The sequence below is a fragment of the Seriola dumerili genome, unplaced genomic scaffold (genome assembly GCF_002260705.1).
Source record: "Seriola dumerili isolate Sdu_G_001 unplaced genomic scaffold, Sdu_1.0 BDQW01001090.1, whole genome shotgun sequence".
Classification (NCBI taxonomy): Eukaryota; Metazoa; Chordata; class Actinopteri; order Carangiformes; family Carangidae; genus Seriola; species Seriola dumerili.
The window spans coordinates 284411-339514 of NW_019175345.1; the positions used below are offsets into that span (position 1 = coordinate 284411).

The 55104-nt window shown below is 40.4% G+C and overlaps 5 protein-coding genes and 1 long non-coding RNA gene across 9 annotated transcripts in view; 1 reads left to right on the forward strand and 5 right to left on the reverse strand.

Moving 5' to 3' along the window:
- Positions 1-4674, reverse strand: part of LOC111237717 (zinc finger protein 462-like) — an 8400-nt gene extending 3726 nt beyond the window's left edge. The window contains exons 1-5 of the mRNA XM_022766918.1: positions 2671-4674; positions 2289-2572; positions 1769-1887; positions 1221-1355; positions 887-1130 (exon numbers count right to left, since the gene is read on the reverse strand). Of these exons, the coding sequence (XP_022622639.1) occupies positions 887-1130; positions 1221-1355; positions 1769-1887; positions 2289-2572; positions 2671-4674 (2786 nt within the window). The remainder of the gene's footprint in view (positions 1-886; positions 1131-1220; positions 1356-1768; positions 1888-2288; positions 2573-2670) is intronic.
- A 4945-nt stretch (positions 4675-9619) lies between these two features.
- ufd1 (ubiquitin recognition factor in ER associated degradation 1) lies at positions 9620-13914 on the reverse strand. Its single transcript, XM_022766946.1, has 12 exons — positions 13789-13914; positions 13439-13571; positions 12560-12592; positions 12345-12466; positions 11891-12021; positions 11730-11802; positions 11552-11620; positions 11390-11458; positions 11266-11316; positions 11080-11168; positions 10128-10212; positions 9620-9911 (listed from the first exon to the last, which is right to left on the reverse strand). The coding sequence occupies exons 1-12, from the start codon at positions 13789-13791 to the stop codon at positions 9837-9839; spliced, it is 933 nt and encodes a 310-aa protein (XP_022622667.1). The 5' UTR covers positions 13792-13914; the 3' UTR covers positions 9620-9836.
- A 986-nt stretch (positions 13915-14900) lies between these two features.
- dhx37 (DEAH-box helicase 37) lies at positions 14901-27880 on the reverse strand. The gene is made up of 27 exons (XM_022766955.1): positions 27773-27880; positions 27495-27610; positions 26753-26922; positions 26296-26408; positions 25813-26200; positions 25574-25722; positions 25347-25439; positions 25119-25215; positions 24550-24663; positions 24198-24414; positions 23869-23967; positions 23707-23777; positions 23434-23569; positions 23268-23344; positions 22899-23131; positions 22692-22803; positions 22500-22606; positions 21879-22067; positions 17696-17820; positions 17331-17447; positions 17072-17244; positions 16862-16976; positions 16586-16723; positions 16410-16504; positions 15662-15735; positions 15409-15506; positions 14901-15308 (listed from the first exon to the last, which is right to left on the reverse strand). Exons 2-27 carry the CDS (start codon positions 27595-27597, stop codon positions 15232-15234), a joined length of 3480 nt encoding a protein of 1159 aa, XP_022622676.1. The 5' UTR covers positions 27598-27610; positions 27773-27880; the 3' UTR covers positions 14901-15231.
- Positions 19472-20949, forward strand: LOC111237748. Its single transcript, XR_002665787.1, has 4 exons — positions 19472-19558; positions 19678-19724; positions 19824-19919; positions 20486-20949. It is a non-coding gene; the product is annotated as an uncharacterized LOC111237748 (long non-coding RNA).
- A 388-nt stretch (positions 27881-28268) lies between the features above and the next one.
- On the reverse strand, positions 28269-31182 carry gp1bb (glycoprotein Ib platelet beta subunit). Of its 2 annotated transcripts, XM_022766959.1 has the most exons (3): positions 31106-31144; positions 30299-30409; positions 28269-30185 (listed from the first exon to the last, which is right to left on the reverse strand). In XM_022766959.1, exons 2-3 carry the CDS (start codon positions 30323-30325, stop codon positions 29556-29558), a joined length of 657 nt encoding a protein of 218 aa, XP_022622680.1. In that variant the 5' UTR covers positions 30326-30409; positions 31106-31144; the 3' UTR covers positions 28269-29555. The 2 variants fall into 2 exon arrangements, with proteins under 2 accessions (XP_022622680.1, XP_022622682.1); XM_022766961.1 differs by lacking the exon at positions 30299-30409 and having other exon boundaries at positions 31106-31182.
- A 1293-nt stretch (positions 31183-32475) lies between these two features.
- On the reverse strand, positions 32476-54461 carry sept5 (septin 5). 3 transcript variants are annotated; one of them, XM_022766957.1, is made up of 12 exons: positions 54338-54461; positions 54180-54193; positions 40012-40102; positions 39555-39641; positions 37921-38044; positions 37595-37729; positions 37234-37351; positions 36983-37084; positions 35227-35323; positions 34986-35121; positions 34737-34839; positions 32476-33568 (listed from the first exon to the last, which is right to left on the reverse strand). In XM_022766957.1, exons 1-12 carry the CDS (start codon positions 54381-54383, stop codon positions 33506-33508), a joined length of 1116 nt encoding a protein of 371 aa, XP_022622678.1. In that variant the 5' UTR covers positions 54384-54461; the 3' UTR covers positions 32476-33505. The 3 variants fall into 3 exon arrangements, with proteins under 3 accessions (XP_022622678.1, XP_022622679.1, XP_022622677.1); XM_022766958.1 differs by having other exon boundaries at positions 54367-54430; XM_022766956.1 differs by lacking the exons at positions 54180-54193; positions 54338-54461 and adding an exon at positions 41554-41747.
- Positions 54462-55104: the final 643 nt, after the last annotated feature.

A 55104-nucleotide genomic window follows, 5' to 3' on the forward strand; every position in this document is an offset into this window, starting at 1 on the left:
ATGATATTTCCATGGCAACATTCTTTGTTCAATTTGACATGACTACTGAACATAATTATTGAATAAAGATGTCGGGGAAACTTGACCTAATTTGACTTGTTTCATTGAGTTCAGCCTTGAGTCTAGTAAACGTCTCCTGTTTTCAACAGGAGTTTTTAAACAACAACTGTCACACCTTAAGAGGAAGTACTGCCCCATACAGGACGCTCTTTTGGACCCGAACCCATACATCCCCGCTCATTGCATTTGTGAGTATTGCTGTTCATATCCATAAAATAATGTGTTAATCTTCACTCAGGACCGTCACTTCCTGGAGACCTGTGTGTTAATCTCTGTGTTAATGTGAGCCCATTTGCAAATGTGTGAATAAAAGCCAAAACGACAGTTCTGAGTCTGTAACTGCTTTGTTTATGATTTCCACGACAAACAACATAACAGGCCAAATCCCTACCTATTTTATATACAATGCACTATATTTATTTTATTATATTCGAGTCTGAACTGTTATGTAGTGCCCTCATATACACACTACTTTCTGCTAACAATCCAAAAATGCAACGCATCCCATGTGATTTGCAGAAATGACAGCCGTACGGCATTACGCCCAACAGTGACGACACAAAATAATGATGTTGAATGTCCACAATCTGAGTTTATTGTTTTTAGTCCTATCGAGGAGCATTTTAGATTCAAACACATGAATGAAAGAGTTTTAGCAGCATTTTATGATGCTGAAAACAACAATACTCTATCAATACTCAGATGGAAAAGAACTTTTGTGTTCTACGTTATGTAAACTATGTGTGTGTGTGTGTGTGTGTGTGTGTGTGTGTGTGTGTGTGTGTGATTACAGTGAGGAGAAGTAGTCATGGGGGCTGTAATTTACCTTAAACCAGTGAAGAAGTTGCAGTCCTTACACCTGAGGATCTTCTTCCCGTGGCGGTTTAAGTAATGGCGTCTTATACTAGACAAGTGTCCGGTGCTGAAATTGCAAAACTCGCAGTGAAGCTGACTGTTCTCAGGTATCTCGGTTTCCTGCAGGTTGGCGTTAGACGAGATGCCAGTCTGTGCCATCAAGCTGTAGTGGTTCAACTGTCGCTGCACGTCTGGGGGCTCCAAGTACAGCGATTCTGTCAAAGTATAACAAACCACAGAGTTTCAGTACGGGCAATACATTTTGACAGTATTATGATTTATAAAATATCAGAGGGACAACTTGCCGTCAGCCATTTCAGGTTCTTCATCAGGTTCAGCCAAATTATTCTTGTCCCCTGATGAATTAAGAGGCTCCATGTAGGCCCTCTGAGCATGCTCCTCATCTTGAACCTCAGACTCTGCAGGATCCATAATGACATCTGGGCATCCAGCAGCAACACATACATGGAATGAAAGAAAGAAGAAAAAAACATCTCATGAAATATCTGGCAGTGAAGTAGACTTTTAGTGAACTAGCTGTACTGGTAACTTAACACTGTTTTTAAACCAGAGAATGTGCTCAAAACTAATCTGGATTACTCACATCTTTTTCTCTTTTTCCTTTCAGTTGTTATTTTTAAAACTAAGGCAACATATTCAAGTTTAACTAGTTACAGACAAGCCCATATTAAAAAAAATACTTGGATGTTGGTGGTAGTAAACCATTCTTAACAAAACCAGCTGGAAGAAACAGTGCCAGATATACTACTAACCTGTAACAACTCATTTTAAAAACATCCAGTATGTCAGCATTTAGAAGACATCTGATCGATAAAGTGCTCCTGTTGCTCACCGTGATGTTTTTTCATAAAATGACACCTCCACAGGCCCAAGACGGTGGTCCGATAGGAACAGATACTACATACAAAAGGCCTTAGCGTTCCAGATTTGTAGATGACGTATTTGTTAATGCTGCAGAGACAATGCCAAAAACATATATGAAGTGAGATGCAATCAAAACTAGCTCATCATTAACTAAATACTTATTGGGGGTTCAAGACATCAAATTTGTGAAATGTATTTTTAATTTAATATGTTAACACTATAGTGTTGAACAAAGAGCTAATAATTCTGTATAAACAATATTGTGATAGTATTAATTAGCTAAAGCTATCTGGAACCATGGAGGATCCCTCATACATGTAAGTGTAAGCACCATTGTAGCAGTCATAAGTTGTATCTTTTTTAGGTGAACAAATGTGTGGCTTTCATTTTGAAGAGCTTGTATTATAAAAAGGACAGTATTAAGCATTGAGGAACATCATTTTTTACCATGCTAAAATGCTGACTGACCCACCAAAGCTCATTCTTACTTGTGCCTTAGTGCTGAAGTAGGCAGATTGTCCTTGATGGCTGCCAGGGCTGCATGGCTGCGCTCATGCGAGCGCAGACCTTTCAGAGACATGAATGTCCGCCCACACTGTTTGCAACTGTGTTTGTCCACTCTTGATTCCAGCTCTGGCTGCTCTACATCAGTGGATTTTAAAAGTGAAGACACAGGACTCGCGGGCAAAGTGAAGGTCTCTACTTGCGTCACATTCCACTGGGTCAGCTCCTCCACTGTTTCTAACATGGGCAGTTCATCTTGCCTACAGAGCTGAAAATTAAACACAGTAATGGTCATCAACTTAATGTAGCTCAAGCATGTAACAGATGTCAAGAATGTAAATGGTCATATGGGCAGAGTCAACTTACTTCAATGAATGTGGTCTCTGGTGTTGACTTAATGACAGACGGTGACTTTGCCTTTGCAGCCTTCTTTTTCTCCCTTGCTGCATGGCGATCCAGGTGGCGACACAGTTTTCTAATTCCATTTAATTCTTTATCACAGTGGGCACATCTGTAAATTTCTGTGCTCTTCTTTGATTGTTGTGACAACACAGTAAAGTCCAATTTGTAATCTGAGCTATGAAAGGTACTATAGTGGGCAATAAGCTGCTGCGATGAGTCAAACATCAAGTTTGGACACTTCCTACATTTGACATGTGCACTTTCCTCACACGCAGCTTTCAGCAGGTAGGGGGCTATGCTGCGTTTACGTTTGTTATACTCCTCCAGCATCTTGTATGTGTTCAGTGCATCCAATTTGTGAGTATTTTTGTAATGGTGATGCAGATACCTTCGACACACTGCTGTATAGGTGCACATGCGACATTTATACAGCAATTCCTTGTTTTGCTCTGACACCTGGCATGTCTCAGGAGAGGCCAGCTGTTGACTGAGATCAATGTCTGTGGTGTTCACTGCTGATGTTTTGTTTTTTAAAGGAACAGCCTCCAACACCAAGTCCTCTGAGCCGTGATGAGGCTGTTTCTTAGTGTCAGTGTCAGCTGAAAGTTCAGAAGCTGCTGGCTCAGCCTGATTGTGGTCCCTCTCACCGTGGATTTTTAGTTTTTCCAATGATGAATAAATTTGTGGACACTTTTTACACATGTACCCTCTTTCATTAGATCCTTTTCCCATCGTACAGCCAACCATGTTGGTTACAAGAATTTTTTCCTTTTTCAGTTCATCTGCCCTGGCTGTGAGGACTGGATGCTTCATTTGGCAGTGAGTGAGCGTTCCATGGTGGCTAGCATTCACATAGGGACAGCTAGGACACATGTAAACTAATACTTTGTCCTCTTCTGTCGTTGTGATAGACTCAGTTACTTCAGAAACGGTTTCGGATCGCTGAGTTAAAGGACAGTTGGGAGATGTGAGCACAGACTTCTCTGGGATCTGTTTGGAAATTGCTCCATAGTATTTAAAGAAGGCATCCTTCCCATGCTTCAAAATATAATGGTTTCCTAAACGCTTTTTCCTGAAATAAGACCTAGGGCACAGGACACACTTGTATTCATACTCTTTAGCCTTTGGAACAGCGCTGCTGCTGTGGTGAGCATGAAAGTGCTGACTGAGTGCAATTTTTGTGCTGCAAGTATAACGGCAATACTGGCAATTAATCCGTGTGTATTTTTTCTTGGATAAAAAGGAAGCTTTCGATAGTGATCCTCTGCTGCTGTGGGTATTAGATTGTAGTATTTTACGTGCAGCTGATGGTGTAGGAGCTAGTTTGTGTGTGCTCGGCCCCGCGTTTGGCACAGTGTCTTTATGGTCGTTCTCACAGTGCTTGTTGATCTTCGCCAACGTTGCATAGATTTGAGGGCAGGTTTTACACATGTACCCGCTAAATTTCAAACTCTCACCAGGACCTTTTCTTTTCAAGCTGTCTTCCCAACTGCGTAGATCTTTTTCATTCACGTGAAGACTGTCTGCCCTGGATACGCAGGAAAGATGCTTCATCTGGCAGTGAGTGAGAATTCCATGATAGTTGGTATTGACGTAGGTGCAATGTGGACACTTAAAGATATGCACACGTTTTTGGATTTGTACTCGCTGTACTTCCTGTTCATATAAATTTTCAGTTACAGCTTCTGGGTGTTTCATTCCACAGTGAGTCTTAAGACCACGCTGGCTATGAAATGTCGCAGGGCAATGATGGCACTTGAGAATTGTGAGAGATTCTGTTGCTTCATGAGATGAACCAGGTGACTTGCCAAATTCAGGAGGAACTTCTTGGGTGTCAAATGACCCTGGCATTTCATTGTGGTCTTCCACATGGCTGTTTGCATTTGGCTTCTTGCTGGTGATGACATTCAGGACTGAGCCATCTTCTTTCACAGTCCAAGGATGAACAGCACGGTAGTGGTCTGCCATACTTGACATCGAGCGACCTCTAAATGAACATGCTCTGCACGAATACCTCTTGTTTTCACTTTGTCCAGATCTTTGGGATTGTAATCTGCCATCAGTACCAGCACCATCGCTAGTACCATCAGTTTGCTTTATCTTAGGTTTCTTCTCTTCCGGGGGGGGTGTGTCAGGACCAACATATAACCTAGTGGATATGTACTCAAAGGTCAGTTTACGTTTTGGGTGTTGCTCCTGGTGGTGCTTGTAGACTGCTGCTGCAGTTTTGTGAGAGAAAACACACAAGTCACAGTGATAACCTGACTCTAACATGCCACGTTTAAAACACAATCTTAAAACCTCATTGACTGAGCGATTTGTCCTGTGGCTTTTCCACATATGCCTCCTCAAAACATTCAGGTACTGACTGCTGTATGCACATTTATGGCACTTTAGGGTCCTCTGTGCTTGTGTGGCTCTCACTGAGGGTGATGCTGAAACTGACAAGCCTTTGGAAAGCATCTTTTTATTTCCTTTTATCCCAACGGATGCATGATTAACTTCTTGGCTTACAGTTCTTTTTAAGTCTAATTTCTGTACCTGTTTGAGAACCACCAAAGTATACATATGTATTTTTTCAGCCTTAACCTCAAATCCACGATGTCTTTTGAAGCAATGCTTCAATACATGGTTAATACTATTCTGCCTGTAGTTGCAAAGGGGGCAGAAAACCATATTTGTATCGCCTTCATTCAGAAGTGGGAGAGGTAGATGAGTAGAGGGGGGTAACTCCTCTGTGTTAGACTTTGATTTCTCAATTTCATCACGAATCGAAGCTGTGTATTCAAGAATGCACTCTCGATTGGACTTAATGCCTTGATGCACTGTGGCTTGATGGTTCAATACTCCTTTTACAGTTGGATTACCAAAATTGCACTTTTGGCAGTAAAACAAGTTTTCGGGACATGCATAAGGATTAGATCTCATCATGGAAGCATCTTCTACGTTATCCTGTTCACGTGGAAGTTCTTTTTCACTACATACCTCAACCTGTTTACTAGTTTCAGAATCAGGAGATGTAGTACTTGCTGAGGCCTCAGTTTCACTTTGCCGTTTTCTTTGCACCTCAGCACTATACCTCACGATCTCTTCAGTATCCTTTAGTCCATGCACAGCATGTTTCGCCTTATGATGAGCAACAACGCTTCTGATGTTGGTACTTGAATAACAGCAAAACTGGCAGTAAAACATTTTATTTGGTGAACTGGAGGATAAACTGTCCATTGTAGCAGAGCTCTCTCTGGCAAATTTGGTAGGTGATGTCTTTGTTTCGCCTCTGTCCTCTGCAGTTTTCACTTTCTCAGGTTTGGGAGACTCTGAATGAGTCTTAGAAGAGTCTGGTGTGTGCTTCAGATTCATCAAAGACAATGAAATCTTTCTCTTTGACTGCCCGGCTTTGTCTTTGACTTTTTTAGAAGAATCTGAGATGTTCTTCTGAGGTGCAGAGTTTTCTGCGACTGTCACAGACTTCTCAGGGATCGTCTCTGAAGTTATATGTGATATGGCACGAGCTGACTGTTTGATTTTGTCAATTGTGACAGCTTCCTCTGGATGACTTTTTTGATAGTGGACATGCATAACAACAATTGACTTATGACTAAACTTACATTTGTTGCAATGATACAAAACCATATCTGCTCCATTGTGGGTGGGAGGTAGGGCAGAGGGTGTTTTTTTGACATTCTCCTTTTGTGCATGCGCATTCTTGGAAGAAAACCCCTCTGATCTTTCCAGGCTGTGTGCTCTCTCACATGTATTCAACTGAGATGATCCTTCTTGGTACCTAGTCGCTGAATATCTGCAGTACAACAAGGGATTATCCACTTTATGTTTTGGGTGTTTTTCCTTGTAATGTTCTTTCAAGGGCTTCAATACATTGGTGGTAAATGGACACACAAAACATTTGAAAACCAAATTGAATTCACACGACTGCATTGTGAGAACTTTTGGGGCGTCTGGATGAGTTTCTGTGTAATGTCTCTTGAGGTCAGCAATACTTAAAAACTCATGTGGACACTCCAGGCAACGAAAGGTAGCACTCTGATCACTAGGATCCTGAATGTAGGCCACGTTATATCTTATATAAGGGTGGTCATTTTGGTAATGGGTAGACACGCTTCTGAGGCCCATATCACTGTAGTCACAGTGCTTACAAAAATATACTTTTGGGCTTTCTGTGTCTCCATTTAAAAGATGAGCCATCTTTTCTTCTTCATCTTCACTAATTTCAAATGAAAAGTCTGTGCTGCTTGGTGATTGCTGTTTACTTGCCTCCTCTGGGACATTCGTCGTCTTTTTGCTTGACTTTGCTTTTTTGGCAGGGCAACTCTCTGAGCTTTCACTATTGGTCCTCTTCCCAATGTTGTTAGAGGCGGGTTCTTTGACTTGTTCCTTAGGCTTTGATGGTGTCAGGTCTGTAATTAAAAGGTGGTCATTTAGTAGAAATCGGTCAGACCCTTTTTTTGATATATCAATAATGGACTTTGCAGTGACTTTAAACACACCACTGCTGTTTGGGCTGGAGCTTGAGGGAGATTCTTGCAAAATTAGGGTTCCTTTGGTGCTTTCTAGAGGCTCTATGCTCTCAGCTGAGTTCACTGAGGGTTTCCCTTGGGATCCAGATGCTGCTGCAAAGTACTTGGTGATGGTTTGCAGTGGTCTCTTGTACGTTTTCAGATCCTTTGATGAGTTAAGTGTGCATTTCGTTTTTGAGGTAGATTTAACTGAAGGACTCTCTTTTGCCTCTGCACCTTCCTTGGGCTGTTCTGTCGAAATAACAATTATTTTGGTCTCCTGGTTTTCACAAATGACAGAATTTACGATCCCGTTCTGATTCTCTGATTTTTTACAACACCACCTCTCATGTTCATTCAGGACGTCCTGACTACAAGCTTTGAAATCACAGTGCTGGCATGAAAAATGATTTCCTGAACTGTTGCATTGGTTGCCAGTGTTTGCTTTGTTAGACTCATGGTGTTTTAAACCAGCATCTCTAAGAGCAGTATCAACATCAAGGTCATGCACCTTGTTGAGATGTTCAAACAGGTAGACTTTGGATTTGAAGATGAGCATGCAGTGACTACAATGGAAAGCCTTGGTCGAGGATTCTTCAGCGACAGCCTGATTGTGAGTCATGTGGCCAGAGGTGGAAAAGTGCATTGAATCTGAGGAGGTGAGTAAAGGATTACATTGTATACTCAAAATAATTTGATGCGCTTCACTGAATCAACACTTGACGCTACCAGAAAAACTGACCATAGTAAATACCTTTTTGCATCTTGCATTCCTCTGAAACCCGGAGTCTTGTATAAAAAGACAGCAGTAACACACCTAGAGGATTGAAAGCAAACGTTATTACATTTCTCAGGGTTCACAAACAGCGCCTTATATCTGGTTTCTACCATACTTTCCAGCTGTTACAGCTGAGGGTTTCCACCGGGGTTTGAAAAATCAAACACTGACACCAAGAGATGAGCTGCTTCTTTCAAGCATGAAAGAAAAATCAACTGAACAGCTGCACAACAACGGTAGGAAAGACCAACCGAGGGGCTCAGTATTTAACTTTCAGTTAGTTAAGTTCATCAGGAAAGAGTCATAAAATGACACAACACAATCGAAAGAAAAAGTGGGCAAATAAAACTAAAGCTATAATACTCACCACCGCGCGCAGATTATCTACTACCATAGGGAGGAAAACAAAGGATGAGGTTTATAATACGATGTTTTGAATCGCTGTTGCTGGCAACATGAAGACACCACACGTTTCCGCCATTTTTCCCGCGAGTACAACTCACTGCTTCCTCTGCAGCAACAAGCCATCAATGGACTTCGACTACAACTTCACTTCCGTCGAGTCACTTAACCTTCAAAATAAAATTCAATAGACGTGCTCACAAATGAGGAGTTGGAACAAATTTAAATCAAATGTTTAACTGCTTAAACGATTGATACATGATCAAAATGGTTGCAGATTATCCTGGTGATCGACTGCTGATTAATCAGGTTACAATTTCAACTCAAATTATGAGATTGTTATCTCTGATATAGCCTATGCATGAAGTATAATTCTTCTGCAGTTGTTCACGTTGTATAATGCAAAATGCCAGTTTAGGGGGTATTGCCTACTTTCATTGTCCTATTTGTGCTAAGTGCAAATGTATGTTGACGTTTGTGAGCTCGTTGAAAATTGAACAAGGCATCCCAGGAAGTCGAGAGCCGGAAACTGAGATAGCTCGTCTTCAAAGTAAAGGTTGCGCATTTTGAACAAACGTGCTGGCTGCAGCGGTCGATTTAAGGAGAGCTAAGCTAAATAAATAAACAAACTGTCTGAATAATGAACATAATTCATAACTGTTATAGTTTTTTTACGCTAGCCCAATGAACACTGGGATTATTATAGGGTCTTGCAATTCATGTATGTAGCTATTCATCAATTTATTAATTTGATTATGGTTATTTAATCTGTTACTTTGGGTGAACATTAAAGGTTATATAGATATATATAAAGAGAAATGCCAGACACAGACACATCCTATTATATTCAAGCCTTATTTGGCATTTCATGGACATTCTTAGATATAACAAAAATAATTAAGAGCTACAATTAATTGAATTCAAACACAATCCTTTATTTGTCTATAAATAAACCAGGAGAAAGAGGGAAAAAGTTGTAAATTATTCTTATAACAAAGAAAAATAACCTCAAATGTAAATTTTTTTATAATTAAAAATAGAAGTACAGAGCTATTTTTGCTCCTATTTTTTCATCACAACGCAACTCTGTATAGCAGTATATTTAAAGTGAACTGTAAAATACAACAATTATGAAAAAAGAGGGAAAATGGTCTCTGTCAAACATCATTTCACAAATTATTCTTTGTGTCGGCGGTGGTATAATTTATTCTGTTTGGCTCAAATTACCCCCCCCCCCCCCCCAAGATCAGCTTCTGATGAGCAAAATATTACCATGAGAGTTTTTATAATCCCAAACAAAACAGCAACACTCCCATTTCAAAAAGGACAGAGGCAAAACCTCAGTGCATCTGAAGGCCAGTTTTTTACTTTGCTGTTGAAGGTGAAAATAGATGTTGGGTCTGTGCACATAAACCAGCCTCTCCACTTTGAGTTCTTCAAGGCTTTCTGCCCTTCTTGCGTAGTGACTGTCCTTGTCCAGAGAAGGCGATGAATCTGTTCATGGCGTCATCCTGAGAGGATTAAAAGAGATTTAAAATTAGTTGTAATTGGAAACCAACAACACGAGCCCTAAATAAATGGAAGAGATAAAAAGAATTCAATATAAATATGTAAATCACATAATAAAACTATGAAGTTCAAATGCAATAGGAAGGGATTGTACAGGACTACAGATTGTGAGGAACTGCAACATTCAAACATTTGACAATATCATTCACATTTCTTACATCATCTACAATTTTCCTGGGCAGAGGCTTCGAGTTTCTGATGAAGGTGATCCTGCCAACTTTGAATTCGTAGTTGGGAATGCCCCTGTGTGATGAAGAATTAGAATTGAAGATTAGGAATTTATTCTTAAAACAAACACTGATAGTATGGTTATTGTAGTATAGTAAAATAAAGATTGAACAGGTGCCACTAAGGGTCTCCACAAACTCTGACCATCTCATGAATTAATGTGTCACATTGTGCAATTTTGGCAAAGATAATATTTCAACACATCCTAGCAGTCAGACATTGTAAGCCAAGGTGAGATTATTGTTGCATTTTGCAATTGGTTTAATGGCCACACTACATATTCCATCTGCTAAAACCAAACTGACCATGTCATGTGACAGCAAAATAAGATGACATGGTGACACAAGTGAGCAACAAGCAGCAGAGTTTAATGCCTGGAGAAACCCAAAGATAGAAAATTAGAAGAGTGTGGACACAATCTGAGTTTGCAAATTGTCTGACATCAGATGCCTCATAAACATTGTGGCCTTTTGTTATTCCCTGCAATGATCAACACTACCACAGCAGTCACTCACATGGCATCAGCAGTCTGTAGCACCAGCAAGAGGGAGAATATGATACAAACTGCTCACTCGACTGCCAGAACTTTGCTAGCATCTACGCCAGTGTGCATGGACTGACCTCTGCTGTGCCTCACTGCATCACACTGAATGTGCCAGTTCAGCTCACCTAACTACACCCAGCCTATGGGTGATTTGATCCTATCCGTCATCTGTCTACTGTCTAATAAAGGCTTAAAAAGCTAAAACAAAAATCTTAGTGTGAGGCAGGAATGCATTATGTTGTAGATTTATCATGTTGAATAGTTAAACTATTGTGTTACAATATTTATTGTTAGGCCATTTCATGTCTACATGTAGACAATGCTGCATAATTTTTCACCTTTTAATGTCACTAGGGCCAAGAGGAGCTGGGCTGGGCTCAATCCCTTTTGTTTTACCATCCAAACGATTGCCAGACCCAGTGAAAGCCTGAGGATGAGAAACAGATTGGAAGTTACATTAACTTCAATTATCAGTAGTCATGAGGACAGTCGTTTGTCTGTAACCCACAGCAACATTTACTCACTCTGAATCCTGTGTCCATATCAGCGTAACTGCTGGGATCTCCTTCTTCCTCCTGTGAAGACATGAGTTTTATTTAATTGTTCAGAGCACAAGCTGTACAGATGCCTTTAGGGTTTGGTCCTTACTGTTGGTTCTTCCTGGTGGTGAGGTCGTCGCTCAGGCTCTTTGTAACCCAAAGGTGCATCAAAATCCACCTGAGAAACAGAGTCACAGCACAGTATTAAACACGTTGATTGAAACAGAAATAGAATAATTTACAGTGTCTGTAATAAAATAGAAGGTCATACATTCATGTCGCACTCGATGATGGATACTGCTTTATCTGGCTTGGTCTCCATGACTCGCAGCTCATATATCTGAAACAAACACACATATTCCATTTGCAGTGGTATTCAGTAAAAAGGAATACAGACAAAAACCATATTCACATATTACGTCAACAATAATTTGAATAAACCAAGTCACCTTTTCATTGTAGTTGATAGCTATGACGTCACCAGTCGTCAAGCAGGCAAAGTTTCTCAATGCATTCTCCAGTCTGTAATAAAGTGACAACTTAATTACTTTAGTTAAACACAAAATGTGAAAAAAGGGGAAATTTATTTTCCCTAACCGATATTTCTTACACTGCCTTTGGGTTCGTGATGTCAAGGAAGTCGGGACTCTGTGGCTGGAACTTTGAGTAAGTGGCCACCATGAGGTTAACGCTTTCCACTTGGACCAGACCGCCTTCCTCCAGCAGGAGATTCTGCATCATCTGCAGCAACGGGTATCAAATATCAGTGCTGCCTTAACAAGTGGCTTAAAAAGCATTTAATCAGCAAAGAGCATTTCAGACACAATAACAAACATATAGATTCTATCTCTGCATCTATAAAAATCCTAAAGACCACTTCCATCATTAAAGTTACTTTTATTAACTACATTTTCATTTTCCCAAATAGATTTTTATGCTGGTTCTTTTAGTTGTATTTGCATAAAATATCAATACAGTATAATTATCCGTCTTCAACATCCACTAGTGACAACAGACATTTCAATCTCTGCGACACCGGCATTTTACTTGTTACTGCTTCTCACCCAGTGTGGCAGATAACAGATTCCCTCGTCTGCCACAAACTCCAGAACACCACAGTGTGTCATTCTGTCTGAGTTCTTGTTGGTAAGCTTGAACAACATTGGATAGGTGATGTTAAGCCTGCCTGTAGAGGGGAAAGGTGGAGAAAGATAAGAAACACGGTGCATGCATCCTTACAGGCATTTTCAAATGAAGAGATGCTTTAACCTGTACTTACTGAGCTGGTCGAGAGCTGAAGGTGGCATTATAACTGAAAGGAAAACAAATGGTTATTTGAGACATAAACAACGTAAGTTCTCAAAAATAAAACCTTGAGGAGCCAATGTAGGAAACAAATGGTAAAATTAATGAATTCTTTTTTTTTTTTAAACTATGACTTCAAACAATATATCGAAAATTATTTGAGTAAAAATAAAGCTACATTTTATGTGACTTATGATACTACATATTTAATTTATTAGTCATAATAAAGCAAATATCATCACAAAAAGAAAAAAGAAAACTATTACTACTTTGTAAAAGTCTTACAAAGTCTATTGTCTTAAACTAAAAGCATTGCAGCTTTTAGCACTGTTTTAGCACAGGCATCTACATATTGGAAAGAACCGGAATCAAAAAACATCTGTTAGAGTTTCAGGGACAACAAAAAAAGATGGGTTCAAGAGGCTTTAAATGAGTCAACAGTGGAGAGAAGACTCCTGAATGCAGGGATGATTTGTGTTTCATATTTTTTCTGCATTGAGTATTTTAAACTTTAACACTTTCATAAACATTTTCTTGATTGAACTTACATGCTTCTACTTTAAGGAATTTTTTAAATGCAGGACTTTTACTTCTAATTGAGTATTTTTACAGGGTGGTATAAGTAGTTGTATTTAAATAAAGGGTCTCAATACTTCACACACCGCTGTGTGGGGATGCTCAATTTGAGAAACACTGCATCCAAACAGGAGTTATGAGCTACTTTGGCTGCTTTCTGCTGATTAGGTATAGTTAATGATTTAGGACTTACAGTATATTTCTTAGGGTTTGGCTTTTTGTTCAGAACAGACTGGGGACATGAAAGCAAATTTGCATTTCTTTGTTTATCACTCACTTTTGCCTCCTTTCTCAACGTCGGAGCGGTCGTTTGGTCCTGCCAGCATGGACACCGAATAGCAGCGGTACTGAGTGGAGAAGCGGTTCTGAAACCCCCGGGACATCGGGTGGTCGAACACCTGGAATGAAAACTGTGGAGGAAAAACCCCAAATCCTATTAATAACAAGAACATATTTCTGCTATTTTCCCGTGAGTGGGCAGGACTTAAATTTCATCATGACAGAGCATGTTTCTGTTGCTGCTGTCGTCGTGTTGTTGTTGTCGCCGCTCGACAGCTTAACTGCTCCAACGGTTTGTTTTGAAACTAATTCGTCCGCAGCCGTGAACAAAAGCAGAGTGCTACTCACCATGTCGACGGTTCGTGTCTTTGGTTGTCAAGCGACTCAAATTAAGTGTCTGTTTCTGTTTTCCAATATGAAACTATCACATATGAGCTGACAATTTCCACTGTTGACTTCCGCTTCTTCCGGAAGTGTACAAGCCGACGGAGGGATATGACGACACGTCTGACGCTGGCCAATCACAGCATCCTTTTGAAATAAGTCATTTTCGATTAAATGTTTCTTTAAATTTTGTAAATCCTGCATTTTTGAGATGATAAAACTACTTCGCCTTTAGTTTCCCATTACAATACCAAAGATTAACTAGCAAAGACACAATGTGCTAAAGGGGAAATTTCAACATAAAGTTTGAGGACGGGATAAGAGATATATTCTACATACAATACTGTGCAAACGTTTTAGGCACTCAAGATGTTTTGATTCTTATCTATCACACATTGCCATCAGGAAGTCGTCTGATTAGTCCCAAATTAACTCCGCAGCAGGACAACCCCATACATACAGCTGGTCTGGCCCACACAGATCCCTGATTTTAATATCATGGAGTCAGTCTGGGATTACATGAAGTGGCAGAAGACACTGAGACATCCTAAATTCACAAAAGTTGGAAATTCTCCACTTCTTGGTACAACCTATTGTTTAAAAAAAAAACTCCGCACAAGGGTACCCAGGACAATTGGTGGTGTTTTAAAAGCAAAGAGGTATTCTCACCACATACTGATTTAGTTTATTTCTGTTAACTGCACTTTGCATTAAGTTAATTGATAACTATTGAAAGCATCCCTCCTTTACTTGAAGTGTCTAAATTTTTTGCACAGTATGTGTATTTGTAACCCCTCTCTACAAGCTTGTAACACAGGCTTTCCTTTAAACAATTTATGTCTCCATCCACAAGATGAGATAACCCATCTGACATCACAAGGATTGTGTTCTCAAAGTTCACAAAGCTCCTCCAAAGCAAAGCAAGACATTTTACAAATGTTTTTCACAGGCTATTCCCAGGCTGAATGGTACACCTTTTGTGTAAAATCATTGCAGCTGCCCTTTAATATTTTTCAACCACAGTTTACATGAAGTATAAATAAATCACACCACAGCTGTACTCAGAGCCACCCAGTTTTAATAAGTCTTATGAAGACCAAGTCAGACATATAACTGACAGCAGCAGCACACTGATAACAAGTTAAAAGTCATTATAGAGCTCTAGTTGAAATATTGTATTCCAGACAAAACTGTACAAATCATTGATACGGTGTATATAAAATACAAAATGGTGAAAAGGCCATGTTGTGTGGTGATAGTTGCACTTCGAGAGATCATTTAAAAACATTAGCAGAGTCTGAAGAAGCTCCTCTTGAGTGAAGAAAGGGGTTGTGTCCATCTGCAGGTCAATGCAAGTCTCTGGTCACAAAAGTCCATAACATAATTTCTGCTTTTCAAATCAAGTCTTTATATAGGAGGCCAGCTTTTGGCAACTTCTTGATGCATGGATTCAGGAATCCACTGACAGTATGCAGACAGCAGAACTGTAGGAGGAGAAAGATACATGAGAAAACATGATTACATGACAACAAGTCTTATCAAATCAGACTCGCACAAGCGATACCAAGCACATTAAATCCTCACATTTATCTTCAGTCTTCCAGACGGAAAGCAGAGTTTCTCTGCAGTCAACTCTCTTTGACACCAGCGGTCCCAGCACAGCCTCCGTCCTGGGCTGCAGTCTACAACAGCAAAGACACAAGAGCAGAGGAAAAGTTCTTCCTTGAAACAAGTCAATCTATGACAAAAATGGTGAAATGCCACAAAGAGGGCAGAGGTGTGTGTGTGTGTGTGTGTGTGTGTGTGTGTGTGTGAGAGAGAGAGAGAGCCAACTTACTTTGCCCATGTTTTTATCATGATGGAGGGGTTTGAGAGAAGGTGACCAGTGTGTTTCTTTAGTTGAGGACAAACCTGCAAAGCAGACAACATTACTAAACAAGACCTGTCTGGTTTTGTCTGGTGCAGGATTTGATTTGGGATTTTTATGCTCTTTTTCCTATTTAGTGCATTTGTTTTTTTTTGCTGGGCACAGAGAACAATGCAGGTGGAACAACACGTTTCTTTAGACAAAAACTTTTCTGAAGACATGAAATGGTTAATATACTTAAGAATTTAAACTTCAATGTAATTTTTTGAATTCCCAATCATTTTTGGATTGATTTGATGATCATTTATGTCGTGTTTGGTTTTAATATCATTTTATTGAGTTGGGTGTAGTGAGGATAGTGTAACAGCATGGTGCAAGAACCCCCCCGCCTGTTCAATGGCCATGTCTGGTCTATGAATAAGAAACACAAGAACATTTGGGTGTGGAGCATAAGTGTAAATATTTGTTGATTATATCGTATATTTTAATATTTTACCAAGTTAAGAACAAGTAGTGATCTAAATAAACAATAAAGGGAGCGGGATCAATAGTTGGTAAGGCTACCAATACTTAAGAATATCAGAGTTATTTTGAGCTCTAGCAGTGTTCACGACTGTTTAGGATTGGACAGAATGGTAAGGTTCAAGTTTTCATGCCCAGCTGAAACTTAAGTGAAGACTTAAGAGAGATGGGGGACTTTCAGGTTTCACTGCAGTACCTGTCCTTCAAGAAAAAACTTGGCAAACAGTTTGTAGCGCTCCAGGCCGTCTGGATACTCCATCTCCACGGCTGGCAGCTGCCACCCCACACGGACTGCAGGAGAAGACACGGAAATGACTCAGAGGCGCCTGTCGGCACAAACACAGCTCTGGTGCTCAGCTGTAGAGAACTTACAGAAGGTGCTTGAACGGTGACATCTGACGGTGCCGGCGGTCGAGCAGAACCACGGTAACGGTGGGTCGAGAGGGGGGCCGAAATGACAGTACTGAGGCAGAAGCTGAGGGACCCACTCTGCTTCTACTGCTGATACACCTGACACAAACAGGGAGGAAGACATGTGAGGGTAAGTAAGCCCCTGTTTTCTCACATTTGACAGCTCGCTCTATGTCAGCGCAAAGAAGACACTGTGACACCAGTGACCTTACTGTCCTTTTGTCCATGATGATTTACCTCTCATGTACATCTTGGTGGTCTCCATGATCTCCTGGTAGACGATAAACTCTGGCAGCGTTTTAAACAGTGCAGACGTGGGATGAATGAACACCGGGTCGTCCATAAGAGCCGTCTGAGAACCACAACAGATAAAGGTGAGGAGGTGAAGGAGAGCGACAGCAAAGTTCATTCTTCTAAAAAGCAATTACAGTCCTCAGTGCAACTTGCCTTGTATCCATTCTTCCATTTTGGGTCCAGTATATCTTCCGCCTGCACACGGCGAGCAAGATGGTCTCCAAGTCCAGTCAAAACAATCTGCCGCAAGCAAACCACCTGGTGCTCTGTCGGTGGAGTCATCTTGGGATCTACAAATACTCCCACCTCTGGACACACTGCATTCACTGGGAGGAGAGAACACAAATGATTTTCGGTTGCGTTTCTGCAGCAGATGTGTGTTAGGTTTTCTGTGTTTCTTGCATGTGAGTACCTGCGTTGGTAAGTTGTCCTCTGAGCCTCCTGATCTCGACCATGGCTTTATACCGGAGGCCGTTCTCCTCACAAAACTTGGGAGTACAGCCAGCAAATTCACAAGCACCAACTGCACCTGCAGTCACATGTATCCAGAAATAAATCAAATGTGATCATAGACTTTTATGTGCCTCAATCAATCATTCCTCAACCAAGTCTCAGTTAACTTGTTTAAACCATGAGCCTCCTGAACTCTCACCATGAAATCTTTATTCATGCTGAAACCTAGAGGAAGATTTTGACTCTGAAGTCGCATCGTGGGACCTTTAAAGTCAATATACAGTTCAATACAGTTCAGTCAAATCTGAACAAATGTAAGCTTACCCAGCATGACCATGATGTCCCCCAGTAGGAGTGAGGCTCCTTGCCCAGCCCACAACCTCCTCATTTGGGTCAGCCGAGCTCGACGCTGGGTGAGCTTGGCGCTCTCATCTTCATTACCTGCAGGTCTGAGGAGAGAAAAAGATGTGTGTGAAATATAAAAACATAGCTAACTTACAGCTTCACTGTTGTATGTCTGTCCACATATAATAAAAGCATTACACATGAACGACGCAGCAGTTTGGTGATGTCATTGCGTTGCAGGTTTGACGCAGTTATTGCAAGCAAAGGTTATACGACCAAATGGTATATGTTGTTTATCTTAAATTACTTTAAGACAATGCTATGTCTAGGTATTTTACATCTATGTCTATATGTAGCTTAATACCAAGAAATAAAAGTTGAAATTCTGAACTCTTGTCTCATATTTGTCTTTTGATCTTAAACCTAAATGTCCAGTAGTTTCAGAGGGTGAGTGACAACAGGGAAGGTCAAAGAGTAGCCTACCTGTCTGATTTGTTGAACTTGGACAGGTGATCCATATGCAAAATTAAGGGAACTAAACAAATTAACTTCCTTTTTTGTGTCTTGATCTAAGGTTGAACCAACAGCAGTAAAAAGTTTATAGCTCTAATGCAGAAGACCCAACACAGAACTCTCTCCACCGCCTTTCACAGTTTAATATTAGTTAATCTCTCCTTTTCCTCAGATAGTATGTCTTTACCTCAACGTGGACAACCAGGAAAATAGGACAACCAACTTTATCAAGATTCGGACTTGGGCTTTGAAAAAAAGAGGTGAGCTTTTTCAGACCTTTCCAGCAGAATAAGAGTTCTGAATTTCTGCACTTAACATGGGAACACATGTTGAATCGTGTCTCATCAGGTGCATCGTGAATGCCTAGTTGGAAACCTGCTTAAAGTTAGTAGCTTTAGTAGTTTTTTTTAAGAGTGAGAGAAGTACTTTTATATTTTTCGGAGTAAATGTTATTTTAAAAATAAATTATGTTTTATTCTACATATTGTAAACAGTCTGACACAAATGACAAACACTTTTTAAAAAAATGACCAAGTGCAAAGAAAGGGTTTCATGCAATTATCTGAACAGCATTTTTGACATGCGCAACATTGCTGGACATATATTAGTACAATACGTAACACTAATCTGACGTAACCGCGCACGGGAAGTATTGTACGATGGCGAGCTCTGATGAAACCCATGTAAGTTTTCACATTTTAGGCTGAAATGAAAGAAACCTGTCCAAGAGCTTGGTAAAGTATATTGAAGTGCTGCAGTTTTGGAGGTTTGTATTTGGACCTAGGTTGACTTGCTGAATTGACTGAATCACTCTAGTTTGCTCGCTCCCAGCCGTGACTGCGTGACTTTGAGCCCATGCGCCATCATGGCAAAACGTGGTCCTAGAGACTCCGACTGTAGCTGGAACTACCACAGTGGCACGTTTGAGGACTTTGGCAGGAGCGTATATGTCTGTTGGTCTCAGCAATAGCATCACAAGATACAGTCCCAAAATGTTACAGGTGCAGTTAGGTTAAGATCAAAATGAAGCAGAGTATGGAGATTTGTGCAGTCTGACCCCTGAGCACCGAACGCTCATGTAATAATGTAGTAATGACTACTGAGTATTGTTGTTGAGTATTGTTAGCATATAGTAGAGTGATTTAAGCTCACTGCAGTTAAAGTGGTACAGTTTAGTATTTGTAACAGGGCCAAAGAAATGATACACTTGATTTTCATAAAACATTTTTGATTACATTGCATATTTCTATTCAATGTGTGGACAATCCTGTTGGATGTCCTGGTGTAATCGTCTATGACGATGAAACATTTCCCATTTCTTTCCAACAGGTGAGGTCACTTCCAGCTATTTTAAAGTAAACATTAAAATGAACAAAGGATCTGGTCTAATGCAATGGACACATTTTTATGTCGTTTATCTTGTGTGTTTTTGCCCTCTGCTTGGCCAGGATACCACACAGGGGACTGCCTGCAGCGATGGAGAAGGCCCTCACAGGTTAATGTGTCTTATTGTCAGGTGCACTACACTTTGCATATACAATATGTGAATTTAATTTCTTACTTATTTTGTTTTACCGTTACTGTTTTACTGTAGTTCTGTGAGAGTTTTCCAATGGCCCAGTAATGAAGCTAAAGAGGACATTACTCTGTCGAGGGATTCTCCAGAGACCAACAGGGATTCAAACTGCTGGTAAATAAAATTAAATCTAAACTTTGATTTTGTTGCTCACCTTGGTGAAAACGGATTACTCTTTATATTCACTTATAAACTTTTTTAGAAGAAATACAAATGAAGCTCCTCTAGTCTTCTTCTTTTAGTGTTGTGATAGCATGATATTTGCTGTAAAACAAATGATTCATTATCTAGAAACCATGTAAATGAACCATGAACCATGTAAACCCTGTAAATGAAAGATTTGTTGAAGTGTTATAATCTGGTAGTTGATGGTAATTATTTGTGCTGAATGATTGAGCTGGTTTGGAAACTTCTTGAGCAAATACGTTGATGTTCTCTGTGCTCAACGTCAAGATGATTTCCAAGGGAGGCTAAAGCTGATAAACACTTCCACTAATACTTCTTGGCTACACACCTTACGTTCGCCTTTTACTCACTACCAACAATTGAATCATCTTTTTGTGTCCCCTTCAGCTATTTTGTGCTCTAACTTCATGTTTTGTTTGTTCGGTACTACTTGCAGATTTTTCAAATTTTCTTCATTTTCTGATGTTTTGACTTTCGGCTTGTGCTTTCTTAAGCTGCAGTGTGCAGTAATGTGGCGGCACCTGACTCAACCACTGAGGAAGACGTCCCCTCGGAGAGAAGACCAGCAGGAATGAGAGAACCCACACTCTGGCTACGTATTGCAGTACTATCACAGGCTGCTGATTAATGATGCATTGAAGCCAATATCTCATTAATAACCACTGTCAATACAATAATTAGTAATGGTTGTGTAATACATGTGGATTTGCGACAGTTACACCTTCTAAAAACTGTAAAATATGAATAGATTTACAGACTTTACCATTATGACCTTCTCTTGCACAAAGACGTAAAATACTTAAGAGACTCTGTGCCTGTGACCAAAGGGTGCTGTACATTTTAGTGCTCTTGCAATGTCCATTGTGGTGTTAATTAGTAGTTTCAGTTGTTTAGTTTTAAAACACCACCAGATAGATGGTTTAGACTTACTGTAATTTTGTTATGCGTGGTTCACCATTTTGGCAGTTTGTTATCATTAAAAGCAAGAGCCATGAAAGCCATGTCGGCCTTGTTTTTACTGTGCGCATAATTCTAGAAAGTAAATCTTTTTTGTGACTCTGTCCTGAAATAAAAGGGAAATGACACTTTGTAAATATAGGAATATTATATTATGTAAAATGAAGCAAATGTAAGTTTGCCAAGAGAGATTTTATCCAGAGGGATTTTCTGCCACAGATTAAATTAAACAGGTTGTTTAACTTAAATAACTGAGAGAGGCTTTAGGTGGTTAATCCACTGATCAACCGAAAAGGAAAAACGTAAGATTACAAAAAAAGTAGATTCAGCTTCAAGGTCAGAAAACAATAGTATCTTTTTTCATTAGATTAGATTCATTAGACCATCACATTTCCTTGTACAGGGACAATATTTCTTTCTTTACCAAAAATCCCTCTAGATCATTCTCACATCTCCGGATACAAAATTAACAGTGAAAAATCAGCATTAATGCCACTGGGTGAATTAAGTGGGCAGATGCCTTCCTTTAGTATTCCAGTTGTTTTAAATACTTGCCTATCAATCTTTCCCTTGATACATTAAACACAACTATAATGAAGTCTTAAAAGACTCGGAGAATTAAAGAGATGGGGTACATTCCTTATCTACTCCCTTTAGTCCAGACCTTCAGTTATTATTATATCAGTTCAATGATACCTCTAGCTCCACCAGGTGGCCACTGGAAGAATTTGTTATCAGCACTTTTATATGGAAAAAGGTAAAAATCCATAACCAAAGCTTCTACCTTGCAAAGACATGACACTCTGTTTTGCTCTGCGCTCACTTCCTACCTGGTTGAATCCAGAACCTCGTGTGTCATGGCGCCCCATTGAAGAACAATTAAATGTTTATCTAAAAACACATATCATTAGAGAAAACATGCGTCTTCACCTGTCAAGGTCTTCGAAGATCTCACGGACTGTCATGGCTGCTACCACTGCAATGACGTACGGCAGGCAATCCTGCTGCCTCCCGAGCGCTAACATTTTAGCATAACGTGGTGCCACGGGGAAAGAAGCCATTGCTCTGCCAAGGGGGGTGATGGGACAGCTCAGCCTCGCTCGCTCCATCTCTTTTACCCTAATAATAAAAGAAAATCCTCTAATTACAACACAGTCAAAATTCTAAATGAAAATATAAAAGGCTGATTAGGTGACAGGATTTAAGGAAGGGGCCATGAAGGTTGGCACTGGAACATCTGACTTCCCTGTGTAATAAAAAATAACCTAATAACACCCATTTCTGTTATTCTCATTGGTCTGACGAATTGTCAATCAAAATCTTAACGAGTTCTACAAATTCCTGAGTTCTACAATTAAATTTAATATTCTCTCAAATAACTTCAAATTAGAATACACCTTTGTTTCATGATATGACTTTGCTTCTCTGTAAGAACCTGATAAATATCCCTCAACATTCTTGTTTTAATTAATAGGAATGTAATCCAAGAAAAAAGCCAGAGACTGTTGTCAAGGCAGGAAACAAACAGAAGAGCCAGCGACAGACAGTTACCTTCCAGTGCGAGGCGGCTCTTTCAGCGCTCCCAGCGAGACTAATAACTGCTCTGCTGCAACAAGAGCCTCGGCAGAGGGAGACGTGGGGAAGGGAAAATTGACCACCTGCACAAAAAGAAAATATGAAGCCGTTTATATTCATACAGCAGCATTTCACTCAGAAACCTGCTGTTGTTCCCTTTTTACTGACCTTATCTATGTTGAGATCCTTCATCTGTAAAACCAGGTCTTCCACAGGCCTGCGAGTGATCTCTGCCTCAGAGAACAAGCTGAAGTCTCCAAACACGGCAGACGAGTACAACCTGCAGAAGCACAAAGACAAACACTTGTGAATATCTTCCCCAAGTGAAGAAAACATCTGTGTGGTCACTCTGTTATGCAGTTTTAAAGTCCCGACCTGTAGCAGTGTCCCGGCTCTGTGCGTCCCGCTCTACCCGCCCTCTGATTGGCGGAGGCCTGTGAGGTCCATGTGACTTTAAAAGATGACACTCCGGTCACTCGGTCGTAGAAACGTTTCTTAACTCGACCGCAGTCAACCACGTACTTGATGCCGGGGATGGTCAGAGACGTCTCGGCCACGTTGGTGGCCACGACACACAGACGAGTGCCAGGAGGAGGAGGCCTGAACACCTGCAGGCAAGAAGCACACACACGTTATCAGACTCTCCTGTGGGTTTCCACATTTTGTTCACTCTTTATAAATATACTTTAATGCTAAAATACAATCCTATTTCCATCCGTTTTAGTGCCGACATGTTAATCTTACCTTGGCCTGCTGCTCTGGGGCCAACAAAGAGTAGAGCGGGAGGACATACAGAGGAATGGATGGGTCCGCCTTCTCCTCTAAAAGATGAAACACAGCACAGCAGAATTTGTAAGGACACTTAAGTGAAATACATATAACTGGATTTGAGGAATCTGGAGCAGCTTGCCTTCATTGCTGGGATCGTCTCCGATATCTAGGTCAGAGCCTTCATCCTCCTCGTCTCCGATCCCCGCCTCCCTGTCCTCGTCACCTTCATCCACCGGCAGGGCGGAGTAGTTATCCAAGTCGATCCTGGGCAGAGACTGGAGACAGAAATAACACTCTTAAAATATGTACACAAGAAATAAGTGTCAAAGATGTAAGCAGCTTTAAGGACCCATCAAAAGGGTATTTTAAGCTAGAGAGGCTTTTAGGGGCATTTCACAAAAAGTAGACTCACGACAGTCTTCTTCTGTTTGGCCTTTTTAAACTTCCTCATCGCCTCTGAGGTGTCTGCTTCTTCGTCTTCACCTGGACACAAAAAAAAAAGTAAATATACAAAACCTCTGCCCAGAATTACGTCAGAGTGTGAGGGGACAAAACAGGTGTGTGTTACACTCACCGGTGGTTGTGTTACTCTTCCTGAAGGGGAAAGCTTTCCTCAGTCTTCTGCACAGACTGTGAACCTCTGCCTGACCGGTCAGAAACACCAAGATACCACCTGAGGGGCACAGACATGGTATGAGGGGAGTAGTGAGTGTGTGTGAAAGTTAAATTAAACTACACTGATACATATAAATGTTTAACAATTTGTAATTCTTCATGCATCCCACTGCAAAATGTCAACAAACACATCTATTCTTTCTTTATAGGTCTATTTAGTTTTGTAGTAAATAAACGTTAATGCTGAAAACTACTAAATCTGTTAGATGTGACCGTCTGTTTGGGCACCTGGAGGCAGCATCCGGTGGATCTTGCAGGTCTTGTGAAAAGCCTCTCCGGTGTAATCCTCCAGCGGGGTGCGTTTGTTGAAATGGATAGTGACCGGGAACTGGCGGGCGTCCACCTTGATGACGGGTGGAGGAATCCGGAACAGCTTCTGGTTGTCTGTGAAGTCTTCAACCCGCAGAGTAGCCGACATGACCAGCAGCTTCATGGGCATGCCTTTCTGCAGAGAGATGGCGGACATGCCGATGTGAAACAACAGGTTAATCCAACAGGAAGATGCTGATGGAAAGAAAACCCCCTGCAAGTCTTTAAGGTTCGGACTTTTCACACCACAAACAGCAGCTGCGTCTCTCACCTTGTTTCTGAGCGGGACGATACGAGACAGCAGTCCGATGAGGATGTCGGTGTACACACTCCTCTCGTGGGCTTCATCTATGATTATCACACTGTATCTCTGGAGCAGGAAATCCTAAGAGAAAAGACAGACACGATATCGAAGCAGTTAAAAGACTCATACAGATTCAATGTACTGTGTATTATAAACAAGTCTATTATTAGTAATAATAGTAAATAATAGTAATAACTTAGTAAAACTAACTTGATCTTTCACACGATGCTTCAAACATTAAAATGGGTTCAGTATGAAATATAAATGTGGTTTCCCTTAAAACTACATGAACGCAGCAGGGACATGTGTCTTCATTCTTTTTTCATCATTTATGAGATGATAATAAAGAAGAGCACTGTAAGGAATCAATGTTTTTCATTCTGTCAAATGTCAAATGTAAAAAAAAAAGTCATGTTTTTCATGTCTATTTTCATTTCTCTCTGTAGAGAAATGCAGGAAAACAGTATTTAATTCTGATTTTCCGTCATGTTTACAGTATTTTATTTAAATAACTCAGTGCAGAGTAAAGACGGTACCTTCTGGATCTCCTTCAGTAAAACACCATCTGTCATGAACTTGATTTTGGTCTCGTCGGTCACATTCCCTTCGTATCGGATCTGGTAAGACACCACCCTGGGCACAGGATTGACCATAGATACATATTTAAAAAATGTAAGCAATATTTCCGTTTCCAAGTCTGTCACAAAGAGGCTTCGTACATGAATAGTCTGTATATTATATCAAAGAATATATATTTTTGTTACCGTGTGGACAGGTTCATCTCTTTGGCCACCCTGTGAGACATGCTGACAGCTGCTACTCGTCTCGGCTCTGTGATGCCAATAATCCCACTGCCACTGCAGAAAGAAGCAGAACTGTAACCACATGCAATCACACATAACATGAATGTTTATCCACATAAAAGCCTTTTATTCTCTGTAAAAAATCCAGTGAGGCATTTAAGGACTGCCCAACAGAGAGGATAAACTACCTGGCGTAGCCGGCTTCATACAGGAACTGAGGAACTTGAGTGGTCTTTCCACTTCCTGTCTCTCCGCAGATGACGACACAGGGGTTTTCTCTCACTGCCTCCATGATGACCTGCTCCTCCGCCAGCACGGGCAGCTTCAGACGAGCGTCCTACAGCAACAGAATGAAATACACTTGAATCAATCAATCACAAACAAAAAAACACTTGAGACTCTCGACAAACATGCGGTGAGCACAGACCTGTATTTCTGGTAATCTGTCAACAGGGATGAAGATCGCCGGCTGCGACGGCTTCTTGTCTTGAACTTTCTGCTGATCTAAAACCTTCTTCTCACTCTGTCCATCTTGTTTTGTTTTCCGTTGTTCTTCCTTCACTCCCTGTTTGTCCTCTGTCTCCTGAGTGGGAGAGGTGGTTTCCTTAACTTCATCCATCTCTGTGGTTTGATTCACTTCTTCATCCTCCTCCTCCTCATCATCATCATCAGAGGAAGTGTCCAGGTCACTACTTTCTTCTGCCTTTTGTTCTTCTTCATCTTCCTCTTCTTCTCTCCATTTTCTTTTCCTGTTCGCTCCACTGACGCTGCTGATCTTTGGACCCGAGTCTCCGTCTTTTGTTTCATCCAACGTCCTGAAAATGACCCAAAAATATTAAACCACTGATTCCACCTTCACCACATCCTCCTCCTCCACGTCTTGGCTAATACAGTGTATTTGTGCACTCACTGTTTAGTCTGGTAAAGTTTGTCTCCAGTTCCCAGTTTGGACGTGGTGTACAGCAGCTTCAGTTCAGAGTCTGGAAGCTGCACCTCGGCCAGTTTGGTCAGGATGTCTGCTCTCTGCACAGGACAGACAGACACATCGGTGGGTTGTGATCTAGTTCTTTATATCAAATTTGACTAAAGTCTTGTTGGCAGACTCACTTAAATTGTATGTTTAATATATCTGATAATCTTACGCAGAATGAGTTACAGTGAATAACCGAGTAAAGATAAAACTGTTCAACTGGTTCGTTTCAGCACAACTAGAAACATTATTGTGGTTATAACTGTTGATATATACTTGATAAAAGTTGCGTTCCCCTTGCTAAAAAGACTGTTTGTAAAACCTGGTTAGAGAAATTACTTTCTTCTTAAAGCTGCACGGTTTTTGTCTGAACCTGCAGCATCAACCTGTCGCTCACCTGAGCTTTCTTCTCCTTGCGCTCCAGCACTTTCTGCAGCTCTTTCCTCTGCTTCTTGGTGAGGGGCTTTTTGGTGGAAACCGGTGTCACTGAGGTTTTCGACTTCTTGGCTTTGTTGGCTGGGAGGACCAAAGCGTTGCTCTCATCTACACCTTTTAGCCTGGCTCCACCTGATGAAAACACAGCATACAGTGACTGACAACACTGAAGTTAAAGGGAAACTTAAATGACACTTTTTGCATCACTTTCTGGTGTGAAAGGCTACTACACATCAATGTCAAAGCTTTAACTCTGTTTAAACCTACTTTCAGACTTGTGAACTGTCATCTTTATACAGGCAATAAGGCCAATTTCACTGTTTGCTCTTTCCAGACAACAATAAACCATGTCTAATTTAAAAAAAAAAAAAAAAAACTAGTCCAATGTAGTTAGACCAGGACACCCTTTTGTGTTTCCACAAATAAAATAAAGGCTTCACAAATCAGAAACTGTATTTTCAACACGCTAAGCTGGTCCAGATTGTAGAAGTCCAAGTGTAGGTGTTTTTGATCTGGACCCAGTCTGATGTGGCCTAGGTGTGAAAAAAGCAGTGAAATTGCAATTTTTTCCCAAATAAACTAAAAGTTTCACAAATCGGAAAGTTTCAAACAGGCTCAGGGCTTTACCTTCGGATGTCTAACACACGTCCACAACAATAAGTGGTGGTCGTAAGAATCGGAGCAGTTTCTGGATAAAGTCTCACCCTGCAGTTCCACCACAACCTCCGTCTTCTCTCCATCTGCTGGTTGTTGAGGGCCGCTCTGCTGTCTCCCCTTCCAGTTGTGCTTCTTCCTAAGTTTTCCCATTTTAAACTGACGTCTAGTAGAAACATGAGAACTTATAATGTTAAACATCACGAAAAAAACTGACACCATGCCAGAGCCACAACGAGCTAACTAGCTAAAATCACCTGAAGCATCGCGGTGTTTGACGTCATTTACGCAACCGAATAAATCTTTATGAATATTGAAAAATACAAACCTTTTTTATTTCAGCGGGTCAAACAGCAATAGACATTTAAACACGTTTGAAATTTCAGCTCTGCACTGACATCACGTGTAAACATAGTCCATCAGGGAAAACTGTCCGTAGCTGAAACCAGGTCTTCGAAGAAAGGTTCCGCTGTTGAAAACAACAATATAGGCTATCAAGAGTAAAAGATCCATTAATTAATATTTCCATTTAAAATAAATTTGAGAAAAAAAGGGCATTTAATTTTCCAATTAAACGTCTTTATTAATGCAATCCATAATCCAATAAAATTGATTAAGAGAGTATATTAACAAAGAAATATGCAGTATTGCCATGCACTGTGAATACATTTTGATTAAAACTTTCACATTTGTTTTGTGTCTAAAAGATCAGAATGCGGTTCCGTAATGAAGATGAAAATATATATTTTTTTTTTTGCATAATTAACAAATTACACAATATATGAATAGAAAATGCCAAATAACTTGAAATAAATGAAAAAATATAATGCCATTAGAAAAACATATAAAATTGCCAGCTATTACACAGATATAACATTTTTTTAAGTATTTCAAACATAACAATTTCTCATTCACGCTTCAGTTAAGATTAGACTCACATCCACAAAAAAAAACATGTCAAAGTGCTGATTATGTACAGGAAACGTGTTACTTGTTACGTCTATGATCATTTATCAGCTTTTCAACCACATGGGCCTTTGAAGAAGGAAAGCTGGAATTTGATATTTTAGCCACATGGGTTTTGGTCAAGGTAGAAAGGGCCTGTGTGGTTTCTTCCTGTAATCATTATGTGGCATGATTATGTGGTATATTTGACATGTGAACAAAAATAAATTAATTGGGAATGAGTGAAATGAGTACAAGTGTGTGGACTTTACTGTCCATATGTACATGACTAAGTTGATCTATTCTGTGCACAGAATAAACATGCAATACCAATATTATCATCTGAAATAAGGTTATGATTCAGGCCCATTGGAACAAGCATATATGTTGGCTGGTAAATAACAAGGCCACCACAGGTCCCTGACAAGTTTATTTCTGTAAATTACACTTCATAAGCCTGCAATGTTCCCAACTTTTTATTAACCAAACTAAAGGGATCCTGATCCTTACTATCTTCTCTAATGTTTTAAATGAATACATCACAGGAAACAGAGGAAGAGGGCTTCCTGTTTTCAGAGATAAAAAAATGTTGTCGCTGAAAAAAGGATGGAAGCTGTCAAACACAGAAAAGAGAGAAATTTTAATTTGCTCTTTGTGCACAACTGCAAAACAGCATAGACAGCATTTCCACACTTTTTTGCATTTTACAGCGCCTCTCCTTTTCTCTGGATGAAATGAGCATTGTCCAACAGATATAGAAATTCTTACTTTGAAAGGACAATATCAGTATTAGCCTCAAAACTCTACAGTGCTGAGTGCTGACTGTTTTTATTTGTTATTTTTATTCAATCTCTTCTCCAGTGGTATATAAGTGACATACATGAGTTAGAAATTAAAGGAAGGAGGTGGTGATCTGGTGATGTCGCGAGTGATTCACATTATTTAACAAACCACTCCACTTATGTCCTGTTAGGAAGTATCTGCATTTGTTATGTTTCCCTACTTATTCATTGTGGTTTTTCCTGTGTCATCTGCTTGTGCATAAAAAATTAACTTTGAAATTATATTCTGAAACACAAAAACAATGTAATCTGATTGACATTTTCTCTGTGTGCAGATGATAAAAAGCTCTTTTTCTTCTTTTTGTCTAATAGTCATTTTCCATCTCACATGTTATTGTCCTTTAAAGGTACATACTCCTCCTCCCTCAGACTCTCCCCGGCTGTGAAGCTCTCCTCTGTGGTTCTCCTCGCCTCCTTGGACAGCCTCTCGAACCTCTTCAGGAACACGATGAGAACCACCAGCAGAGCCACCTGCACCAACACGAACACAAACAGACACACCTGCGAGGCCAAAGCCAGGTCACAGTACCAGTAGTGGCAGGACTCCAGGATCTCCTCCTCGGTTAAGTACATCACCAGCCGCCCTCTCAATGCGGGAGGAGAGCTGCAGTTGACTTTCAATGTGACGGTGGCGTGGTGATGCAGCAGCCAGGCTCGCAGGTAGAGGACGCCACAGTCACACACCCAGGGGTTACCATGAAGGGAGACAGAGCGGAGGGAGGTCAGATCATCCAGGAGCCCCTTAGGGAGGGTGGTCAGCAGGTTGTTGTGGAGACGGAGCTCGGTGGTCCCAGCAGGGAAACTGGTGGGCAGCGAGGAGGAGGTGAAAGACTTGCTGCTGCAGTCCACGTGACTGCCATCACAGGAGCAAAGGTGGGGGCACGCTGATGACCTTTGACCTCCAAACAGGAGGAGCATACACAGGAGCAGAAGTCCCTTCATGTTTACCAATCTCTGGAGAGAGAGGAGGACAGGAGAGGAGATTCATCCAAGTCACCTCTGATTAGTTGCATTGTGTGTGAGCAGCCATTTTTTATGTCTTGAAGGTTGAAATATTTGGCAGATACCATTTGAGGGTGTAGGCACAGGAACATTACAACTTCTCCCACATCTAGTGTCTGGCTATTCACTGCAGAGTATCAACTCAAGGCTTCGACAAAAAGACCATTCAGCCGTTACTGGAAGGAATATGCAAACGTAACCTAACATTAACGTTTGTAAAAACATAAACCCTTAAATGATAACTGCCATGCAAGTCAATAAATATAGCAAAGTGTATTAATGGACATGCGTTCTCTGTTTGGATCTAAAATTATGTGAAAATAGAAATTAATACAATCCAACAAGAGTCCTGCAGTAATAAGATGACTGTAGTGTTACAATTCAAAGACTGTTAGAGTGTGCAGATTATTGGGAAATTATTCTGGTCACTCTATGTACATTGAGTACATTGAACTACTGAATTTACTAAAACTAGTTTATAGTTAGTTTATAGTATCACTTTAGTACCACAAGTTTAGAATCAAACACTTTCATAAAACATAGTATTATTACAGCATTATGGGTTCATATAACAACAAAAAACAAACAAAAAAAGCACAAATTGTCCATTTTACAACACATATTCTTTTCTCTGTTTTGTTAGTCCAGTGCATTGACAGTAAAAACCCTTCTGCTTCCCTTCATGCCCACAATTTTGTGATGTCAGTACCTTGAGGTCAGACCATGCAGTCTACCGCTTTCTAATTGCCAGGATATTTTGAGAGCAAGAACGTAGGTCAAAGGTCATCCTGTTTTAGTGTATAATAATAAAATAATATGATGAAAGCTACAGAACAGAGGAGTCTTGACAAGGTCAGAGGAGAGGGACTTACCTTCAGTGCTGAGTGTGTCTTCAAGAGAGGACTGCGTTTCTTACTGTCGCTCTGAGAGATAATGTGTGTACCTCCAGCTGGCACTCACTGATAAAGAAGTTCTGTCAAATATGAATACACACAGATGCCTGTGCACACGCATGTACAGTACACGCACAAGGATATGGAAAGTGCCTCAGTAACTTAAATTCATGGGTCCTTAATTTCCTAATAATTTGCTAGAACATTTGATAGGAAAGAAAAATTTAATTTGGTACCAAATAAAGGTAAAACAGAGACAAAACTCCCAGTTAATTGCTAATGTATATAATGAATGGTTTAGTCAGCAGGTCAAGGAAACATGCAATTAAATGTGAAATTTGTCTTTCGACAAGCACACAGTTCAACATATATAAAAGAACGAAGTTTCCAATAATAAATGATTAAATGATTGAATATTAACTTGGGTTTAAATGGAGCAGTTATTTCAAAAATCATTTCTATTTTACCTATAATAAGTACAAAATGACATAGTTATTTTCAAGAGACTTTTACCAGGAGAAATTACAGACCTGCAGAATAACAACAAATTATAACAACACAAGTACATTTACTCAAGTATAGAATAATATTATTGGATTATAGTTATTGATACATTCATGTTTAAAGATCTGGATAATATTAACCTGCTTAACCTATAACAGTACATCATAAGTTATTTGTTGATTATGCTTTGCATTAATAATCTAAATCAAAGTAACTAGTCATCAAATAAATATAGCAGAGTGAAAAGTACAATACTGGCCTCTGAACTGTGGAGTGGAAATTAAATGTAGCAAAAAACGGAAATATTCAAGTAAAGTACAAGTACTACAAAATTGTACTTGAGTACAGTACTTGAGTAAATGCACTTTGATACTTTCCACCACTGTTCATATGAATGTTATTTCTGCTTGTATCTGCATTGACTGGCAGGGAGAAGATGCATTGTGCAGTGCAGAGGAAAAATGTCTGCAGGAGATAAACATGAATCAGCAGATAATGTTCGTGCAGAGGCTCCAGCTCTGAGCTCTGCTGTTCAGACTCTGATATCCGGAAGTGACAGAACATGTCATGCTGCGCTCACTGGAACTTAATGTTCGACACCATAAAGTTCAGAGAGACAATAGATAGGCAGTGAAACCAGACTGACGAGAAACAAGGGTTTATTTGTCACACCTTTATATAAATTGGGCACAGGCTGAGCTCACAGCCTTCAGGCAAAATATGTACTGTTCCTCAGCATCAGCAGAGTCTACACACACGCACACGCACACGCACGCACACGCACACACACTCTCACACACTCTCACATACACACACACGCGCGCACACACACACACACACACACACGCACGCACGCACGCACGCGCGCTCAAGCTACACAGACTCACAAACAGGACACACATCTTCACTGGCATAACTTACTTCCAAGGAGAGGGGGATTTAAAACAGAAGCAGAAACACAGCATTTACTCCTCATTATTGATCTATTTTTACCATCTCATAGTGGCAACAAAGCATACTGTAGGTCATGACGCATTTTAATACAAGCACAGGGCATCGGCTATAAAGCAGTAAAAATAGGCCGACAGCAGTTAGCGGATATGAGTAATGGCAGCATGCTTGCGCATGCACCAACCCTCTCATTATGTCAAAGGCTCTCCATTCACAGTTAGCCACTGGCAATAAGTGCATTTTCAGCTCAGCCAGCACATATAAAATTGCTGGAAGAGGATAGTTTGACTTGCCATATGTAAAAAAATGTTACATGAAGGTATTTATGAGGATCAGAGAGCAAACAAACAAGAGCAAAAGTTGGGTTTTAATAAAAAAAAAAAGTCACTGTGGTAGCTTTGTCAAACAAATGGGACTTTTATGGACGGATACCTGGTGATATCAAAGGGAATTTTATGTAATACACACACTCGCACACCCAAAGACACACACACACAAAAACATAATAAAAAACAATATCCATGTTCAAACCTAAACATCACCAAGAACCTAAATCTCTTTACAAAACATCTCATAGCACACATGTTCATACCCTGACGGAATATCCAAAAAGTCTAGCATTGCATTTATAAATTAGATACACTGAGTAATTTAAATTACGCATTAATATTATATATGTTAAGACTGTTAAACCACAGCAGGGGGGGCTCAAAGTGGGCAAACGGATAGTTTCAGAGAAAAAAAACCCTCTGACAAAACAACCTTCCAGGCAGACGAACTATACAAAGCACCAAACTGAAGATAAATGTACAGCCAGAGTTGCCACTAACACATGATATCCATCGTTCAATGGCTGAAGGTCTCACTGTCGTTCAGGGGAGAAACAGCAGGTGGCGCCGGAGCTCTGCTCTGCTCCGGGAGACGTCACTGGTCTTTCTCGTGCATCTGCTGCTGCATCTTATTCAGCATCTCCTGCATCCTCTTCAGCTGCAGGCGGAGACGAACGTTAGGAGGGTTAAACTCATGCATGTACATCATGACTGGTTTTAAGAGTTAACAGCGTTTCAACATGAAGACACAAATGAAGCGTTCAGACGTTATGAGGTAGTTCTTTACACATCAGGAGATATTTCATGCTTCATGCCATTATTTAAGAAGAAGAAACGTATTTTATCTTTTTAAAGCTCTCTTAGATCTTTCATATTTGCACTGGTACTATGTCTGTTGTTGTTGTTTGTTGAGTTAAAGGAAAAGATCAACATATTGGGAGATAATGCATATTGCATTACTTCATGCACCTGCAACCTTGTGGCTCTTGTGTCTAGTGAAAAATGGATGTCAGTTCTGCAGCACGTATTCTTAAAGGCCTCTTTCTACATTCTCTTTGTACAGCTACAAAGGTTTGAAACATCTCAACCTCCCTTCTGCTAAAACCACAAATGAATGTTTTTGTATATAACATGTTAGTTAGTGAACATTAAAGGTGCTGGTGGGCAGATCTATCAGCTTTAGACAGACCCAGACTTGCTGTTTCCCCCTTGTTCCAGCATTTATGCTAAGCTAAACTAAACAGCTCCTGACACCAGCTTCAATACTTAAACACACAGACATGAGTTCAAACTACATGAAAAGTGGTGAATGAATTCAATGCAATCATTCCTCTGTACAGTCAGCAGCCAACTGTGCAGTTACTGAGACAGGGAGGTACAACCTCTGAGGCTCATAAGGGAGTTTTTCACCTGATAACAGACACTCCCCGTTTCTGTGCACAAGCCCAAAAATAACACAGTCCTAACCCTGTTCTCCTCTGAGAGGACATGCTTTAGGTTTTTTGTGGAAAACACTTTGGAGCCGCACACACAAGTCTGAACCAATTCTGTGGCCACCGCTGCTGCAGTTATATGAAGATCCCAAAATGCTTTGCACAGATAGGCTCAGGAGAACTAGAGATTTCAAACAAGGCATAATTTGACTGAGACCAAAACACACCTGAAGTCGCACCACGAAGGCCTAAGTGGGTGGGACAATGTGTTTCAACAGGTGAAAGGTGCAGGGATTGAAGCACAGACTAATCCTTATTACGTGTCAGCGGTATCAGAGGCAAGACACATTCACAAAAACAACAGTTCCATCCTCTAAAAAAACTGTGTCATACCTCCTCGTCTTTCATTTTGATTAGTTTCTCCGTGTCCACATCTGGAGTGGACAGCGGCAGGATGGGGATGGGACTCTCCATCCGGTTGTCCTGAGCCAGTTTACTGAGAGAAGAGGAAGAAGAAGAAGAAGATGAAAAGAGGGGGGGGGGGGGGGAAAAACAGACAAATCTGTATTGAAATCTGTATATGTCAGCAGTTATGTTTACAAAACATTTCAGCCTCGCACCCATTTTATTTCTCAGACATACCTGGTCATCTCCTGTATGCACTGCGCTCTGTAGTTTTCATAGTGGACGTCGCAGGTGACGTCTTTCAGGTCGTGCATGTGTGACCGAATCAGCATGTTCCTCAATTTCACAAAGTCACAGTGCGACTGGTTCTCCACTGAGCAAAGAAACACGTATATGTGTAAGTTGTGACATTTCAAACGGTGTCTGATTTGCACTCAGGCCGATGAGAGCTGCAAAGACAGACGACACATGAACATACCTTCAACAATCCCCCAGGGGTACAGTCTTCCTCTCACTCTCTGCCCTCGAGCCTCCACCACTGTATTACTGCCAATCACAGCGAACGGGGTGCACTCCTGCACAGAGACATGAGGGCGGATTTATTTTTAACACTTATCTACCCGGAGAAAGCTGAGTGAGCAAGCTGTGCCCTGATACACATTCACAAACGGACAACGAGCAGCTCAAGAGAAGCGTGACTGTAATTGTTGAGACACGTAAAACACTGTTTGTTGTTTTTTTTCTCAGTACTGATTTTCCCAGCGGATCAGTGGATTCACAAGCATGAACATCATTTATCGCCTGTGAGCTGCTGCTGCTATGCTTCAATTTAAGAGCGCACAACTGTTATCCATGTTCTCTTAACCTATGTTCTCCAGCCATGTAAGTAAATCTAGTTTTATGAGCCCAGGTTTTGAGATCTCTGAGATTTCTGCATCCGACTCAATACACTGAAGGAAAATATAATTTGTTAAACAAAGCAGTGAATAAATTAACTCAACTCCTCTTTCCAGACATAGTGCCCCAGTGAAGGCCTCTTCAGTCAGCTTCAAACAATGTGTCTGTCAGATTGACTAACAGCGTGTGAAACTTCAGCACCGTCAACAGCAGTGTTGACATTATTTTTATTTTAATATCCAAAATAGATAATCCAACGATCATGTCCGCTTCAAGCAGCGTTTGCCATGGTTTGAACTCAAGGTCCCTATTTATGTTCTTCACAAAACTACCTTCCATCACACAGCAGAGACTTTTCTGAAGTCTTCACTGTTCTGCTCGTTTGTTCAATAAACACAGAATAAGAAATAAAAGGGACACAGAACTCTGTTGACGGCTGGACTCTTTGCCCCGTCTTTGTCTGAGGTCATTCAGTACACATGTAAACACAATGGTATGACATGGGTGATTTGAAACATACTGAAGCCTTTATTCTGGATAATCCACAGACCTCGTTTTCACAACAACTGCTTTCCACCAAAGGTTAAATCCCTGTGAAAGTGGCTCACAGTGAAGCCTGTGGATTATCCAGTGCAATGGGGACAAAGACATGTTTCTGTTTCTCACATGTCTGGAGCAAAAAACAAAACTCTGTCCACCTTCACTGTACCGAGGGGAGGTATAATATTTACATCTTAAAATCTCAGCACAACAAATCTGCATTTAGCACTAGTAGTAACTGAGGAAACTCAAATGTAAGTGAGCTTTCCATCTCATCTCCTGGTCTTCCTTAAAAGTTTGACACTGTTTGATGTTATGATGTTTCACACCCTGCTGAGGAAGACCATGGGTTGAAAGTCCTGGGCAAAGACATTAAGGAGACCCTAAGTTAAGATTGTTTTCAAGAATGAACAAATTTTTGGTGCGGTCACATCCCATATCTCCCACAACCATGTTACTGTTATTTGACTAAAAAGGCAATTAAAAAATCAAATTTTCATTGAGACAAATATCAGTAAATCAAGCTGACGGCAATGTTAGGTCATATCATTCTAAATCTAAATGTTTATTCCATTAATAATAATGACAATAATAATATCTTTTTAGTAGCGCAAATAAAAAACAAAATCATGTTACAGGATGCTACAACAGGGCAGCAAAATAAAATGAAACCCATAAGATAAAGAGCCTATTGTTAACCAATTTCAAATTCACAATCTGCAGTCAAAGGTACAGTCACTTCCTGTCACAGTGAATCAGTCAATTATCATAACGGGTGTCTGAAGGTCCAAACTCACCTTCAGCTCTTTGTCCAGTTGTTTAAACTCTTCATCCTCATCAGAGTCACATTCAGGGAACTGGTAGACTTTGATCCCAAACTTGTCTATTTCCTCTCGTATCTAGACACAAACATTCACACACATACACACACACACACACACACACACACACACACACACAAAGACAAAGCAGAGGAAGTGTTACAGTGATCCGACTACACACAGCAAACATCTTGAATTCACTGTGGAGCTCCAGGTCTGGGACTCACTCGGTCTTTGAGCTTCTTTATCTCGTTGGGCGTGAGGCAGTCAGCTTTTGCAATAAGTGGAATTATGTTCACTTTTTCGTGCAGAGCCTTCATGAATTCGACATCCACCGGACGCAGCCTGTGGAGAAAAAAAAGCCAGAGTGAGCAGGAGAGTAAAGTTATGTACGGACTCCAAATCAAAGCAGTTTTCATTTTTCACTCCATGAGGAAAATCTGCAGTAAAAGGTGAACTGTTTCCCTGCATCTGTCATCACTGTCAGGATGTGCTATTCCACCTAGTAACCGACTTCAGACTCTGTGTGTGGGTGTGTGTGTGTGTGCGTGTGTGTGTGTGTGTGTGTGTGTGTGTGTGTGTTATTACCCGTGGCCAAATGGAGGGATGAAGTAGAGGCAGCAGTGCACTCTGTTGTCCTGGATGTTCTTTCTATTCAGCCCACTCTCATCCCTGAAGTATTGCTCAAACTGCTGATCTATGTAGTCTGTGATTGGCTTCCAGCTAGAACACACACAGAAACATGCACGCAGACACACACAGACACACACACACACACACACACACACACACACACACACACACACACACACACACACACACACTACATCAGCAGCTCCTCCAGGCACTGTGAATTCACGCGAGCAAACCGCACCAGGCACAAAGGCACAAGAGCAGCAGGTCTTCCAGCTCACCACTCGTTGTTGTTGACGGCGTCTCCGAACCCCGGAGTGTCTACGATGGTCAGCTTGAGCTTGACTCCTTTCTCCTCGATGTCTACGGTGTGTTTGATGATCTCCACTGTCTGGTTGATACGCTCTGAAGAGCATTGACACAGAGAAGGAGTAAGAAAGTTAGTGACAGAGAGAAAATGAGGTGAAACAGCTGAAACAGCAGGTCAGGGATAATGTCCAACAAGCCAGTGAACGGTGCAAAATGAGCCCTGATGGAGTCATTCAGGGTTTTTGACTGCTTTTCTCTCCCTTAAGCAAGAGTGGCATGATTTATGGACATTCTTCAACTTATTACAAAGCTGCTTGACAAAAGGATACGCCTCTTGATATTCTATATTTTTGTTACTGTAAACATGAAAAGACCAAAGTCAACAATGCTTCTCAATCCTTTCTAATTTCTGCTCTTGTCTGTCGCTCTCGTCTGTCGCTCTCAGCCCCTTACTGAAGGTACAACAGGTCACGACAAGACTACAAATAACAGGTCATGAATATATACTTTAATGTAAAAAACAAAAATCTAAAACAGCTGGTCACTGTATTTGGTACTGTATTACTGTTTTTAGCAGACACTACTCAAACAGGACTAAACAGGGCACTTGACAGACTATTTTCAGTGATGGATTAATACATGTTTGGTGCTTCCCAGGAAGTTGCACAGCTGTTCATACGTTCAAACTTATCCTTGTTATATCATGTTTATACTTAACTAAATTAAAAAAGGTTGCACCACAGAAACGAGCTACAGCGTAGAGATTTACACTGTGTAAGTGTGAGGTGTAACTGCTGCGTTGCTAACCGAACCAACTGATAAAAACCAGCGTTAGCTTGCTAATATGTTAGCCATTTAGTAAAAAAAAGTTAAGATAATATCAAATAAATCTGACCAACTGGGAAAATCTGACATTACATCTCGCTGGGAAAACACAATACACTTCAAATAACAAAACCATTTGCAAGAATGGTTCGACTGAATGACTGAGTAACTCTGAATACAAGCATACTTGAAAGTCATACCTACAGTCACAGGATTGGCCACCGATTTTTCCTTGCAACAGGTTTACACGTCTCTAAAATCTCTATTAGCTTTAGCTATTCGTTTTTAGGGAATAACTGGTCTGAAATTAGTGTGTAGTCAATAAGAAGTTAGCAGTGACTTTACACACAAACTTGGCTAGTCGAGCTACTGAGTATTAACAGCAGCAGGTTGGTGTGTATGAGATTGACTCAGAATAAACTACAGAGCTCATGTTCATAATCTCACCCCAGTGTGTTTTTAATAATTTATAGATAACAATGGAGCCCATATGGCACAAGAATAACTCATTAGCAGGATCAGTTCATTGTTCATGTTGGTCTTTTCTTAGGATTTACTGCACTAACAATAAGACAAATATCAAATATCCGCAGACTTACAGTATCTTATTCTGAGCAAAAGTCTGAAACGAAACTAGATTTCATCACCGCAGCTACGTGACCTGATTAAATATACAGTAAGGGTCTGTGTTACATAAATACCAGACCTCAGAGGGCTTTTGACAGAGCAGTGCATTCAGCATGACTGATACAGAGAGATGATACATAGCATGAAGACTCACCCTCAGCGTTCAGTAACTTTCTGTCTTTGTAGAGGTCTGTGAGGAACAGGCTGTTGACCAGGGTGGATTTACCCATACCGGACTCTCCTGCAACACAGATAGACCGATAATTATAATGTGTTGTGAATATCTAACAACATGAATGACATAATCCAGCTGCCAGTTTTTTACGTAGACCTAGCTAAAGCTAACCTTATAGCCCTGCAACAAATCCATCAGATTGTGTTGAAACTGTTTCAGAGAGGTGTTGATTCAACTTTATGGTCATTTCAGAGGCTGCAGCTTCTGCTGCTGTTGCATTATATTGTTTCTAATATTTTGTCCGCCACATTCATTTCAATGAAGGTGGGAATAATATTAGAAACGCCCCTCCAGAGCGACCATAACGTTAAATCAGTAGCAGTTTTAACAAAGGTTTTCTGTCATGTTTGCACATTCATTGCAGCTACAAACTGACCTGCCACCATCAGTGTAAAGTCGAAGCCTTTCTTCACAGACTTCCTGTGGACCTGGTTGGGCAGAGTGGCAAAACCCACATATTGTTTCTCCTGGGACAGAAAAAAGAAGAAAGAGATTAAAGCTTTGTGGAAGAAAGTGACACTGATGCAACTGATGTACTTGATATTGGACAGTTATAAACAGAGAATAATTGGCAGCTATTTCGATAATTGCTTAACTTTTTCAACCATTTTTCATGCAAACATATGATCTATTTACAGTTCCTCATTCGGGAATATTTGCTGCTTTTTATGCTCATACTTTTGTACATTTCCTTGAGTAAATTACTGAATGCAGGATTTCTACTTGTAGCTGAGTATTTCTACACTGCGATATTATGAAAGTAAAGTAAAGTACTTCTTCCACCACTGCATGCAGCACATGCTCACATTTGAGAAACTACAGAATATTTGGCACTCTTCCTCGAAAATGATTTCAACAATTAATTGATTATAAAGAAAAAAAGTTACTAATTAATTCAACTAATTGGATAATCGACAAATTGTTTCAGCTCTACTGTACAGCATCAAAAGACAGCAGCCTAAAAACAGAAGCCAAATAATCAAATAACTGTAATAGGGCTCTGAAGACGAAATGGATCTGGCAGCGACTGATGCTATAAAATTACCACAACAGACAGACTGGAGCTATAATACAGAAAATCTACAACTGCATGGAAAAACACGTGCGCAGCATTCCTCTCTGAGCAGCTGAGAATAACCAGCGTCTCAGATTTTCCAGTAAATCTCTCCGAGAAACACACAAAGAGAACCACAGGATACCAGTCTCTCACTGTGTCGGACAGTAGCTCTCAGTCAGGCAGGTTTTCTCTGCTGCATCTGGCAGAACGTCATCTTTACCCTACAGTACTACGTGCTGACATGTGTAGATATAAATACACACTCGAGGCCCGCAGAGAGCATTCACACACACAGACAGAAGCTGCATTCAACAGACCTGAAAAGCTCTTTTTCAACTCTGCAAAGACACAAGTCAAACACGCAGTCAGCGTCCTTATACGCTGTCATAACTTGTCACAGGCATTTCCGACAGCCCCCCCCCCCCGGGTGAGGATCGTATTTATAAAAACACACAAACACTCACACACTCGCACAAAAAAACCACAGGTGGTGCAATCAGTGCATGGCAGACATACTTGCCAAACAGCCAAAGCAGTGAGAGAGAGGAAAGCTGCATATAAATCAATGAGTAATCATAAAAAAACTTGGAGGAAAGACAAATCATCTCAACAGTAAATCCGTCACTATGAAGAACTATCGCAACAGCAAACTGAGCTCAAACACCTCCACAGAAAGGCAGAGATAACACCAAAAAGATGCTGGCAGTGAGTCTACAGGTGTGAGGGCTTCTTGTTTATGCATTTCTGAACTAATCCTGAACTCTGTGTCTACATTTTTCAATTGTATTTTTTAAAATTCCCTGATATTCTTCCCCTCTCTTTGGTCTGCACAGATTTCTTCCCATAAATCCAACTCTTTACCTTCTGTCTAGCCGTTCTCACTCGTGGGCACAGCAGCCGTTCCACCAGTTTTTCTTGCAGCATGATGGCATCCATCCTAAACCAATCCGACACTGACGCACCAAAATAGCCACGAGTCTCAGAAAGTTAAAAAACAGCCTGGCAGAGAACTGGATACAGCAAACTAGAAGACTCAAGACCTTGATAAACTTGTCTCTCGCTCTCTCTCCTTTCTCAAATTGTCTCTGTAACACCTCTTTCCTGTTTGTGCTCTTTAAATATGTGGCCTTTGTTCCTCCTACTTTCTTTCCCCTGATTCCTTTTCCTCTCTTACTCCCTGCCCCTCTTTCTGTCTGTATTTCTTTCTTTCCGCTGCCCTACGGCAATCCGACTCTCCCTGTTCAGACAGGTACGGAGGAATTCTCACTGAGCAGGAGGGAAATGGAGAGAGAGGGAGTAAGAGAGAGGTGGCAATTTGGGGGAGGAAACAAGCCAGGGATGGAAGAAGTGAAAGTCTAAAAGAAACTCATTCATTCAGCTTGTACCCCCCCCTCCCCACTCCAGCTCCGACAGTTGAAAAATAAAACTCTGTGCTGAGAGCAATGACCACCAGAGAGAGAGGGAACAGACGGATGGACAGGTAGTGTAGATGCTGTGTTGATCTCAGTGTTAAAAGATATGACACAATAAAGAACTTGTCTGAACTTGACTATGACAAAAGTTGCAGACGAAACAACAGATTAAGACACAAACGCTACAAGTACAGGCCTGTGGAGTGAGATTATCAGATTATTGAGTAAATTAATTTGTCAATCCAGATGTTTAGTGAGTGTGTGTGTGTGTGCGCGCGCGCGCGCTGAACTGAACAGAGGTGGCTCAGCATCAAGCAAAGAGAAACCAAGGGTGCTGGAATTTTTTTCATTTCCATTTTTTAAATATTTATTTAATATTTGTATTCATGTTTCACCAAATATATATATATATAAAAAATGAGGTGACAGTCAAAACATACCTGAGTAAAAGAAAAGTCCCAATAAAACCATGTAAAAGTAAAAATCCTGCTGTCAGACTCCTACAGAAGTATCAACGGCAAAATGTACTTCAATCAAAGTGACTCAAGGTAAAAGTACTCTCTGCAAAAAGAATCCCCTGTGACTGATATTATCACCTGATTAGATCGCTCATACTGATGCATCAACAGTAGCATTTTATTGCTTTAGCTGCTGGAAGTGTAGGTCTTTTTTAACTTCTTTATATAAAGTTAAACAGTCTAATCTGTTTCTAATCCAGGGGACAGGCCCCTCCAAGGGTTAGTGAGATGATTAATGGGGAGAGAGAAGAAGAAAAACAAATTGTACTTTGGTCGAATCTACGTCTTTTTGTGAAGTATTATATATAATCTGACCTCTTCATTTATTTAAACTGTTACTTAAATGAAACCATCTGAAAGTTTAGAGGGGAAATGTCTCTTTGGTGGAGCTGTTTACTTTTACATTTGAAACATGAAAAGGGGCCGCGAGTACTTTTGCACTTTTGTAAAGAGTCACACGCCGAAAAGGTTGGAAGCCACCGGTTCAATCATTAACAAAGTGTTGTATTTTAAAAGCTCATCATGTCTATTTTTAATAAAAGTATAATGTAGTGTATAATGGAAACACTCAACTACAGTATAAGTACATGTAAACTTTTTAAGTATAGAGCAAATGACATTTTGTGTTACATCTTTAAATGTAGGAAAAAGCAGAAATAAATAAATGTTGAAATAATTAAACTGAAAACACAGTTAAATTAGTCCACAGCAATCAGAAAATCTCTGTGTTCTCTACTAATGTCAGAAAAGTATAAGAATAGAAACAAACAAATAGCAAAAATAAGAAAAAATAAGTATCAACTGTCAAAAGAAATGACGGAAAGTTTTGCCCCTGTAACCCAAACTAAAAGACATGCTGGTAGCACACTGATTTTATTTTGAAGCTGATGTTTATCTACAAATCGACTCAACAACACAGCTTAAAACTGCTGTTTTCTAATTTTCTTGGACATGAATTAATTATAATAAAAGTAATATAGAAATAGAAATATATTTTCTGTGCAGACCTGAGTGTGGTATCAATCATGTCATTTAATTCTCTGCAAGAAAGTGAACAAACATGTTTCCCAAAACTATTCCTTTAATATCGATGTTCACACAATTCACATATTTCATGATACCTCACTCGATCAATCAATTTGTTTTGTTAGGTTGTTAAAATAAAATCTTGTAGCTGATATCCATAGTGTCACTTTTAACCGAAGGGGTGCCTTGGTTTTAAAAATGTTTACGAAGCGCTTGTCTAGACTGTAATGAAAAGGATGTAAAGGAAATCAGTCACCATGTCGTCTCCTCTGGTTACTCCAACAGTGTGTGTGTGTGTGTGTGTGTGTGTGTGTGTGTGTGTGTGTGTGTGTGTGTGTGTGTGTGTGTGTGTGTGTGTATATAGAGGTGAACGAGGTATATTTCATAGCAGAGGTTGGACTCGATTGCTTCCAGATGTGACGGCGATGTGTGTGTGTGTATGTGTGGGTGTGTCCGACTCACACGTGATGTGGGCAGCAGAGCTTAAATGCTCTTTGAAATAAAAGAAGCTGAATGTTTTTTTTTTTCCTCCTCTTTTCTCTCCCAAACTAGGCACACCCCGTGCTGATGCCACGTACAGGATGTGACAGTCCCACTCCACACCACAGGAGGGAGACAGAGGACTCGGCTCAGGATAAAAAGTTTCTGGTTTGGGATTTCTGATGTCTCTTGAAGGGAAGAAACAATCCTGGTTTTCTCAGCCACAGTGGTGCTGATGCTAGAAGAGTTTATTTCATTGTAGAGGGACATGAAAGAGTGTGTAAGTGTTTGTGGAGGGGGTGGGAGGGTCGATCTGAATAGAAGAAAGGAACAGATGTCTTGAAATGGTATTACAATAGCCCCCTGGCTAAACCCCCCACCTTCAGTCTTTGTCAGTGGCCAGCTGTCTCTTTTTCCCATATATACAAACACACACACACACACACACACACACACACACACACACACACACACACACACACACACACACACACACACACACACACACACACACACACACACACACACACACACACACACACACACTTTTACTTCTACTTTAACATCTCCTTCCTCTTAGAGCTTAGAACTTGCAGGAGACGGTCAAAGTTCCCCAGATGTGAGTGAGTGTAAATTATATTAAAGTCAGACTCATCACCGCTGCTGTAAAGTGACTACGCTGGCAAAGTTGTAACTTGGTCTCACCTCTCTGGCTCTTCCCAGATGGTCAGATAGAGAGAGATGGAGGGTATGTAGGGCCGTAGCGCAGCAGGTGCAGAGACATTAAGGACGAACCATGAGTCACGACTAATGGCAAGGATCAGGACCAGCTAGATGTGGAGAATATGACGTGTGAGGGCAACTTAAAAATCATCTTGGAGCTCAGTTCTTCTCTTTGGCTTTTACATGATCATATAACTTCATGTTTTCCGGTTTGCTCACTTCGTGTCCATGTTTTTATATTTCTTTTTTCTATTTTCTCCTCTTCTCTAATTGTTTAGTCTATAAATTGTCAGAAAACTGTGACGGAAAACAGAAACTGTGGCTGAGATGAAGTCTTCAAATGTATTGTTTGGCCAAACTCAGATATGAGGATTTTATGATTTGCTTTGTCATATACTGAGAAATGTTGGTCAGATAATACAAGACCTTTGAAGACATCACATTGGCCTCTGGGAAATTTTTAACAATTCAATTAATTGCATCCCTAATTTTCGGTGACAAAAAAATCCTCACAGTTTAGAAGCACAAACCAAAACTTAATTGGCATTTTTAATCATTAAGTAAATTGTTACTGATCATCAACTTTCTCTCGATCAACTATAAACAAACTGTACTGTACTACTTCTACAGATCAACTCTGCACCAGCTGCTGATGCCCACTGCTGTTAATGTGGACAACAGCATGTTTGAAAAGATGTGGAAATTGTGCAGGATGCGCATGTGAACTCAATGTGGTCTCTGACTTTGTGCTTCAGTAATGTGTTGCTCTTCTAACAACAAGTAGAAGAAGCGACTTCTTCTCTGTCATTCTTCACTATGACTCTGTGTGTGTGTGTTTGTTTGTTTGTCAGTCAGTGTGTTGGACAGTGGTGCAGAGGCAGAGGTCCAGAGATCAGCCACTCAATCAGCAGGCAGCGCTCAGCTTCTTCCTCTCAGTTCATACAAAGATGTAGACTTAAAGGAAGCGACTCTCAAAAGCCCACAGCAGTCCGCTCCACTGCCAGGGTACACACACACACACAAACACACAATACAGTTACACACACATACAGGACATAATCCAAATGAGCCTGTTCCAGCAGCGTACCCGTCACTCCCCACTGCCGAGGAGTTTCAAGTGATAAGACACCACAGCACAGACACTCGCCGTTTTCAGACTATCACAGCTAAACACACTGGGTTAAGATTTCTGTTCAAACTACAGGATCACCTCAGACAGGATCACTGCTTAAGGTTGTTTATACAAGATAATGTATGTATAGTATCCATGGTGACGTGTCCTAATGTGTGCAGGTGAACTATCTTCCTCTAGTAGAAATAACATTAAAAGGTCAGCGTTAGCACTAAAAAGTAGCGTAATAGTCGCAGAAGGACGTGTTTCATTCCTTATAAATTCAACTTTTCCTCTTAGCAAGGAAGAAGGTGTTATTTCAAGTTAAAATCTCACTTTAAAGATTTCATATGCAATTCTTGGCCTCCTAAAAGGAACAGATTAAAAAAATGATATAAAACCTCTATAAGTGAACATGTAAGTGAATTACTGTAGGTCTACTACCATGCTGGTGACTGTGGGGATGTGCTTTGAGCTAAATACTCAAGCTAACATACTCATACAAATACAAACACGAGTCACCGATGACCAGTCACTATACAAATTACATTTCGATACAACTAAACTGCAAAAGCAAAATTGTTTCCTGGGAAACAGAATTGCAACTGGATCAAGATTTTCTATTAATGGATATAGAAAATATTGTTCATTTCTCTATCTGGCAAGTTGCAAATACGCTGATATTGACCATATCAGTAAAACGTTCACAGACAACTATTTGATTCCCTTGCAGTACAACATCTATTTGTAGTGAGTACAGCATTATTAGGCTACACTTTTTTTATGGGCACTGACGTCACTTGGTTACAGGAAAGATTGTTTGGTTTAATAAAGAAAAACCTCACAGTGACGCCAGATACAACATATCTATTTACATTTACCCGAAACCACAATCTTTTCAGTAACCTGCTGCTTCTGTTGTTGAAACCTAACCACGGACAGGACTCTGAATGCGTAACCCAGTCTCTGGTGTGACAGTTGTGTGCTTTGTACAGAAGAAAATATGTTACAGGATTACGTTTTTCTCCGAAATGTATTTGCTGTTGCAGGTCACTTGTAAAGAAATGTTTTTTCTAGGAGACAGGGTTGAATGTTTACCATTTTCACCATCTTAGTTTAGTCAGAATGCGGAAAAGTTTCAGCAAAAAGTTACCGAACTGGAAGTTAATACAAATCACCCTGAGGGGAACATGTGCGAGTTACTGTCCACCCTACCTCAGAACAGAGCGGACTGGTCATGATCTTGAAGATCAGTCATCAAATGGTCAAATCGTGGTAATAACTGGTCTTAAAATCATGTGGTGTGTCCCCAGCGTAAGTCAGCCAGGCGGCCTGCGATCAAGCATTAAAGAGCGGTGACCTTTACTGATGACTTCTCTGCATCTCCCAGCCGTCCAGCTGACACTTTCACACCATTAACCCTGAATGCTTCCTCTAAGTTGTTGCCTGCCGACCAGCAAGTGAGGCAAGAGAGGGTAAGAGGGAGAGATAAGGGGGTGATTGGAGGGGTGAGGGTGAATGGGACAGAAGGAGAGGGGTATAAAAACAACATAAGTGGACCCTGAGCCCCTGGCCTCCCCCCTCCTCTTGTGTTTTCTCTCCTGGGAGATGCAAAGGCCTGTGTGCACTCGGTTCTTAAACATGCTAATCTGACAGCATGTAATTGCTCAGGCAACAATAAAATTGCTTCACTGAAGAACACTTGGCTATCGGAGGCCAGTTTTAGCGTCCGCCTATTCAGTGACAATGGACACTTGTGAGAGCATGGCTATAACCTTGAATGGTATCCATGAACAATTAGGAGGAGTATTGAGTCAGCTAAATGTTGTCAGGACAGGAGGTAAAAGAAAGTGTTTAGGAAGGATGGAAGTTAAAGGAATCCCACAAACAAGTAGTATAAGCTCCATATATCTTACTCCTCTGTGCCACAGAGCTGCGCAATCATCCAGAAACACATCACTCAACTAGACTACGTTGCAGTGATGACATGTTTTTCCTTGAACATGAGCACCGTAGATTGTTTTATAATTAGTGGCTAAAGGCTGACTCAGCAGCTAAACAGTAATACTGTCCTTGAATATTTGTTAGTTTGTGTGTTAGTGTTTAGTACTAGTGTATATTATTTGCCTCATGGCTCTTTTATTTATACGTGGAAACAGCAGTTAGCAAAACAATCGGAACTCAAGGTCCACTTACTGGCTTTTTTTGTCAACACAAATTTCAAGCATGAACGAGAAGAAGTCCGGAGGGTGCTCAAAATCAAGGAACATTTTAGAAATCCGTTCCATCAAAACTGCACAAACTCAATCTGCTGAAGACCATGTGATGCCGTCGAAAGCCCCACAACAAGCTAGTAAGAGGACTTTGAGTTGTTTTCTTTTGTCAACTGCTTCCAAGGCCAAGAACAAACTTCCAATCTCAATAATACAGAATAACACCAACCTTATGCTTCAATAAGAATTAAATGAAAGGTTCAGTGTTCTCTAGGAAAAAAAAATCTTTGTATGCAATTAATAAAAGAGTAATTCAGATTTTTTGCACTTAATTTCACTGAGAACGGTTATGAAATAATTTTAATTCTCTTCATTTGTTTCATTGGATTACTGCTCAGACTCCCAAGTTCTTTGGAAACAGCAAAGAACTTGTAATCCCAAACATATCAAGGTTAACCAAGTACTTAAAAAGGTTTTTTCAAGGAATCACACTATCTGGGTCAGCCTCCAGTCACTCCACAAAAGCTTTTTGAAAACGCAGAGCCGAGACATGATGAGCACTGCACTGTTATGTATGAAACCCAGGATGTACATGAGAGAAGAAAAGGAGTTGAGTTGCTTCAGGTACAAGGCAACTACACACAGAGAGCGAGAGAGAGAGAGAGAGAGAGAGAGAGAGAGACACTCTCTCTCTACTGGATAACTGGCATTTCTTGCATGTTTGCAGCATGACTAAATCAAAGTATGTGCGTATGAACACACTGCAGGGAAGAAACTGCTCAAACACCTGAACAAGAACAAAGATACCAACTGTCACAGAGGAAAAACACTCACACACACACACACTCAAATATGACAGAGGGGGCCTTATCCTATATGTTTTTAAGGGTTCACAGTGTTTTTATTGGATTATTGTGTGTCATATGTTATGTTAACAGGCAGAAGGATTACACAGAGCGGTCTAATATAGGGCTGTATATTTAGTGTCTTTTGATTCTTGCATCTCACGTGTGCGATTCTGCTGTAAAAAGTTTCATCTACCTGTCTAACAAGTTTGTTGTTTCTTATTCCTCATTTTGATTTCTGTCTTTCCTCCCTTCTCCAGATATTTCCTCTTTCATTTAGATGATAAAATGTTCAAAGGCTCTCATAAAGCAGAACAGGGATAAGAGGGCATAAAGACACAATAAGGCCAAATAAAGTTGAAATTTCAATTATTTTTATTTGTATACTATTTCTATTGGCCTATACTCTTATTTTATGCCACTGAAGACTCATTTGTTGCTTTTCTTCTGCTTTACTAAACCCCAATGGTTTATGAATCATGTCCTGCATCAAAACTAATACAAAACTTGTTAATAAAAAGTGAGATATTTATTTATTCATCCAAGCAGTGACCTGCTGGTTGTTCAGTCGACACAAACTGATGCTGTAAAGTGTTTAAACCAAACAGACTTTACTTTACATCTGGGTAAAGGGTGGGTCGACTGTGTACAAAATGAGGAATAATTAGATTATTAAAAAAAAGTGTTGGATTTTTAAATATTTCATTCTGTAAACAAAACATAGCTTCAGTGAAGAGTTTGAACAAGCTGACACTAAAACTGTGACAGTGTCTGAAAATGTGGAATAACATAATTTTGCAACCATAAAGCAACTTAAAAGAAGCACCAACACTCTGGTGACTGGAACCTGCTTTTGGCTGCAGCTTTAAAATGAAAAAATGTCAGGGGGCTCAAATCCCCAGTTTCAATACCCCCCCCCCCCCCCCCCCCGAGACGCGCCTACTCCTGCTCTGCATCTGGTCCTCACTGGGAGCCGGTGACAGTCCCATCTGTGGCAGCGAGAGTGTGTTTAAAGACCAAGAGGGAGAGTAAAGGGAGGGTCTGAAGTGAAGTGACACATGTGCTCGGACGCAAATGCATCTGACTCAACATCTGTTGTTCTTTGCTGAAGGGGGAGAAATCGGTGTGTAATGTGTCGATGACCTGTTTCATCTTGACATTCGTGGCATCTCAAGACAGAGATGACAACAAGGTGTGATAATGTTTCCACAAGATGACCTGCAAACTGGCACCACTTTCTAATAATGCACGCTTTATTCGAAAGAAAGTTATAACCGGCAACTTTTAGGTTTTAGGTTAGTGAAACATCTCTCTGGCAGCATGACTGTCCCACTTTCTAATGAGCCGTCTAGTCTGCAGTTATAGTAATGATAAGGGTGACAGGTTTCTCACTCTCTAAGGTAAAAGTTAGTGACTCATTTGTAATTATAAATGTTAATAATAAATATTACAAACCATAAAGTCTGTACTTGTGAATGTTAATAAGTTGATATTAAAATGATTTTGATTTAGACCCACAACTGATATATTAAACATTAATGAATTAACTATCAATAATTAATAAAGCTGTTGAGTTCCACTTATAAATGCTTGATAAAAAGTGCCTCATCAGAAAGCGGTGCCTTTACACCTGACACTGTTACATGAGCAATTTTTAATTTTCAGCTGCAATCCAGGTTTTTTTTTCCAAGTAAATTTTGTTTATTTTGGCCAAAATCACACATTTGTGTGAGTGTTTTGCATCTGTACAACTCACGACACGTTTTCTTCACAGACACTTGACGCAGATTGTAAACATGCAACCAACCAAAGAGAGTAAGTACGAGGAACAGCAGAGAATGGATATCTCTTAAAAGGCTGACAAAAATAACACATTCTCCCTCTTACAAACAAAAAGTTGAATTAATAAACTATAAAAACCCCTTTCTCAATTTAATGCCCAGCAGTTAAATTGTGCTGCTGTTAGACTATGTAAACGTACCATTATCCTGTAACTGCTGCTTGTGGCTACAGTGACTGAATGTTACACTGTCTCACTATAAGTAAATAAAGCATTAAACATATAATATTAAGTAAATGCTAAGTGTATTTGTGGCTGTATTACGCTCTGGTTTGCTGAGGCTCCAGTCGGAAGAGAAGCTTGTATTTGTGCCTCCTCTATGATGTTTTCTTTTGCCTGATTGTAGGATTCTTGGAAAAAACTACAACCTGGCAACAAATCTGATGTTGATAAGCTACTAATGAAGCTTGTGGAAAGATTGCCTTTCAAGAATGAACTAGTTTTGAATTTTGAAGGATGAGAAGTGCTCAGAAAAATGGCTCCAAACCAGCTACTAATGGACCTTGTGGTGAGACTGATTTGCTGACCGGATGTTTTTACAATGCTGACCCTATTATTTTAGAGGTGCTACATCTGTCATTCGATCCTTCAGTGCATCACTGTATCAAGGTGACGTGTCGCTGCCAAATGTTGATATATCTGTGATTGGGATTTTCTCTGTCAGTGTCTGAGATGAAAAATGCTCAGTGAATATCCACCCACACACAGAATAATCACCACACAGGATTGTGGGTAGGTCAGATGGTGTCATCCACACATTCGTATCAGAGAATTCATGAATACGGATTTATATTTAAAAAAAAAAAAAAAGAAAAAAAAAAAGACTGTTGCTTGGCAACACAATATCAAAGCGAAGGAAGTGACGGGAGCTAAACGCAACGAGAGGGAGAGAGATGTGGAAACAGGAAGAGGAGAGAGGAGGGAAATATTGTGAAAATATTGATTTAGGATTAATTATCAGTTATAACTCTCTCAGCAGTTATGATCTAATCATTGAATCAGTCATACTAAGCCTGATTACAGTGTTTTCCTCCTCTCTCTCGCTCTCCTCCTCCTCCTCCTCCTCCTCCTCCGCACGCAGCCTGGATGGTCCAGAATATGAGATATTTTTCTCAATGTGTCCAACAGGATCAGATGCAGTAGAGTATGTGGGAGTGAAGAAGTGATGACAGCCAACAACAAAACTCACAAGGTGTAAAAGCTGTATAGTAATCTGAATACTGAACACGAGTGAACCACTATATGTTACTTTCAGTATCATTATGAGTGCAGGACTTTTACTTGTGATGATCGGTCTCGCTGCTCAAGGACACATCAAAACAGACCTGCTCCAGATATTTTAACATTAATTATATGAATGTTTTATTCTTGTTTATTCTGATTCAGGGAAGTTCTCGGTGCAGAGTTGAAAATGTGAATATAGGGCTGAGTTTATTGGGAAGCTAAAACTAATACCGTCTAACACAACAGTCCTGCAATGAATCCTCTTTCCTGAAGGTTATAATATTCAGTTCAGAGAAGGGCTGATTCATTGGTCATTTTGGAGGCTGTATTTTGTGGTGCTGTTCAAGTTGCATTGTGTTGTTTCTGAGAGGTGTTTCTAATATCTAGTCAACACATTCATACTAATAAGCGTAGACTAGAAATCACCTCTCAGCGTAACACAATCCAGTTCAACAGTATCACCAAATACAGCTTTCAAAATGACCATGACAATAAATCAACACTTCTTTAAAACGGTTTCAACAAAAGCAAAAACTGATCATTATAACATTCATTTCATAATCTTTTTTTTTTTTTTAAGGGCTGTTGTATTAAGCAGCATTAGTTTTAGCTAGGTGTAGCCTACCTAATAAACTGGCAACTGTAAAATAAATGCTTATGCAGTACATACAGTGGTGGAAAGTCACTAAGTACATTTATCCAAGTGTTGCATTTCAGAGGCAAACTCTGTACTTTTTACCCCGCCACATTTATTTTAAATATTTAGTTACTTTGCAGATTTAGATGAATAATTCTAAATACAATCAACAAATAAGAAATTATGTGTTATTAGAGGTTAATATAAGATTTCACTGCTCCCTGAGGGGACATTCACAAGCTATCCAGTAGTATGGACTATAGTAAATACATTCAGCTCCACCATTGTCAGCTGCAACATTACAATGATATACACATTAATGCATCAATAATTATAATATATTAAATATAATATACAGTATATTATTCTGAAATGGGACATACTACATAATGCATACTTTTCTTTTGGTACTTTAAGTATATGCCAATATGTTTATACTTCTGTAATTTTTACTTAACAAAAAATGTAAATGTATGACTTTTATGCGAGTATTTCTGCATTGTGGTATTACTTTTATTTTACATCTGAGTACTTCTTCCATGCTGAGTATATATAAATTTAAAATGTTCCATAAGTGTTAAATGTGTAGAAATGTGTAGAAGTAGGGTATTGCTATTGCTATTATAAAGCCATATAGATGTGTTCTTCTTGCATCAGAAATTATTCTCCTCTTTCATCTTTATCCCTCAAATTATTATTATTATTCAGACTTTTGCTCCGTCACGCACTCTTCAATCATGATGCTGATGGACTCTATTTATCAGGTTGAATGAATCAGTCACTCAGGAGCACATGCAAATACTCTTCTACTGACATCAGACACCATCATAAGCCACGAGGAAGAGGCGGAGGAGGAAGGCCCAGGCCAGGGTCATGAGAGACGCGACCTCCCCTGCGGGCTCATGTGGCAGCTGTGTTTCTCAGCTGAACAACGACCAGGAAGGGTTCACTGAAGGCAGCCCAACAGCAGAGACTGTAATCGTGAGTCGTGCTGATGTAACGTTGACAATTAGGTCAGCCCATCGGTCGACTCAATGACAGATAATCGCTAATATTTCTGTAGGGAGCTGAGAGCCACGGAGGGGAGGATGGAGAGGAAGGATGCTGTCTGTCGGGTACCATGTTGGCTGCTCGCCTCTTGTGACGCCGGCCTGCTCCACATATGCGTCTAAAAATGAAATCCAACCCCCCCACCCCCTCCTCCGCCTGTCAGTGTGCTGATCAGCGCTCAGCCAGTGATGGCACGGCCGCACTCACAGCATCTTGCCTTCATTGAACTGACAGGCAAACGCGCACATCGACAAAACAAACGCAAATATGTGAGATCTGAAATGAAAATCTAGCTGATGCTGCCGTGCTGCTGTGCGACGGTATACTCTGACAATAGCTTATGGTAAAATATGCATTTTCAACCGCACTTAAAAATACAAAATAAGTACAATAAATGACGTCTCTTACCTCCGTGCTGTCCTCTATTGGCCATTACAGGATGGATGAAGAGGAGGCGCAGGTGCAGGGATGTAGAGCGACGCCCAGAGAGACAGAAACATGAAGCAGTCGTTACGTTCATTTTCAATATATACATAACAGTAAATAAATCCAGAAATCATTCTCACCTGTTTTAACCGGGATCCGGCTTTTGTACCTGATGTTGGTCGTCATGTTCACCGCTCTCCTCCCTGGATTTTTTTTTTTCCCCGAAGCGACGGCTCACAGAAAGCGGCCCCTCGCCTCGCCTCGCCTCCAAACCCCGGACTGAGAGCAGCAGGGCGGGGCTGAGCTGACAGATGAAAGCCCCTCCTCCTCCTCACACACTCAGCCAGTCACACTGCAGAGTTTTTACAAGCTGGGGTCCTACAGGATGCCATGAGGGGGTTGGGGTCAAAGCCAGACTCATTGACATTAATGGCATTCTTACAACTTGCACCGTTATCACGTCAGGAAGAGATTTCAGTTTAGAAGGAAGTTGTTTTTTTGGTTGTTGAAACATCAAGATAAAAAAGTTGCAGTGTTCTGGAGAAACTGTACCAAAACTTATCAGGTATTTTCACTTACAACCAATCACAGAAAACATCAGATTCTACCCCTAAATCTGACACAAGCAGCTGCATTCACCACTTCAAGTTTCCCTTTGCCAGTTGTTTGTATTCTACTGTATTCATTTGCTTTTCTTGTTATTGAAATCCTACTGCTGATGATATTTTGGTGACTCAGGCCCACGTCTGTTTGTTTGAATTGTGCTGCTAGGAAAGAGCACGGACCCAAGCTGAAGCTCTTACAGGGTTATTTGAACTATCTTGCTCAATTATAAGTTCACATGCATTCTTAGTGTCAGCAGTTAAAATGTTTCCCATAGAAATAGAAGTAAACAGTTGACTGATAT

Bases quoted from the DNA above. Each gene is read 5' to 3' on its own strand.
- ufd1 (XM_022766946.1), bottom strand. The intron at 12,593-13,438 runs GTGAGTGATAAA...TTTTCCTTTCAG, and splicing joins CGTTGAGAAAGGAGGCAAAA to TTATAATGCCACCTTCAGCT. The intron at 12,467-12,559 runs GTAAGTACAGGT...TCCCCTCTACAG, and splicing joins TTCAGCTCTCGACCAGCTCA to GCAGGCTTAACATCACCTAT.
- dhx37 (XM_022766955.1), bottom strand. From the start codon at position 27,597: ATGGGAAAACTTAGGAAGAAGCACAACTGGAAGGGGAGACAGCAGAGC. The intron at 25,440-25,573 runs GTAGTTTATCCT...TTCTTTCTGCAG, and splicing joins TATGAAGCCGGCTACGCCAG to TGGCAGTGGGATTATTGGCA. The intron at 25,216-25,346 runs GTAACAAAAATA...TCCTGTGCCCAG, and splicing joins GAGATGAACCTGTCCACACG to GGTGGTGTCTTACCAGATCC.
- gp1bb (XM_022766959.1), bottom strand. From the start codon at position 30,325: ATGTTCCTGTGCCTACACCCTCAAATG. The intron at 30,186-30,298 runs GTATCTGCCAAA...CTCTCTCTCCAG, and splicing joins TGTGCCTACACCCTCAAATG to AGATTGGTAAACATGAAGGG.
- sept5 (XM_022766956.1), bottom strand. From the start codon at position 41,628: ATGGATGCCATCATGCTGCAAGAAAAACTGGTGGAACGGCTGCTGTGC. The intron at 35,324-36,982 runs GTGAGTTTGGAC...GTCTCTGTGCAG, and splicing joins AACTGGACAAAGAGCTGAAG to GAGTGCACCCCGTTCGCTGT. The intron at 35,122-35,226 runs GTATGTTCATGT...TTCTTTGCTCAG, and splicing joins CCCCTGGGGGATTGTTGAAG to TGGAGAACCAGTCGCACTGT.